The 71,904-nt window shown below is 40.7% G+C and overlaps 4 protein-coding genes across 7 annotated transcripts in view; 2 read left to right on the top strand and 2 right to left on the bottom strand.

The window, feature by feature from the left end:
* lmf1 (lipase maturation factor 1) overlaps positions 1–13,307 on the bottom strand; it is a 20,285-nt gene extending 6,978 nt beyond the window's left edge. Inside the window, exons 1-5 of one of the 2 annotated variants that reach the window (XM_004557510.4) lie at positions 13,065–13,307; positions 12,175–12,484; positions 11,104–11,114; positions 8,431–8,579; positions 1,015–1,080 (exon numbers count right to left, since the gene is read on the bottom strand). In XM_004557510.4, coding sequence (XP_004557567.3) covers positions 1,015–1,080; positions 8,431–8,579; positions 11,104–11,114; positions 12,175–12,484; positions 13,065–13,275 — 747 coding nt within the window. In that variant the 5' untranslated portion in view covers positions 13,276–13,307. Of the gene's footprint in view, positions 1–1,014; positions 1,081–8,430; positions 8,580–11,031; positions 11,115–12,174; positions 12,485–13,064 lie in introns of those variants that run through there. The other variant, XM_076887243.1, reaches the window with a different exon arrangement.
* A 2,020-nt stretch (positions 13,308–15,327) lies between these two features.
* On the top strand, positions 15,328–18,404 carry sox8a (SRY-box transcription factor 8a). Its single transcript, XM_004557508.3, has 3 exons — positions 15,328–15,963; positions 16,722–16,975; positions 17,069–18,404. Exons 1-3 carry the CDS (start codon positions 15,554–15,556, stop codon positions 17,842–17,844), a joined length of 1,440 nt encoding a protein of 479 aa, XP_004557565.3. The 5' UTR covers positions 15,328–15,553; the 3' UTR covers positions 17,845–18,404.
* A 2,462-nt stretch (positions 18,405–20,866) lies between these two features.
* LOC101473724 (arf-GAP with dual PH domain-containing protein 1) lies at positions 20,867–58,347 on the bottom strand. Of its 3 annotated transcripts, XM_076887241.1 has the most exons (12): positions 57,561–58,347; positions 57,227–57,427; positions 45,026–45,153; positions 38,854–38,945; positions 34,085–34,167; positions 29,077–29,189; positions 28,822–28,968; positions 24,338–24,421; positions 24,042–24,104; positions 22,373–22,444; positions 22,065–22,293; positions 20,867–21,881 (listed from the first exon to the last, which is right to left on the bottom strand). In XM_076887241.1, the coding sequence occupies exons 2-12, from the start codon at positions 57,315–57,317 to the stop codon at positions 21,853–21,855; spliced, it is 1,131 nt and encodes a 376-aa protein (XP_076743356.1). In that variant the 5' UTR covers positions 57,318–57,427; positions 57,561–58,347; the 3' UTR covers positions 20,867–21,852. The 3 variants fall into 3 exon arrangements, with proteins under 3 accessions (XP_076743356.1, XP_004557566.1, XP_076743357.1); XM_004557509.5 differs by lacking the exon at positions 57,561–58,347 and having other exon boundaries at positions 57,227–57,507; XM_076887242.1 differs by lacking the exons at positions 38,854–38,945; positions 45,026–45,153; positions 57,227–57,427; positions 57,561–58,347 and adding an exon at positions 36,241–36,354.
* A 525-nt stretch (positions 58,348–58,872) lies between these two features.
* cox19 (cytochrome c oxidase assembly factor COX19) lies at positions 58,873–60,779 on the top strand. The gene is made up of 3 exons (XM_004557507.4): positions 58,873–59,072; positions 60,276–60,387; positions 60,471–60,779. The coding sequence occupies exons 1-3, from the start codon at positions 58,991–58,993 to the stop codon at positions 60,562–60,564; spliced, it is 288 nt and encodes a 95-aa protein (XP_004557564.1). The 5' UTR covers positions 58,873–58,990; the 3' UTR covers positions 60,565–60,779.
* Positions 60,780–71,904: the final 11,125 nt, after the last annotated feature.

Below are 71,904 nucleotides of genomic sequence, written 5' to 3'. Positions count from 1 at the left end.
GAGTGTCCCACCGAGGGAAAAACAAACACTGGATTTGCACAACCTCACACTCAGTGTAAGAGTTTGATTTATTGAATCCCACAACAGCGGTTTCTGTAATGTGCTGCCCTGCTGTGGTTAGCCTGATGTGAGTTTGTTGCAGCTTTGTCATCATCCAGGAGACGAAGCCAAGGTTCACTGTTTTTATATATCAATCAGACTGAGACGTTCAGACTGCTGAAGAAAACGGGCTTTTGGGAAATTTAAAAGCGACTCTGGTTTTGCTGGACACTTGTAATATGATAGCTTAGGTGAAATCTTTGGTTGTAGGAGGTCGTTACTGCAGCGGCTCCTGCACTGTACTCAGAACGCAAGCAAACGTGGGATTTTAATCTGTGTTCTGCACAGAACATGTTTAACAAACTTCCTAGAACCACCAAGGGGTTCTAGTGTGAAGGAAACAAGTGTGAACAGCTCCCGGCCCAACCTGTGAGGATTGAAGGCCCTTTGAAACCCATTCGTGTCTTTTGTTTGCGCGCATTCTGCTGTGACGTACCTTCACACAGCCAATAGAAACGAAGCATGCTGCGCTAAGTTCAGCCACACGATGAAGGAAAACATTCATATGCATATACAGGGACTTCCAAAGCCTTTCCAGTGGCTCTGAGGACCTCGGGGGCAAAGACGTCTTGTGTAAACGACACACTCTTCACTAATCGGGATAGTTACAAAGATTAAGTCTTTATGAATAAGCGATACATCTTTTTATTAAACATTTGAACATAATACGTCACAAACTCTCTAGAGGATATAAAGTCAGAGAGATACATGTTTGGAAGTGACAAGAAGCAGGCGCATGTAGTACACATAGAGCAGCTGCAATTTTTGGGTCCTTCACTCTAGTTAGGGTGAGTGCAGCGCACGCCGTGTCAAATGTCAAAGGGCCTTGAGGCTGCACTGTGCATTTACAACAACAGAACACTGAGAACCAGGAAGCTGGACATGCAGGGAGTACATTAAATGCAACATACGCACCTCATAGTGATAGTCCATGCAGGTGAGGTCTCTCCAGCATTTGTCGCCTCTGATTTTTATAAGACCCTGAAAAGAAAAACCATAAAACTTGTGCTACATCAACCTCAGTATACTTCAAACTTCACAGCAGCAAGCACTTCTGTGTTTAGCTGGACTTAATGGATGTCAGCACATGACAACTAAAAATCTGTCTCAAAAGGAAATGGTTCAACATGAACCAGTTAATAATAACGCCGTTGGAGAGTTATAATAAATAATAACATCAAATTTACATATTCATATATATGTAATGTGTATAAAACATGCTAGTGGCTCTGTAAAACTGGGCATTGGCTCAGCCTTTGACCTAAACGCCAAGTTTAACTTGCTGCTGCCATTAAATTCAAAATGACTATTTCCTTAATGTTCCACTGGGAATTAAATTTGGGTTTCTGAGACGGTTTTCTATTCACATGTTACAATTGGGGTTGTTAATATAGTAATTTTTTTGGTTCCAAAAATCCACAATGGCGACAGCAATAAATAAAGCTGAGGCTTCAAAACGAAGACATTCACTGCAGTTTTATCAATCTTTCAGTCTATTATCAGGGCACCATGATAATACCAATGCTTTAAAATCTCAACCAAAAGAACAAAAATATGAATCTTACAGTGGAAAATTTAAGGCATCACTAAAATCATACTCATCCAGTGTATGTTCAGAGCCTAAATAAACCAAATGCTTTATGGAGAAGAAATTCATTAACATGCTACACTCTAACAAACAGGATAGCATGTAGCCATATCTAAGAAGTGACAAGATACTTAAGCCCCTCAGTGGCTGACACACTTTAAGCACAACAAGAGACACAATACAAAGTGGGGATCCACCACCAAAGATCAAATCTGACACAACAAATCTAATTTGCTTGTCGTCTGAAAACATCATTAGCTTTTCTGACCTTCTCTACTCAATAGCAGCTCACTGTTGTGCAGCCCTGTTGTGCTAATGCCTCAAATTGAGAAGAAGCCCTCAGAAGATTCAGTTATAAACAGAGTCAGTGCTAAAAAAAAATAAGTATGCTGACGAATACAGGGGGGGAAAAAAGCCTATGGAGCTCTACGAGTGTTTTTGGCCAAAAGAAATTGTCATGCTACTGAATCACAAGTCTGTTGTTAGAAGTCCATGGTATTTCTAAATTGATGATGCAGATTATGACTGTAATAAAAAGTTAACCATAGTCCCTCACTGAGGATTTTCCCTTAATAAAATAAGAAAAAACAAAAAAAATGATTCAAACTAAGCCCAAAATGCAGAGAAATGCAATGTCAGGGCTTGTTTTCCACCAACTGAATTAAGCAAACAGGACACTATCCAGGACCCAAGTGTCAATATTGACACATCAGCCTGTCATGTGGTCGACGTGGAATTTGGAATAAGTCGCCTGCTAACCTCTAACCAGATTTACAAAAACCAGGACATTTCTTTCTGATTACAAACTTGGCTGCTGGCTGTTGAGGTGATGAAGCCAAAGATGTTGTTGATAATTCAATTCAGTCATGAGATTCTGAAATGTCATCAATTACTACCCAACATACAAACCTCTGACATAAACAGATATCTCTTCAGTATCAAGAGGCCTTAGGGAAAGGATATGAACCTGTAAACTCAGCAAAGAACACCAGAGAGATTCAACCTTTCACAACTATGATCCGCTCAAAATTTTATTAAGAAAGAAAATTGGATACAAATGTATCCATTGGATTCAAACAATGAAAATCTGACTATAAAAACAGAAAAGAGGAACTGTGGTGTTAATGCCACAGCAGTACTGGTGTTACATTGCTTTGTTTGACATGGCATTTTTCCAACATGAATGAAAACATACTGTTACTCTAAGAAGGCCTTTCTTGGAAGTCAAACAGGAAGCCACTTATCAAAAGTAAATAGTAATATCATCAACATATGCCAATGACACAATGGTAATGAATCATCAAACATTTTCAGTCCATTGATTGTCATGAGCTTAAAGGCTTAACTCTAGGAGGTTTAAGGCATCCTTGACTAAAAGCCCAAGCATGATTGTAATCCAAACTCTAACCCAGACCCTAGGCAATCATAATATCTAAACTTAGCACAAAAACTAAGGACATTTGTGTTTTATCAACTATTATTTTGTTGTAACTATGCTTTTTAGCAATAAATTGTATACCATTGGAAACGGTGCCCCTGTAAGAAAAATGCATCTGTGCATTGAGCAGGAGAGCCGAGTATGTGGGTTGTTCAGATCTTCCCTGCCAATGGCAAACAGCTTATTCTCCTATTGACTCTTGTTTGGTGTCATTTTTAGGATGATTAAAGTCTGAAGAAAGAAGACATACTGGCAGTTTAACAAGTAGAATGTGGAAGAGCCATACACAGCCACAACAGCCTGACACCTCTACTTGGTCACACACTGCTGTGGGATGCCATCCAACTGTTCAGCCAGCATTTGAGATCAGTGCTGTTGTGTTGGTCACTCTGGCACGAACAGCACACCCAAGGTGATCCCACAAGTGTTCAGTGGGGTTGAGGTCAGGACTGCAGACATGTTCCAGTGCACGTGTTGTCGACACAAGCACAAATGGGCCTGATGGTGCAGGGCAGTCATGGAAGGCCTCCTGGCAGGACTGTGAGAGCAGAGATGGATTGTGTGTGATCTCTTGTGGATTGTTTGGGCAGAGTCGTCGGCCGTATCTTCCTTCAAAGTTTGACTATAAATTTGAGGAACACTGCCTACAGTTCCTAAGTGATGACAGGTCTCTTTGGGAGACAACACCACCAGAAGAATAAAGCCCGTCTCTGACATTCCCAGTTATATAGAACTCGACTTCAATTTGGAGATGGTACTAGAACTCACTCCAAATAATTTTCCAACTCTGTTTTGTGGAACACCAGCCTGAAGTTGCCCTATGGCCTCTCCAGATCAATCAAACGTGGCATCCTGGTAAACAAGGCATCCTTGGAGCAGATGCCAATTAGTCAGGCACCCGATTAGCTGCACCTGGAGTACCAGAAGCTCAAAACAAGATTCAATAACCGAATAAGCTGTTTGGCACTGACAGAGAAACGTATCATGGTTGCAGCCCACAAATGTATTTTCCCTATGAATGTGGCTCCATTTAAAGGGAAAATATGTAGATACAGGGGTATAAGACTTATAGCCAAGAAACAGTGCTGCAAAAACATTGTCAACCAGATACAAATTTCCTTAATTTTTTTGCAAAGTTGTTCTTTTTTTTTTTTTTTTTTTTTTTTTTTTTTAAATTGAATTGTTCTCCCAAGTCTTATAATTCAGGGAACAAAGAAAAATCAAAAACTGTTGGCATTTGTCCCCAGAAAACACGTTTGCCTTCCTCTGTGATACAAAGTTAGGGTTATCACCTATGATGATTCAGAACTCAGAGTAAGCTGCTATAATCAATATTGTTTTGCTGGCAATGAATACAATGACTGCTGTCAGAAACCTGACGCTAGCAGTTATTGAATAAACAGAGAATTACTATCTTACAGTGCAATTCCTATTAGCACCAAGCAGCTCTTTAGCGTCTTTCATCTTTTTTGGGGGGTTTTTTTTTTTTACAATCTCAATATTGCTTTTGGCTCATTCTTGCTGCTCTCATTCACACTTAAGTTAGGTCTGAGTTACATTTGACTCATAGCTGGACTGTATGAAAGCCTTAATCCACGTCAGTCTTTCAGTATTAATAATTTGGACTTCTACTTAAACATATCTTCAGTTACAGCCAAAATGTCATTCAGCCAGGAATCATGAGCAGCTTCTCTTGTACACCTTGAACTCATTGTTACCCACATCTATTTATTATAACAGGCAATAAAGGTCTATCCATCCCAGTCGACCAGATGTGCACCAACAGTCTGGGCGAATCAACGTGTCAGCAACACAAGAACCAAAGTCTAAATGTGATTTCAGCTCACGTTACACACCGTTAACTCTATAAAGCCAATTTAAGCCACAAACCACACCTAGCAAAATATTTCCTACAGCTGCTGTGTTTAATGGAAATGTTTGATCAAGCAAAAAAATTATAATACAACGCATTTACAATCACTATACGCAACAGTAGAACTTAATAATTTATTGATTCTCTGACAAAAATAAAATATCAACACCAGTATTTTTACTGCCTTCATCTATTAAGAGGCGCTTTTAAACTCTCAGGAATTTACTGGGGGGGGGGGGGGGGGGGGGGGGGGGGGGGGGCTGTTGTTATACCCTCAGTGATTAGTATGATCAAACTCTACTATGAACAAACTTAGAAGGCCATTTCAAGACCAATTTTAATTTAAAGTTACAACTAAACCATCAGGAAACAGCTAGCAAGCTAAGATGAAGGATCTATTATCAATTACTTGACTTTGTTGTCAATATTCTTGGTAACATGAGAAATTTAGTCCTCATACAAAAGTTTAATCAAGTAAGCATACCATGCTTATACTCAAAAATGTATCTACCCAACACTGTACTGAAAAAGCATCACATCTTACAACACTGAGACTTCATTTGAGGGTCACTTATCTAATTTACCTTTAAGATATAGAAGGGACTAAATGTCTATAAGGCTGAACATCAATCAGAATTTAAAATGAGGCTTTTATCCCCTTTTGTGAAAACACTTTATATTTAAAGTATTTACAGAGCTTCATAGTTAATGAGCCGACTTGATCTTCTGAAATCTAATTAGCTTCACATTTTGTAGCTTTCTGCCTGATTAACCTCACAGTCTACTGCTGCTGCACACAAGCTGCTAGGGCACAAATTGAAATGCATCCGAGCAGCTTAACATGCCACCTCAATGTGCATGATGTATTAAATATGTTAAGCTACGCTAATTAGGAAACAAATAGGGGGAAACGTGTAATAATTACAACAACATTTTTTAAACATTTTAATGTCAACACTGTTGTTTAGCATAAAATATGGTCATGTGATATTTTTATAAAATGCTGGGGCATTTCTGTGTGTGCAAGTGTGCTGGAAGTTCCCCTTGTTTTAATGAGGTAATTACTTACTACAGAAGGTACAGTGGAGATGGTTCTAATCAAGATTAGCAGGGAAAGTCTGGTTTATATAACAACGTTAAGCAAGAAAACAAAGGCACTTATGTATACTTTTAAATTGGATTTTTATGCTTAAGGTAAGGCTTGTTTAAATAGAGCAGGGTATAAATTTTTATCAAGGATGTTAAAATGATTTATGTACTTATTTCAATGGTAAAGGCTGACAAGCGGAAAATTACATTTAGTTAAACTGTTATCTTATTAGCCCATCCCAATTAATAATATATGGTTAATGCATTTATAGTCCAATTCTTTCCTTTTTAATATATTAAAAATATTAGATGCTACAGCAATAGCATGTGGTATGAAATTATTATTGGGAAAAATGACTTGTGCGACATTGTAGGACATTTCATTGCTTAAAGAAATTAATAAATAAAACATGATGGGCTCATACCCAACCCATCTCCTATATTTTCAGGGACCTTAAAAGTACATGCTAACCTTTGTCATCCTCACAAATATATAAGTCAAAGAACAGCATTGAACCACAGTGCTTTCAGATGGATAAATAGATACAGCCAGGGTGGATCAAACACTGTGGGAGGAACAGCACTGCAATTAACACTGCTGAAAAGTTGCTGAGTCTTTGTAACGTTTAAGCAGACCTCAGTTTGGACCATCATAAGCTCTCCCACTATAAGGTCATCAAACCCGTGATGGACGTCTCACATGAAAAATTAAAATATAGGAAAGTTCATCTCATAATCATAGTAGAAAATGTGCAGCAGAGCTTCAAAGTAAGACAATATACAGTCAGTGTGGTTCCTTTGTTTACTGTTTATCATCTGGATTTGATTTCCTGACAAAAGGAGCATGTGAATGCTATTTGGACCTTAACCTTAAAGTTCTGACATTCTTAACAACATTACAAAATAAATTATCAACAAAATCTAATCAGCTAATCCAATTAGACAGAGGGTGATCAGTTGACTAGATACTAATCAGGTCCAATAATAATTTCATCTAATATTTTGTAAAGCTAAAGCCCAGAACATCATCCATTGCTATAAATCCATACACTTAACACTGTGTACTCTGAACAATAACGTGCAGCAGCTGGTTTCATTTAACTGAGGAAAGCAAGCAGAGCTGATGCATTTTATCAAAACTGCAGTATATCTGTGCAGCACACTGCAACAGAACAACTCGTCATAAGTACTTGAGATTAAAATTATAAAATTTTATAATTATTAAAATCTAAATAATTCCAATAGTAATAGCAGTTCTCTTTTTTGCACACAAAAATAATATACTCTCAGTTTTTAGTCACAATTTTGGAGGTATTTAGTCAATAAACAACAAAGTGAACAAATTTAAGCCCCAGACATCATCATCATCATCATCATCATCATCATCACATTTCCTCTAAGTGTTTTGAATATCTGCATATCTAATACTTGTCAGGAAACTTTACCTGAATGCCTAAATGTCAGCCTATAAATGAAATATTTGGAAATAACCAAAGTCATTGAATTTTCCCCTTTGAAACCATGATCTCTAGTAGTTTCCTTGGTCAGTAGTCAGTTGTTAAGATACGTGTATCTTGGTGGCACAAAGAGCAGAACAAAAAAAACTTTCTCAATCTTTTCTTAAAAGATTAAAGTTTGCTTATGCCTTCTGAAAAATAACAGCACTTTCATTTTGCTTATGCAGTGACCGTTTTGTAGCATAACTGAGGTGCTTTCAAATAACGGTAGCCCTTAGCAACAAAACTCAACATTCATTCTGACGTTGTACATCAGAGAATGAAATACGCCATGAGAGCCTTTTACAGTGAAGCGCTGAGTAGGGGGCTCCCTGCGTTTCAGCTCGCTTTGTGGTCGTAACTGAAAAAATGCCACTGAATCTGTGGAAAACACAGTGATTGACAGATAAAACACAGACAGAGGTCTAAAATTCACCATGGAAACTGTCAAACAAAGAGACATATTGTTTAGTCGACCGTATATTTGTTTTGGCATCACCGGCTGCTGGCAGAGCTCAATAGCAAAAACCCAAAAGTAACAGTCTAAAATCCGATGACAAACATTCACGCTGCTCAGAAACGGTTTCATTTCTTCACATGACTGAGATGCGTTTATGTCAGGCTTTTAATTTAGAAACTTTAACAGCCACTGGAAGAAGATATATGCACACAAATGGAAGACAAAGGTAAGCTTTCTCATTTATCTTTCAGTTATTGTGAATTTGTTTGAAATTACTTCCTAAAATTTACTGTCAAAGCAGTTGTATTCTTGTTTTAACGGCATGCAATAAATGATCTATACATTTGCAGACATCTCTTCTGTGTATTTATAAACTGCTATACTCACAGCCCCCAGCATGATGCGAACAATGAGCCATCTGAAGGTCCAGATACAGATGAGAGACGGGGGGCACCGGTGGGGAACCTGAGACAGAGTCCACACCGGACACAAGAAAATAGCCAGGAAGCCCGTCTCCAACAGCTGACTCTCCCAACCTGCACAAACAATCAGAAGATCATCAATGACCTGCTTTACTTAACGCAGGCTCAGTGTGTTATAGCACAGAGGAGCTAATACTGCTTTAATGGTGCAGGAACATTACACTTCAGGTCAACAAAGTAACACATGCACGCCCCAAGAAAACAACATGACGTCAAATTTCTGATTTGGAACAATATCAATAAATATGAGAGGAATGGCACACGTTTGTCTGGTAATGTCCTTGATAAAGCCACATTAACTGTGTTTCTGGGAGTCAAAGTCAGGATGTAACTGAAGAAGCACATCTTTGTCAAAGTTGGAGAGGAACTCTAAATTTTGCCAAAATAGGGAGTAACATTTTCCAGCCGATTAATGTATTGTGACCCCAACTTATTGCCATAACAGGGTGAATATCAGTAGTGATGGGAAACAAAAACACAGCTTTATGTGATTGGTTTTTGCTGCTGAACCTCCAAGCGGTCACTGCAAACCTATTTAATGGCTAAGTGTGTGGATCTTTTGCCTATCTGCCATACATATGTGAAAAAGCTTATAACAGGACTGTCATGCATGTACAGTAAGAGAAATAAGTATTTGATTTGCTGCTGAATTCATAATTTTGAGCACTCAGTCTATAATTTTTTATTTTGTGATGGCATCAATCCACTTCCTGTACTTTGTGGGAAAATAATTTTTGACTCCCACCCTAAAAACATTCAAACATGGCAGTGGAAACATTATGTTTTGGGGGTCTTTTTCTGCCAATATTATAAAATCCCTGCATCACACTGAGGAAAAAAAATGGAAAAGTCTTGGATAAGAATGTCCTTCACTCAGCCAGGACACTGAAAATGCATCGTGGGTGGGCCTTCCCACAAAACAATGATCCAAAACATACTTCAAAGTCAAAAGCTCAAGAAGACACCCGCTAAAGATGAGACAGAAAGCTGAAGTTTTGTATCTCCAAACCACAACCTAAAAGCCTTGAGGATTTCGACGAGGTCAGCAAAGAGCTCTGCTTGACAACGGCTACTCTACCAAGTAGTCAATTTGAGTTCCAGTTATTTCTCTCTCTGAAATTCCCATTAATTTCTAACTGTGGCAGAATGATTCATTCTTGATTGTTTTGTAGATAATTTGTCTTTCACTACAGAAATAAACCAACCACTGACCTAAGCTGCTCATTTCTTTGTGTTTAAAACTGTGAATTCAACCGGGGGTTAAATCCTTATTTCAGGACTACATGAGGCATCATTTGAAGTGTAAAATATTTCAGTTTGCAAAAGTCACGTTGCTAAAATGAAACCACCTCTAACCGTATTTCGACATGGGTCGCCAGCAGACTGGTCAAAGACACTTATTACGGGCTACCTAATAGCTTTTTTCCCAGAGATACTTTGACATTTTACTGGAAGCTAAATGGCAGTGTCAGTATAATATGCTCACAATGATAGTGCTTATGTTTAGCAAATATAACGTTACATTTTTAGGTTTGCATATGCTCATTAGGATTGGAATTGTTTCAAGCACTGAAGAAAAACAAATATTTAAATTGGAATCACCTATTAAAATTCTAGTGTTATAGTCTATAAATGTCTATAAACAACCCAATATTAGTGCTAAGTGCACTAATATGGGAACAGTGGACCTTCATCTGCAGACTTTCAGCTCTACTGTCAGCCAGAGTGTGATGATGAGTCCAAGTTGCAGCAGAATGAGAGAAAAAGAATTTTCTTTTTCGGGTAATAGAAGCCACAGCCCAACCACAGACACAGACACAGGCCTGGCGTCTCTGACTACAAAGTGTCATTAGGCAATCACGGCGCTGCCGCTGACCTCACCACTTATCTGGGCCGAAGCTCTACATGCAACCTCATGTTTATACTTCCCCCGCCGCCATCTTTACCATCATAGCCATGACAGTTTATTGGGTTCACCCCGTTAAAAAACAATATACTAAGTTTTCACTCTAAGCTGCAAACAAAGTAGTTGATTTTTTCGCAGCATATCTTGATATCTACTGAATTTTGTAATAAGACTGGCTCATCTTTACAAATATGTCAAGTCACCTTACAGTCATAGGCTTCTAAATAAACGCAATGTGTCAGTATAGATGTGCTTTTGGTTTAAGGAACATGTGCTAAATACAAACATAAGGACTCAATCAGGCCCTCGCATTACCAAAGAACAACCACTCAACCAAAAACACATTAATAAAAAGCAGCATGAACTACACTTTTACTCTAAATAATAATAATAACAATAATACACACTAAAATTCTGTTTCTTTTTTTAAGAACAAGGATCAAACACTGATGATCTTTAGCACTATTTAAATCCACCTCTTCAAATTGTGACCCGTAACTCGATTTTTCTAAAAAGTGTTGCTCAACACAGGTTTAAAACATCTCACAGAATCAGTTTCACCTTTTATGAAAATATAAATGACACAGACACCTGTCTCACATTAATGCTTTCCTTCAAATCCACTTCTTTTTGGAGGCGAAACAAAGGAAGCTTCTGTGGAAGTTCACTTACCAAAGGAGTACCTGGAAAGAGAAAAAGGAAGCAGGTTAATGCTGTGAAACTGACTGTTTGGTGTCAGGAGAGATCAAACACGCTGGGCAGCCAAAATGCTTTGCGGAAAAATAAGTCACAACATGAATACAAGAAATGAAATATGCAGTTGCTGTCTAGTAGAGAAGTTGACAGCTGACTATGGTAACCATCACTGTGGGATCATCTTATAGGGAATGTTTTTAAATGCATGTATGCTTTATGCTAATATAAGCGCGGGCATGAGCGCTTCAAATTAGGACCTACAACATTAATAGTTCACATAATTTTATCTTTTTAAACACGGAAACATCCAATCATAACTGAAGTGTATGCTATGCAATAGCAATAGCATACATAATGAATTCACTTGAAATCTTGTAGTGACTAATATGCAAAAAGATATTCCATCGTAAAAGTCGCCTGAACCTACATATTCTTTCTGAGTCACTCACACGAACACACACACACACACACACACACACACACAGTTATTAGTTTAAAAATGCAAGTTAGGTGTTTTATTATACTTAAATGATTGATAGGACTTAAAGAAATACTTAGAGACCTTTGAAAAGCCTGAAGAAATATAGTTTGAAATCACTGAAAAATGAGAATTCTGAATCAAAATGTAAAGAAATGTGTCGGCTTGATACTTTTGCACAGCCCTCTACGTAGCCACGTTTGACTACTCAAATTCTGCTCCCAGTGATATATTATATTTTATTTTTCTAACAACACTTCCTGTTAATTTCACATTAAAAGCCCTGTAGCAGGAATGCGAAACTTATTTTACATTCTGAGCAGTAAATTAATGGTTTTTCAAAATCTAATAGTTTCAAACATTAATATCAACCCAGAACGTTCCAATCAGGGCTTCTCTACTCACTAAATTTGGCTACAACTTAAGATCTTCTATAAAGTTTTTTGAAGATTTCTACAAATCTGGCTGTAAAAAGTTATCTGATCAATCTTTAAGATTAGGTGCTCTACATTAAAACATTTTTAATCCAGTTTTATTGAGAGTGAAAGCATGATTTAACCAACACTTACCACAGCTGTCCTACGTTGACCAGGGAGTGGTATAGCACCCACAGTGTGAGCATGATCACCATGTTGGCCATTCCCATCACCAGGACAAACCCTGACAGCGCCATCCCCAACAGGGCGATGCCATCCAGGTTGGCGTCCATGTCGCTCCAGTCAAAGAACCAGAGAACGGAGGGGGTGTACGCCATGGCGGCCATTCCGATCTTCCCCCCAACATAGCGCTTGACACTTCTGAGGTAGCTCTTACAGGGCATCAAGCCATGTTCACCAATCAGCTGCTTGTTCTGGTTGTAAGCAACACTGAAGGCCACAACTAAAAAACAAATGAAATTGTTTGTGAGACAGAAGCAATTAGTTTATTTTTCTCAAATTAAAGAGCAAACTTCTCCATGAGGCACAGCTGTCCTGACAGGAGCTATTCAGGTGGGGGCTCATTTATGATGTGAGTAAAACGCTGGTGGTGGTTGTGAGCTCAGCTCTTTGCAAGAAGCACCAGTAAAATCAGAACACGTGATAAATGGACTGGTTCTTATAGCGCTTTTCTAGACTCAAAGCACTTTACACAACTTGCCTCATTCACTCATCTGACGTTCACATTCATGGGATCAGTATATTTCCTTGACTGCGCCATCCCTGTGTTTCAAATGAATGGTTATCAGAAACTAACAGAGCATTAATAACAGTAGTTAAAAAACTGCCAAACACACGTGTAGGTACATTCACTAATTGCAAGTTTTATTTACAGTAAAGTGCGCATGCGTTAAGATACCGTGGCACTAAACTGTGACTGTCATGCTAATGATAAAAAAGTAAACCCCTACAGCTAAACTACCACACACACACACACACACACACACACACTAACTGACTGCAGACCGTAAGTGTCAACATACAGTAAATAAAGGCGACGGAGCGCAGCAGCACAATGCGAGTGAGCCAGTAAGTCCCGGGCTGTAAGGACAGAAGCGGCTTCTCTTTCTCTGCGTCGCTGCTGGAGTGTTTTCCATCTTCTCCACCGCTAACAGCGGAGTCTGTCTCTGTTCTCTTACTGCCAACACGTCTCTTCCTCACAGAGATCTCTGCACGTTCACCGCTTGCCGCCATGTTTAAGGATGTCACGGTCACGTGACAGAACAGACGCGGAAGTATGTTATTATTATTATTATTATTATTATTATTATTATTATTATTATTATTATTATATTTTTAAATTTAATGATATTATACGGTTTGTATGTATAACGTATACATTTTTTTCAAAACCAATTTAAATGTAATTTATTGGAAGTAAACGGATCTTCCGTAGTACAAATGTTCTGAATCTACCTGATGCCTAAGATGACAAATTTAAAGAGAAATCTATAAAGCAGGATTGAGGGGTTCTTGTACCTGAAGCTGTTTGAGAGGCATTTTGCTTCTCTCCTCTCCAGTCAGAGTTTTTCTGGCATTCCCCTCTTCAGACGCTGAAATGAAGATCACAGGTTAGCACTATTATAGGTTTTATTACTATTACTAATATTATTTTTATTGTTATACTTTTGTATTTTATAATATGACTTTTTCATTTTGAGCTTTTGTTTTGTTGTTTAGTTCGTTTTTATTGTATGAGAAGTTTTTATTGTAGTTTAGTTTTTTATTAGTTTCATTGTTAATATTGGTCTTTTTAATTATTATTAAATAGAGGGCATATATCAGAGGCAAGATTTATCAAAACCAATTACAATAAAAACACTGAACTTTTTGAAATCTGTTGAATCACAGTCTTGTTGACATCCACAGTTTCATCCATCACAGCCTCATCGGGCAAGTTGGGATAATATTTTTAAGCAAACTAACTAATTTGTTGTTTTTATCAATAGGTAAGGAATACAAGTGGAATTTTAGCAGAATAAAGACTCTTGTTTCTATGTTTTTCCTAGCTTTCTCTACACTTTCTTTACTCCGCCTGCAGTCACTCTGGGTCTTACAGTGAAGGTTCACTGAAAACGAACAGAGAGTTGTTCTGAAAGAACACCTTTACACTATGATGAAACATTTCCGTCCTAACAGGAGTGGTTTCCTCCAAACTGACCAAAGGGCATGAGGTGTCTCAAGAACCAACCGAAAGAACTATGGAAGATTTTGGAGCGGCACTGCTCTCCAACGCCACTTTAAAAACACCAAATGAGGGAATATCTTTTGGAAGAATAATGTTCCATCCCTCCAGTAGTTTTCCAGAGACTTGGAGAATCCACACCGAGGTGCACTAAGGCTTCTCTGTGGACGTGTGGTAGCTCAGCTCCTTAGACTGACTTTTCCATTAACTTGTCACCTGCTTGCAGTAAACGATGTTGTTTTGTAAAGTATAAATGAGGTGCTTACCGATACATTTAAAAAGAAAATAACAGCTGAAGAATAAAGAGTAGCTACTGAACAATGAAATAAATCAATTATTCATCTGGGAATTAGCTCAGCAATAATAGCTCTAAAAAAGAAAAAGAAATTGAAAGGCAAGCAGTGGAACAGGTTTTCACACCTCATAGAATCCAAAAAAGAGAATAAATGTGCATGCAGTTATTTTTAATAATGGAATACATTTACATTTACTTACTGAAGGTGGTGCTGATGTTTTTGTTTTTTTATCAACAACAACTGTGGTATTGGTATCACATCAATATGTAGACCACTGAACAATGTTAATGTTTTTTGCTTTATTTGTGTGAAAAAAAAATATCTCAGACATGAACTGTAGAAAATATCTGATTCTTTGTGTGTTGCCTATGATGTTTTTAATTTATTGCCTATATCACATTTAAACAAGAGAAGCTTGGCACTTTTATATTCAATTACTTCAAAAAACCCAGTTTCAAAATACATGAAATACATGAAAGTGATTTGATGTGGTAACTAATTATTGTGGAAAGTAGCAATCACAGTGATTTGGTCATTAATATGTGTTCAGAATGATTCATCTCATAAATCATGACATGCTCTCCCCTAGTTAAGCTGGCTTTAAAAGATAAAAGAATCAGAGTCAGTATTAGTATCAGTACTGGCCTTGGATTTACTTGGATACCAAAGTGTGCAGTATCACAGCACTAGACTAACTACTCAGGGGCTCTGAAGAAACTCAAGCTTTGCACAAGCCAATAGGACAAGAGGGGTGGAGTGACATGAGCTCTAAAGTGCTACAAAGAGTAGAATGTAACCGTCCCTCGTCAAAATTTGCCTGGTCCTGGAGGAGGATGTGAGACGGAATGGAAAAATTCAACAGACCAAATCCGGGATTTTGGTTATTTACGCGGGGTTACACTCTTTCTACAAAGTCACGCGCCTTTACGCAACCAGAGAGCTCTTTCGGATTTTGGAGGGTGGGGGTCAGTAGATCTTTGCAGCACCAAACATGACTGAGGAGAACAAGCCATTGTCACAGCAGGCATGCAGTCCAGCGGGAACCGACGGGTCTGCGTCCCAGCATGGATCGGATTCAGAGTCTCCGGCCTCTCCGGTAAGGCCCGAAACGCAGGAGGCAGCGCGCCCGCCCGGGATTACGCCGAAACTGGAGAGCTGCTCGGAAGACGAGCGGTTCCCCACCTGCATTCGCGACGCTGTGTCGCAGGTGCTAAAAGGTTACGACTGGTCGCTGGTGCCTGTGCCCAGTCTGGGGGAGAGGGGGCTGAAGAGTAAACCTCACGTGAAACGGCCTATGAACGCGTTCATGGTTTGGGCGCAGGCAGCGCGGAGGAAGCTGGCGGACCAGTATCCACATCTGCACAACGCTGAGCTCAGCAAGACGCTGGGAAAGCTGTGGCGGTGAGTACACCTGAGTTTCATCCGATGAGCACCTGCACAGTACTGAAACACTGCGCTGACTGAACATGACTGATCTCTGGAGTTACAGACTCTGGACTCCTCCATGCATCTGCATTTTTGTAGAATTCAATAGATTTTTTAAATTACTATGTTACTGTGTGTTTCCCCCCCCTTTTTTTTCATTACCACGATTATGTAATGTAAATCTAATATCATGACAGGCCTGTTTTATTCACTGAAACAAACAAAAAGAAGAAAGAATTCCAGTAAAATGAGAGAAAACCTGCAGATTGTGCATAAACAAAGCTATTATGGCGGGAATATCATTTTGTGGTTGTGGTAATACACACTGAGGAACCACTTCATTGTGGCTTTATCTGTACAGTACAAAAAAACAACTGCTAGTTCATTTGTCATGTCTCAGTAACTGTAGATTTTTTAAGAAAAGGAAATATTCATATTCTTTATTTAAGTAAAATAAAGAAGTCCTGCGTTAATGCACTTATGTAAGTAAGTATGTAAGTGGGTATTTCTGTGATGGAGTATTCATATAAAGTAGAATGAAATGGAAAATACACAAAACTGTAACATGTATAGAGTTCTTATGTGATTACTTATGTGAATAACTGTAGTTATTGACATCACTGATGAAAGAAGCAAGGAGTCTGTCAGGTTTTTTTTTTTTTTTTGGTTTTTTTGCTTCCTGTTGTGTTTGAAATGCCAGCGGTTGTTCTCTGACTTGTCCCTGTCCTCCTCAGACTTCTCTCTGAAACAGAGAAACGTCCCTTTGTTGAGGAGGCCGAGAGGCTGAGGCTGCAGCACAAAAAAGACTACCCAGACTATAAGTACCAGCCTCGGAGACGCAAGAGCAATAAACCGGACCAGGGCGACTGCAGACCTGCGCTGGTCCAACAGCAGCAGCAGAAGCAGGGCTTATATAAAATGGACCCGGGTGTGGCCAGGCTGGCTGGCACAGGGGAAGTGGAGCAGCATTACCATTCAGACAGAACAGGTGATGACACTGTGATACTCGTTTCGTTTCTTTTCCCTTTTTTTAGTTAAATGTGAAAAAGCTGATTAAGGTTCACTTGATTTTGCGTTCCAGGTCAGTCTCACGGGCCTCCAACACCTCCCACCACCCCTAAAACAGACCTGCACATGGGACCCAAACACGAGAACCGTCAGTCTGTGGACACAATGAGCTCCAGCGCTGCTCCTCCTCCCAACCGTCAGAACATCGACTTCAGTAACGTAGACATCTCTGAGCTCAGCACTGACGTCATCGGCACTATCGACGCCTTCGACGTTCACGAGCTCGACCAGTACCTGCCTCCAAACAGCCACGGTGCCACTGTTCTAACCCCGCCAGAAACCAGCAACCCCTCCGGTACTTTCATCCCACCCAGCACCGACTGTCACACTCCCAACATCCAAAATTGGACGTCCAAAATGTCTGGTGGGACTTCCGCTGGAATGCCGCTAACCTCTTCCAATTGTGAGACCGACGGGCTGCACAAGGATGGCGGCCAAAAACCTCAGATTAAAACTGAGCGGATGAGCCCGGGTCACTACAACTCCTCAAGTCCTCCACCACGGTCACACCAACCTGAGTATACATCCCTGGGTTCGGGCATCTGTCCTTCCTCCACCCCTACCACCTCCTCGTCTGCCAACCAGTCAGACTACACCGACCTTCAAAACTCCAGCTTCTACAGCGCTTTCTCTGGTTACCCCGCCAGCCTGTATCAGTACCCATACTTTCATTCCTCCCGCAGGTCTTACACCACCCCACTGATCAACAGCCTGGCCTTGGCACCACCTACTCATAGTCCTCCCTCTGGCTGGGAGCAGCCCATCTATACGACCCTCACCAGGCCTTGAAGAAGACAAAAATATATAGCCATATAGACTGACTTCTAACAGACCAAAATTTTTGAACATTGATGATCATTGCCGGCTGTAACTCACATAGTGTGTCATATATTGCTGCATTTGTTGATTTTCAGGCAAAAAAACGTTAGCGTTTTTGCCACTTTGAGTACAAACACCTGCAGAGTGACATTTAAACCCGCCCTGGACACCAAAATGTTCCACTGAAATGCCACACTAATGAAATTTCAGCATGAAAGTAGCACCTATTTCAGACAGGGCGTTTTATAACACTTTTCCACACTAAAACTTAAATAGTTTCCTAATTTTTATACACTTTTATTAAAGTCACTTGGAAAGTGACGCGTTTCCAAAGGGCTTCTTATTCCTTCACCAGTAAGAATGTGATTTACATCGACATGACCAGGAGATTGTAACTTTTCTTAATTAGATTAAAAACAGGAGACCTGCAAGCCTTAAAGGCCCACGCCTGCTTAACTGTTTGGTATAGCATGTGTTGCATTTCGTGGTTATGTATAATAGTTGGACAAAATAAAAGATGTTTTGCTGAATTTGTAGTTTACGTAAAAGGAAGTTGTACCTGTGAGCAGGAGTTTTGAAGCCCCTCTTGGTCCTATCAGTTGTTCTCTGCAGACCCGGTCCCTCCTGCTGCTTCATTTCCACTGTGACAGCTGCTCCTGCTGAGTTTCCTGTGAGGAGATTAGTTAATTTCACAGTCCAAGCTGCGGCTGTCCTGTCCGTCAGCCACAAGGTTTGATAGGCGGGACAGCTGTGTGAGGTTTTCACAGAGGCACCGCACAAGAAACACACAAATTATTAAAGAAGAAAGAAATGTGGGTAAAAACAAGTCCTACACTCAATGGCTGTGTAGACCTGCTATACTGACAATAAAAAATAACCAAAAATGAAGCTGAGGTTGTGCTTATTACGTCCATGTAAGGACTGCAGTGCTGTGAAGCCGCAGGTTCACTGAGAATGAATGTTTGCCACATGTTCCAGCCACTCAGTGACCGTGGTATCTTTAGGACAAACACACCCGTTTTTAAACACTTCCTGTGTGGGTCTGAGCCGGCTGCTGCAGCTCAGTGGCTCCCTGTCTCAGCAGTTTACCGTGACAACCCAGGTGCCAACGACAACAAGGGCGCCAGACAGAAGAGACATTGATTTATTCACATGTGCGTACGGCCCTGGAGCCAACGTGCGGACGTTTGTGGAAGAGTGGCGAGATCATCAGGTGACATTTGCACCAACAGACCTTCAGTTAAGTCTTTATTCTGTGGTGAGTGTGCAACTTCACACATGCCAAGCTCCATTTGCTGCTGACCAGTGAGCCCCATCCACTGTAAAACAAACTGAGCTTCTAACATGTCACTTGAAAATTCAGGCTGTTTATTTGAGTTTAAAGGAGGGAACTGAACATCTATCATTTCATTCAGTGATCCCTGTGATGAGTATATGTCTTAAGTAGGTCCACATGAGGGGAATTATGACATTTTGCTTTCTCACTAAGAGAGACATGAGCATATTCACACCACCCTTGGCTCTGGGTATAGTGTTGCATTCGATGGCAACTGTGAAGCTGGGATTTCTGAAGTTCTCCAGAAAAAAAAATAGTGGAAAAAAACAACACCAGAAATTGACTTTCCTACTCAATAACTTTCAAGGTTATTTTTTTTAAGGCTTCTACCTCTTTGTATCATTTTTTTCAAATTGGGAACTCAAAAACTAGGCTAACTCTCAAATAGCGTTTGAGCTTCTAATGATTTTAATTAAATATGTCATCAATTAAAAATGTCACTCAAGCTTTTACCAATCGAATAATCAGTTTTGATTTTGTAGTCATGTGATCAGTAACCATATGATATTAAGTGTTCCACTGTTTCAGATGTGTAACAGTCTGGGGTCAAGTAAATGAAGTCCAAGTCACACACCAGCCTAGAGAACAGTCGACAACCATCTCGCAACTATAAGAAAATTGTTGTGCTCCCTGACCGGTTGGCAAGTGGTTGCCGGAGGTTGGTGGTAGTTGCTCTGAAATCGATTCCTATATATTCACACATATCAGTGCAACCACTGGTTGCAAGGAAAAAAATGTGCATTTCCCGCCTGGTTGCTGATTATTTTGGCTGCTAACAGATTGCCACAGTTAGCACGGAAATACACAGGAGCTAGTGAAACTCTAAAAAGTGTGTCATAAGCCAGAAACAAAGACCGTCTGGCTTTAAAGTAAACGTTACTTTGAATGCTCTCTGGTTTGCACGACACATTTTTTAATTCTAAAAAGGATTGGCTAGCATTGTGTTTGTGTTTGCAGATAAGTAAGGGTCTTCCATGCAAACTATGGGCAACTGTGACTAATAACCAAAGCAGAAAGTTTTCACTGAATGACAGCCAGCAACCTTCTGCAACCATTTTCCAAGCGGTCAGAGAATATATGATTATATTATTATATTTTACCTGTGACACCAGACACACATAAGGATGTGTCGATTTCAATATAAAACTACCTCTCACTCTGACAGTGGTTAACACTGCTGCCTCAGAGCAAGAAGGTCCAGTAGCTGTTCACGATGTGGACTTTGTATGTTTTGTCTGTAAGTTAAGAGAATGGATCTCTAACTCTCTTTCAGTAATTTCCCAGCAGTGTAGTATCCTTCTGGACTAAAGTGTCAGTCTATTTTTTTTGCCATCTGTTTGTACAAACTGCTTCAGTTTACATTAATGTCCCCCACATGCTCGCACATGATTCACATCGCCCTGTGAGCAGTGGCGGGGTGATAAAAGAGCTCCACCTAGTGGAAGAATTGGGGAGCACTGGCAGCCATGCTCAAAAAGACAGTACTTTCAACAGGTGTATTTGTGTATTGCTGTCAGCCATGGTTTAGTTTAGACTTTTGTGCACCAATCAGGATTCAAGGTTACTTGAAAGCAACAGCAGATGGATCAGTGTGTGGAAAACTGTTGAAAGACAACAGAGAAGAGGGAACACGGAGGACAATCCAAAACACCGGCAGCTCATTTCAGGATCCTTTGTATTGATTTTATAATGAAACAAACTATCACTGTGATTTAAGGATCAACACAACCATGTGTCTTTAAAACAAGATGCAAAGATTAAACGAAACGTCTGTAGAAGTGTCATATAAATTACAATCCTGTCACATTACAATCCTGGAAAGCAGCGATAACCGTCTACGATGACTCAGTATGTTCAACAGTACAAATAAATAAGAGAACATCTGTCAGATTGAGGTTTGAAAGGTAACCCTGCCTGGATGCAGATATGCCACCTCGTGCTGCCGAAACAGCAGAGGTGCTCACTGAGAGATTGTTGTGTGTATGTTTGTGTGTTTCGTATGCATATTTGTTGTTAACAGCACTTTGCAGATTTCAGGTTTACCAGGGTTTTAGTGCGGGAGGTTCAACCTCACAGTGTCCTCAATGAAAAACGTCGCACGCACACAGAATAAGCCACTGTCATCAAAACTGTACATTCAATAAATTAACAATGCATTGTCTTTGTTAAGCAACCAGTGAAATGACTCTAGATTACATAATTACATTAGATTACAGACAGAATGAACCATTCACAAGACAAAAAATTCTGGGTGGGAAGGGGGAGGAGGAGCTTGTTGCAAGGGGAAGGGTCCACATGGCTGAGGAGAGGAGAGGAAAGGGTTTCTGATGTGATAATGTACAACACAAGGTTGGTAAGCGCAAGAGTGATGACATTATCTACCCTTTGGCCTTGGATCACCCCATGAGGGGCCTCGAGTCCCGTTAGAGTTTTAGGCTTCCTACACGAGACAGACTGGAGTCCTGCCGGTGTTTCCTTTCCTTTCTTCGTGTTTTCCCATCTCGGCCCATCCCTAAAACCCCTCGTGACCCATAAGACCCACCCCGCCTCTTCTAGCCATGGTCAGTGGTCGCACGCTGGGGCCGTCTCTGATCTGAATGAGACCGGGCTGGTCCAGTTGAGCGCTTGGTTTCCAGCAGATTTCAAGGCTTGTGTTTGAAATGGGCCTCCACTGCAGGGACACAGAGAAAACGACTTTCAGTAACAGGAAATTCATTTTTTTTTCGTGTTTCGCTTATAGTCCGTATATTATGGTAGGATTTTAAAGCTTTACACATTCCCTTTCCCCCACAACAAAACATGCAAAAAAAAAAAAACAAAAACATTTTAGGACTCTAATGTTTTACTTAATGACCTGCATACTCCTGTGGCCTCATTGGTCGATTTATGACCCTCTGGAAAGCGGCTATCCAGTCCTGTTGCTCGGCCTCGGTCTCACAGGCAAAGAGGAACTTCCTGTCTGGCGTGACGATGGTGATGCCGTGGTTCCAGTGGTAGCCCTGTGTGGACGGAGGCAAGCCAGCCAGGACAGTGTAGCTGTTCTCCTTGCTGCCGATGAACACCTCCCCGCGGGCGTAGGCATCCTGAGGGACAGAAAGACAAACTAAGCAAGCCACAAATGAAGCAAATCAAAAGGTTGGGTCGATGCAGGGCTCTTCTTACCAGAGGGTCTTTGAAATACATGAGCCGCCTGTCATCCATCGTAAACCACCTCTTCTTGAAGCCCTCAGTGTGCTAACGCAGAGTAAGACAGACAGTACATTTGTTGAAAGGAGGGAGACAAATGCACATTTTTGTCACTTATCATAAGACATGAAGATGAAGTTTTGTTGTAACTTGCAAAACTCACTCCTCCCTAAACTCAAAGAAACTGCTTCCAATACAGGTAAAGAAAAACAATCATAATTTTACCACTAGGGAGAAAAAAGCTCCAAAATTCCAGAATTTCTTCTTTCGTTTTTAGCTTTTATAATACATACTGTATATAAAAGATTACATAGCCACTGTGACTCGAACTATTAGGCTGTCAAGTACCGTTTTGTGGAATCAGACGTCAAGATGTCATTAACAATTGTTGGGTCTTACTGAGAAACTGAAAAATGCTGCAGCATCAATCACAAAGTAGCCACGCCCTAAATCATATTCTGATTCGTCGTTTGTTTCACTTTAACAAAGTCACCATCATGCTGTATTAAACCAAACTAGTATCTGAGACTATTTGAGAAAATAAATTGAGCGAGCAGATGACTCCTACACAGCCATACTTCTTCTTGCAACCTATAGACTGTATACAAAGGATGGATGGAGCTTCCTGGTCTGAAAAAGTGAAAGCCATTCTTTCTAATGGTCAACAGGAAGTGACTACAAAAAACTGGGTCTACACAGCTTTGGCAACAAGGGATAAGAACACCAAAGGCAATTAATACCGTGTTTGTTTCAATAAAAGAAATACTGGAGAGAAACTTAATCCAACAATAGCAGGTGTAGTCAGTAGGGTGAGTGGCATGAGAGAGTGCACTAGCGTGTTTTTGGAGCAACCTAAATCCAAATGGGAGAACCAAGCAATAAAGCTCCAAATCTTTTTGGATACAACATGAAGCTTATTTTGTAAACAATGTTCCCGGTTTGATTTTTGGGTGACTCGATTTTATAATTGACAAGTAGCTAGCCTATGAGTGTACACTGTCCCTAAGTTTCTTAGCCTCAAGCACCCTTCACTTATCGGGTCAGGTTTTAATGAAAGTCAAAATTCCAGCTTCACCTGACAACATTAATAAGTATTTTTTTAATATTTATAATATATGCTATGATCAGAGGAGTCGCCCCCTGCTGGTCATTAGAAAGAATGCATTTTAACTCCCTTTCATTTTCAGACTGACAAATTACGCCCATCTTTTATATACAGTTAATGAAATCTGCATTTGTTCCATCACTTTCACTACTGCATTTTCAAACTTACATATTTTCTTAAATAATTAATTACAATTTACAACACAGCTAGCCTTAGCTTTAGGCATTACTCAGACTTAATTAGGTCAGTCTGGTTTATGGTTGTAATGGTTCACAGAATGAGAAAGAAGAACAATAATTGTAATCGCTAATGTTTACTTTTTTTATTGCAGAATTCTGAACAGATTTACTCCCTTGAGCCTCCATAACCTTAAAAATAATTCCAGCAGAAGAAACCAGGAGGCTAAAGGATTAGGAACCAATGCACTACTCTGAACCTGGAGACACTTTGGCCATATTTAGGTCACCTGAACACTGAAACTCAGGTGTAACTGATACTATCATCCTTAGTTCACTATAGAGGGATGACTACAGCACCAACCTTCGGACCCGTTTTCTCCATAAAGCCTTCCTTCATAAAGCTTCGGGTCAGTTTGGGCACCAGCTGGAGCAGCAAATAGACAAAAGAGAATCATGTAAAGACAAAAGAAAAAGCATGCATGAAATATTAAAAACTGCCCTTATTTCAGCATGGACATGTGCAGTGGGATCAGAGGCGTCAAGACTGCCATGCAGTAGAAAAGCATCATGAACAGACACCTCTGAGAATGCTGTTTATTTTTTGAAACTATAAGCTCAGTAACAGTGATGCGCATGCTTAAATCACACCATCCTCACCTCTTCGTCACTCGCTCCCGGGAAGGCAACCTGCAGGTAGTGGAACCTGGCAGCTCTGATAGCATTGAACCAGTCGACCATCTCCTGCAAAGGACAAAAAGCTCTCTCAGTGGAACCATGCCCTGCCACACTTCATATCTTATTCATTCTAATCCGTCATTTCTGTTCTGAGTAAATAAAACAGATTTTGGATGAAGGTATCTGTCACACACAGCAGAATGAATTCCAAGGCGTGCGTTGCTGCGTGGAAGCTGCAGCGCTGTCGATAAATCCGCTACAAAACGTGAGAGTGACAGGGATGCTGAATGAACCCAGTGAACCCTTCCTGTGACAGCAGGCAGGAACTCTAATGCACCAGCAGAGGGAGCAGTGCACCCTTTGTCATTCTTACTCCACCAAATGGCTTTAAAACCTCTCCGTTTCTTCTCTTTCATCTGTTCAGCTTTGATTATGTCTCCCTCTAATTCTGCTTCAGCCCCAAATCCCAGTAACGTAGCAGCAACGTGAGGCTCAGCAGTGTAAAACTCTCAGGAACACACACCGTCAGTTTAAAGGTTGAAGTGCAGAATTGTATTCAGGGAGGAAGTGTAATGATGGACAGCTTATCTTACACATAGCAGGGCTATAAGATGTCAGATATGGTTGTTTGTGTTGTTCAGTAAGCTAACGGTGTTTGTTTGTATCTTTCAGCGTGTAGCTTGATCACTGGGCAACCATAGCTTACGATACCATAATTACTGCAGTGTCTAAGAGCTCTATCACTATCTTACACATTCACAGCCACTTTATTAGGTATACTTGTTCAGCTGCTCATTATTGTATCAACGGTTCAGGCTGGTGATGGTCCTGTAATAGCACACTTTAGGCCCTTTAGTACCAGCTGAGCATCATTTAAATGCCACAGTCCATTTGAGAATTTCTGCTAACCACGTCCATCCCTTGACCTCAGTGTTGCCATCTTCTGATGGCTGCTTTCATGTTAAAAAGCTCAAATCATCTCAAACTGGTTCTTTGAACGTGACACTGAGTTCACTGGACTCTAATGGTCTCAACAGTCACCAGATCTCAAGCCAGCACCTTTGGGATGTGGTGGAGCAGGAGAGTTACATCACTGCGTGCAAACGCTGTGTGATGCTGTCATGTTAGCATGAAACAAAATCACTGAGGAATGTTTGCAGGACTAGATGAATCTACCCCATTAGGAATTAAGGCAAAAGTCCTTCTAATGTGTGCCTAATAAAGTGGCCGGTGAAGGCCTACTGTTGGTCATACAAACAAAAACATTTAAAATGCTCTAACCACTGGATAACTGTATATAGAGGAAGAAGGAGTCACAGAATATGCTCAGTGCCGATATTTTACAGTTTTTCCAAATGATATCTATATGACCAGCAGCAGTGGCAGATCAGGGTGTGGGTGTTGGGCGGAGGGGCGGGTTAGTGTGTGCAGACATTATCATCCATCCATTTACTTTTATGAGAAGAAAAATGCCTGTCAGGAGCTTTATTGGACTGATCCGTTACCTCTGGGAGCGGAAGGGCTACAACACCTGTGAACACACCCTGCACCTTAATAACAATGAACTGGCCTAACCTAAGAGAGCCTGCAAACATTACTCACTATTTGCATGTCCTTAACATTTACTCAGAGTCAGATTCAAATGTTCTGACCCTCAATCAAGCAACAGGTGTGGCTGCATTTTAGGAAGTTGACACTCGACGCTTTTGTCTAAGAACATGGCTTTGATTTTGTATTACAACTGGCATATTTCATCACCTTTGGTATAACAACTGGCTAATCCAGCACTAGCTTCAGCGCTGGTGTCTGTAGCAGCTATAGCCAGACCAACCAGACAAAACATGATTTCACAACTAGAATGATTCATTACTCCCCAGGACTTGAGGCCTCTTCACGTTTTTCTCTCACTAGGTCTGAAATCCCATAAATATGTGCAGGAGCTTACTGTTGTCATCATTTCAGTATCAAATCATATTAAAATAACAGTTAAAAGTTAAGATTTAATTTGATGTAAATGCTTGTGTTTTAATTAAGGTTAATAAGCCTAGCAGGTGGAGCGCACTCAGTGCATTCTGACTGATTTAATTCATTTCGTGATAACAGGCAAAACTGTAGCGATCACAGCTATTTTCATCTTAATATAGCATCCTGGTTTTTGAACAACTGGCTGCTTCCAGGACTGTGCACAAGTCTAGATTTGCCCCTAATTTCTTTACATTTTGCTTCCAAGGAGGTAAACATTATTGCAATTTTTAAAAAAGTGGTGTGAATGTTTTCAGCGCAATATTTTGTTGTTGTTGTTGTTAAGCCACTTAACACTGACTTATGAATCATGCAAGCATAAAAAGCAAAGCTCAAGGAAACGCACGAGTGTTCTTTCGACACAGAACAGACAGCTTAGCAAAGAACTAATTGTATTTTTAGACACTTTGTTTCCAGCAGCCCGTCACTAAAGTGCAGAATTTGTTAAAAAATCTGAAAAATGGCAAAGATAACACAATGGGACAAATATAAAATAGTATAATTAAACCAAGATGATGATTCTCAAAAAGCAATTCGCTGAAAACTTGGAATATCTCATCATGGTGTGGCTTTAATTAAAATGGACAAAAGAAGAAGTGGCAAACCTAAAACACTATGTTCAGAAGATGACCAGTCTATGAACGTTGTGTCCTGGTTTTGCTCATTGGGCTGTGCAGGTGACCCACATACTGCCTTTACCTTACCATATAAAACACCTTAAGGTGCCTGCTGTTGTGATTTGGATCTATATAAATAAAGGTCCAGAGAATTCTCATTCCCAACGCGTAACATACTGACGATTTATCACAGCCCGAGGCGTCTCATAAGGACGCGGAAGGGTACATTTCGCGTTACTATGAGACGCTCCGGATTGTCAATTGAATCCAATAGAATGGCGTTTGAGGCGGTAACACATGCTTGGAGCAGAGGCTCCAGCCGTCCATTCCAGTCCGAGCCCTAACCCTAACCTTAACCCTATCAGATAGTGTTTTCCAAAGTGATTCATGATCAGAACGCAAAACAAAGGTACATGTACAAATTCATTCATCACCCCTGTTCTCCAGGAACTTCACTGCCTCCGTGTGAAATTCCAGATAGTGTACAAACTTCTTCTGGTCACCTTCAAGGTCCTTCATAACCTCGCTCCTCCCTACCTCTCTTCTGCCCGCTCACTTCGACCCTCGTCTTCTGTTCAGCTTGCTGTGCCTTCTTTCCGCCTCACCGTCATGGTAAGCAGGGCCTTCAGCTGCTCTGCTCCCAGGCTGTGGAACTCTCTACCCCAGGTACAGTGGAACGCCGACTTACGAATACCCCCGAAAAATTCAAGTTACGAAGGCACTGAACGGCAATATTTCTGCTCGTGTTACGGCAAAATGCCCGTGTTATGAAATCTGCTGGCTCTGATTGGCTGAGCCTAGAATGCCTACAATGCCGTCCGAATCATGTGACAACCCCGTGGCTTTTGTACTTGCGCTTCGCTGTTCCACTTAAACGACGTATTGTTGTTGCCGTTAGCAATTAGCCTATCGTTCACTCAAAAGGCGCGATGGGTGCTTCGACTTACGAAAGACCCTCGGGAACGAATTAATTTGGTAAGTTGGGGTTCCACTGTATAAGAAACCTTGATTCTCTCCTCCATTTTAAATCCCTACTCAAAACCCATCTTTTCAACTCTGCATATTCACTGTGAACCTGTTGTTTGTGTACATTATCTTGTGCTCTTGTTTTCTTATTTTTCTTCTGTCATTGTTCTATTATGTGTTTTATTCTATTGTTAAGTGTCCTTGGATGTCTTGGCACTTTCAAATAAAATGTATTATTATTATTATTTATTTATTTATTTATTAATTATTATTATTATTATTATTTCAAAGGCTGTCATGCCTCCAAACGCGAAACACACCAACGATTTGGATGAGAACACGTTGTACAATTCACTTTATTTAAACTGAATTAATGTTGATGCAGAAGCCTGGTTTAAATTTGCCCCAAGGCCTTCTCCTTCTGGTCTTTCTCCCAGGTTTTCTGTCTTCTCTCCAATAAAAGCTAAAAAACAAAGAAGCTTTAAATGTCCTTGGAGAAGCGTGGAGAACTGTTCCTGAAGACTGAAAGAAAGCTGCCTAAGACACTCCAGGCTGTGGTGGAGACTTTCAAGCTTGTTAGAATTGTACAAACTCCCTATTTTCCAGATTCTTAGCAAAATATAAAGAAATGATGGAGGGCAAAGACTTTTGCACAGTATTGTGCTTTGTTCATAATCTAAGGCATAGTGTCCTCAAATTAAAGTCTGCACTCTGCCATCAGAGTCATCTTTTGAGGCCACAGATCTCCTCTGTGCTATTTTTAAAGCTCTGCGCGTGAGAAGCAGAAGCCCGTCATTTTAGTGTACATAGTAATTTGGAGTTACTTGTGCAGAAATGTGAGTAATACATGCACGTGCGTACCTTGGCGTCGCTGTGGTAAACAAAGATGTTCCTTGTGCTGTTGTCTTTCAGGTAGGTGATCTGCAGTCCGCAGGGGTTGCCAATCTTGGCAGGCTGGAAGGTGGCATTGAGGGTTTCTATTTTCATTATTGCCTTGGGATCTCTGGCCTTGACAGGAGCAGGGGTAAACAATGAATTGTAAAAGTCTCACATTCCTCAGTATGGCTGCTGTGCACCAAAGAGAAATTCTGCTATTGGCTGTATCGTGTTTCTTACATCCTGCTTGTTGAAGTATTTCAGCGCTCCCTCCCTCTCTGACAGGACAAACTTTCTGCTGAGAAACTGACCGTTGTCTCTTCCTCGTTTCCATAGAAACCCCTCTCGGTACCCTGGGTAGAAAGAAAAAAAGAAATAAATGTGTGTGTGTGTGGTAGGGGAGCTGGTACCATAAAGCCTTTATAGGAGACAGGAGATCAAACAGAGGAGACGTTTACAACAGTGATGGGGAGATATTGTAACTGGTTGGTGTCAGATGATACTTCAGTTAAGCTGAAATCAAAGATCGTTTGAAATCTCATTTATGCAGACAGCGAGGAAAAGGAGACGGCGTGCAAGAGCGAGAAAACACAGCAGAGCGGGAAGAAACAAACAGGGGAGGGGGTAAAAAAACAGCGTGAGTCAGCGCAGACGGTTTTTATTGTTTCTGTACATAGAACATGCTTTCCCATGTTAATGACATGCCGCACTATTTGTAGCCCTGTTATGTTTTCTTCTTCTCCTTTGGTCTATTTCAGTAAACCCCTCTGACTCACACTGCCTCTTCTTCTTGCTTTTATCTTCTATTTCTGTCGAGCTCTGATGTGTTTTTTTGTCTGGATCTATTTTTGCGAGTTAAAATTATAGGAAGCATAACCGGGTAGTCCTCCAAAGAAGCGACTAATTTACATTCAAGATGAAACTGAAATCCCTACACTGGGGAGGACAAATAAAGAGAGGGGGTTACGCTAAATAAAGTTTAGAAATTTCAATGAAATTCGAATTTGTCAAAAATTTCCCAAGTGCTTTTATAAAAGAGCAAGGGATTTTCAGCATAGCATTTTCTTTAAAGCTGAGACAGCATCATGCCGAAAACGAAAGCAATCAGTTTAGACTTTGTTGATGGTCACAAAGCAGAAGATGAACATACAAAATGATTAGAGTGTTTCAAAGTGTTTCAAAGTGTCAAGAACTGGAAAGAGAAGTAATATCAAGAAATTCAAAGACAGTCACAGAGTACAGAACAACCCTCGCAGAGGTAGGAAACAAGACTTCAAAGACTAGAAAGAAAAGTAGCGAGAGATGTGACTAAAGACCCCAGAGCAACTGCCAGGACACGAGTGAAGGACTCAGCCAAATAGGAATTGTAGAGGACAGGACAATCACCACAACCCTGTACAGAACCTGTATAGACTCAGAGGCTGAACCAAGAACTTCATTCCACAACCTGGATGCATACTGCAAGTTCGTCTGATCGGATGAAACTAAACTGAAACTCTCTGGCCACAAAGATGCTGCTTATGTTTGGAGAGAAAAAGGAAGAGGTGTACAACCTAAAGAACACAGTATTATGCTGTGCGATTCTTCATTGTGTCTAGTCACGAAGAAAGAAGAATATGTGATGATTTTGAAAAAAAAACCTCAAGCAGTAAGCAGAAAAACTGGGTCTGGATCTTCCAACATGGCAATGACCCAAAATATACGTGAACAAACACTCCTGGTGAAGAACCAAAGTAAGCGTTACTGACTGGTCTGCACAAAGGCCGGACTTGAATGCTATTGAAAATCTGTGGGATGAACTAAAGACCAAGGTCCATCTTGGAACACCACCAAATTTGGAGGAAGTCGAGAGATTCACCAAAGAGAAATGGGCTCGTTGAGAACTACAAGTAACAACTGCAGTCGAATTCTGTCCTCATCTGTATGAGGATTGTTTCACCTGCACTTACACGACTATTTAATCACACAGGTAGTTTCATTTGTTAAGCTATGAAGAGGCCAATGAAAACACCGCAGTGTGTCAAAAGCTTCTCCATTTCCAGGAAAGGTTTCAGTGGGTAACTGAAAAACCTCAATATCGCCGCAGTGGTAGCGTTTCTGGATAAATCAATGTTTTTTAAAATGAAACAATTTTCACATACACAGTTTAGTTTTAGCGGTTGATTTTATTCGCCAGCATTTTTTTGGGTGGAAGCATAAATGCCACCTATAAATAAAACCAAACATGGTCCGTCACAACCGAAAAAAAATAAACAAAAAGATGACGGCTGCTGGTAAAATAAACTGAAAAGCAGAGGTCAGCGATAACTATTACAACATAGTTTTATGACATAAACAAAAGGCAAATACCACTGCTAATATAAAAAAATAAGCTTACATAAAATTATGAACTGCAGCTTTACAGTTAAAAAGCTTGAGGAGTCATTTTCATATTCACTCACATTTCTTTACTTTACTGCTGTCTTTTCTATTCTTTTTATTAGCAGCCATTGATTACCTGTCTTCTATCTATTCATCTTCTGCACTCATTCTGCTCCATATATGCGTGTGTGTGTGTGTGTGTGTGTGTGTGTGTGTGTGTGTGTGTGTGTGTGTGTGTGTGTGTGTGTGTGTGTGTGTGTGTATGTCTTTCCGTCTGTGACTTTCCGGCATGAAACATCCACCTACACTGGCGTTACCTCACCAATCAATAGCCCTCCTTGTCCCCACCCTCGCCTCCTTCTCTGACCTTCTTTTTCTCCTCCTCTTCTTTGCATATTAGATCAATGTTGGTCACTGTGCATTCCAGGTTACTGCATAAAGTCAATCTCAAACACACACAAACACACAAACACACACATATATTTATGTACATGCACCTCAAAATGAGTGATGACGTTACCACAAAGGCACAAATAGAGATGACAGAATGACTCATATCATTACACTCTGTTGTGTGTGTGTGTATTTGCGTTTGAGTGTGTGAGGGTGAGGTCACTGCAAGCCAATCAGAAAGCACCATCTTCATCAAGATGTGAAATGTATACTAGTACTCTACCCTCAGCCTCCATACACACACACACACACACACACACACACACACACACACACACACACACACACACACACACACACACACACACAAGCAAGCATACTCCTTTTAATGGCAGTTCCATTCACCAGCAGTGACAATTACAATGTCATTGCACGAATATGCTTTTAACCGCAAACATATACCACAACCATTTAGGAGGAGAAGGATGAAAATAATTGTCTGAGAGTCGTCAATGGATGTTTCAGGGTAATTGAATTTGTGCTACTGGCATCCACGGGGAAATGTTTACCCAAAGAGTTTTTCAAGGTTTTGCTTATCGAAGAGTAAACAGTGCAAGCCTGGCACCACAGCAGACCGGCCACTTTGCAGTCTCTTTTTGAGGTATGCTTGCTTGAGCATAGATGTGTTCATCTTATGTAGTTCTAGCTTGAGCGAGCACATTTACTATTACAAAAAGCCTAAAAGTGGCTATATACATTTAAATGTGAAGACATTAGAGGTAACACACAAAGTACTTTAACCCACGTCCCCAACCAAGTCAGAGTTCATGTGTTTTGTATCCATGCGCCAAAATGCTTCTTGTACAGAATTACCAAAAACTGCAGTTCCTCTAAATGGCCACTTGAGGCTGATTACGAAATAATAAAATTCAAATATTTACAGCCTCTTACAAAAAGGTTTTTTTCTCTATAGTTAAAGTATAATAAAAGCAATAAAAGATGATGCATAATATATAGGATAATATACGACTTTTAAGATAAATACTGATATTTGATGATTTAACCATCTGACATTCCAACATGTCAGCTGATATTTTTTTTCTTTTAGACAAATGAAATATAAACATATTTTCTTAACATTTGTTATGTGTAGCTATTTATTTTATCCTTTACGCTCTGCCTGACTCTGCTTGGATCAGCTGATTGTTGTGTTTGTGTTGTTTCAAACACATGTTCACCAGCAGGAAAGTTACGTTGCGCCCTCTAATGGACAAACTATGCAACGTCATCCGTCATAACATGGCTGAAGGGTGTTTCTCTCTCTCCTCTTTACATTTAAATGTTCACTTACCGACTTTTATAAATGTAGCTATATCAGCAAATTATTGCTGATCGATATTAGCAAATAATATCAGCCTGCCAGTAAGTCTAGCTTTATAGCTATCATCCCCAGTTTCTTTGGATGGATGAACTGATAAATAATATGGCTTACTGTGAGTGCCAGGCTGTCCGAGGAGTTTGTGTTACAGCTTTGGTGAGTAAAGCTGGAATTTTATTGGTCTGATACTAAGCACTAATTATCAGGCATGCAATTCTTATAGGGCCTACATTACAATATAAAGCACCTTGATGTGACTGTTGTTCTGATTTGGTGCTGTATAAATAAAATTTAATTGAAATGAGTTGAATGCCTGTGAATTGAACCCATCCAGTTTATGAATGCCGCTTTAGCTCCAGAAACCACAAGCAGTATCATAATGATTATGGTACATGCATCTTTTACATACAGTCTTTGTCTGTTCTCGAGTACTATTGCCCAGTGCTTCTACTGTTGTGGTGGATGGATATGAAGAGACAGTTGAGCAGTCTGACGTTATCTGAAGACCTCCTCCCCAACAGGGATGAGCTGTTTTCAACTCATAAACATGACGTGACATTTTAATATTTTTTTGAAAGACGTGTTGAAGGAATATTTTGATTTTGGAAATAGGCTTTTTCATTTTTGAGTCTCGCCATCTCCGTGAGGTTTCCAGGCAACCAGTGGACATGCAGATTAAACAAACAGGATGTGCTGATTAGTGGGCTTTAGGGGTCTCTCAGCAGTGGCTTCATATTTACCGTAAACACATGAGCCGCGTCAATCCTTTTATCTAACTCTAAGCAAGTGTGCAATTTCCTAAAATGTCAAACTGCTCCTCTAACACTGTTTCTTACATTGCTGGGATAAAGCCATTGCAGTGCGTAGGCGATTATTAATTATTCAGTCCTGCCTGATGCTGTCTTATTTTGCTCTTGTTTTCGGTCATCACCGGGTCAAAAGATCTGAACTGAAACCAATTCCTCAGTTTCTGTTTCTGACTTTGGAATACTGCAAGTGTTTTCATCTTTTACAGGCAAAAAAAAAGGAAAAAAGCCAGCAGTTACAGTGATGTGTAGGAACATATAGATTGATGAGGACTTTTATACAAAGCCTTCCTTATCAGTATGCACGTACCTGCAGAGTATGGCTCTTGCTTCTCGATAAATTCAAACTCGTTCCTTTCGTACTTGGCTCTGATCCACTGCTCTCTCAGCAGTCTGGAGACACGATGAAAACACACAGTTAGCTTTTATGTGAATTGCACACTCATCATCAATTGCTCTGATGTACACAAATTTAAAATGATTTCTTTCTTTGTCAGTTAGACGTACACACTGTTACTTTTTACTGCTCAGGAGTCTTACTTTGCTTACAGCATGACCTCATAGAAATGAAGACAGACATATTTAAACACAGTGACCTTGACCCTTGACTGCCAAAATCAAATTATTTCACACTAGGGCTGCCACGATTTGTCGACTAGTCACGATTACGTCGACTATCAAAATCGTCGACGACTGATTTAATAGTCGACGCGTCATTTGAAACTTTGTACGATCACAAAAGACGCAGGAATAAGTGGCAGGATTTAAGAGTGTAATAACGGACTGAAACAGAAGATGGCAGCATTGCATGTACAAGGATGTCAGCTACCGTTAAACCCCGAAGAAGAAGAAGAAGAAGCAGCTGTGTCCCAGAATTCATAGCGCGGCCCAGCGCAGTTTCCAACAATGGCGGCAGCTAGTTAGTTTTAATGTTACTCTTATTATTCTTTCTGGGTCACAAAATAAACGTTTAACATATTTTCAGGCGAGAATGTAGCTGTGTAAACCTCAAATATCTGCTCAGTTTATCAGGACACCACATATTTTCAAAAGCGCTCCGACGTTTTCGGAGACATCTGTTACCCACTAGCTCGTTAGCGAGCCGGGGGCTAGGCTCACTAGCGCCGTGAGAACACCGGACTCCCCGCAAATCGTTTTCAAACCCACCGCCGTCTTTCGCTACTCAGGTTAAATATATATGAGTCACTTAGATAACTTAAAATGTTATTGTTTGGCTTTTTTTTTTTTGTATTTTATTTGTTCCTGAGTAAATCAGTTTGTTTGAGATTAAAGTTATAGTTTTTACACAGCTGAATAAACGTCAAGCAGACAGCTGATTATCAGAAGTGTGAGATGCTCCAGAATATACTCCAGTGTCCTGTTATATTTTAGATAGCAAGGAGTTTATTAAACTTCACCGAAACAATCTGCAAATTTCATTAAAATTTAATAAACTATCATCTTGTCTTTATTTTTAGTTAGCACAGACCTTAAACACTTAAAGCTGTAAGCTAATGATAGTTATATAAGAGCAGATGCTGCTGGTGCAATAAGCTGTAGTTTTACGTCTAATGGATGATGATCTGATTAGTCGACTAATCGCAAAAATAATCGGTGACTAGTCGACTATCAAAATAATCGTTTGTGGCAGCCCTAGTGAACAGATCAAAACACTGACAGAATCCATGGATGGCAGGCTTTTGAGTGTCCTTGCAAAGAAAGGTGGCTATATTGGTCGCTGATTTGTTTTTGTTTTGTTTTTGAATGTCAGAAATGTATATTTGTGAATGTGGAGATGTTATATTGGTTTCACTGGTAAAAATAAATAATTGAAATGGGTATATATTTGTTTTTTGTTAAGTTGCCTAATAATTCTGCACAGTAATAGTCACCTGCACACACAGATATCCCCCTAAAATAGCTAAAACTAAAAACAAACTAAAAACTACTTCCAAAAACATTCAGCTTTGATATTAATGAGTTTTTTGGGTTCATTGAGAACATGGTTGTTGTTCAATAATAAAATTATTCCTCAAAAATACAACTTGCCTAATAATTCTGCACTCCCTGTATAGTCATGTGAAGTGAATGTGATTGACTTTCTTCTATTTCTGATCACCATGTCACTGTGAATCGCTTTCATTGTGGACTCAAATTTACACAGAGAGGCATACAGGCTCACTCTCACATTCACAGCTATGGCCAATTTAGAATCACTACTTAACCTAATCAACACGTCTTCGGTCTGTAGGACAAAGCCAGAATATATAGAGGGAAATTACAAAGGAACAGCAACACCCTATTGTCCCCAGTTCTAAAGACCTTGGACACACTACATGGTTTTATTCTTCACTTTTCAGTCACTGGCTTTCACCTCCAAGATAAACTGCTACTCTGAGGACATTTGTGTTTAAACTTGAATCTTCTTATTGTCTAACAAGCAAGCTGGCAAAGGTCTTCTCTTACTTGTTCTCCTGGCAGTTCACAAATGCCAAATGCATAACTCCTGGCTTCCAACTTGAATTTTCTGACTTAACCATGCAGTCACCTGTATGCTTTCCCAACACATAGAGGAGATTAAAATAGTGGAATACTGTGATGAAATATGTAAGACCCATGTGCAGCACCAAAAACCTTCTTGCCACTTCTTTGGTCATTAGTGATTACCACAGCTGACCACAGTTGAATAGATGATGACGACTGGTCTGCAACCACTTGCAAATTGCCTACCAAGCGATAAGAGCATTTGCCTTCAGAGCAAAAATTGAGCTTTTAGAAATGTGTGCATGTTAGTGGTAGGGCACAACCAAAGCAACACAAAGGTTTTTGTCTCTGCACCCTCTTTGGGACCTACTTCACCCAAGCAAAAGCAAGCAACTTCCCAAAACCACTTGCCAACCAGATTGGGAATACACATTTTCCCCTACTAACCAGAGGTTGACAAATGGTTGCTTACCAGTTTCTATGCTTTACTGACCAAACAAAAACTGATCATATCTCATCAAATTGATTATAAGATATAGTTAAGTGGCTTTTTATGGTCACTGTAATTCTGCTGACAGCCTAAGGAGGAAGAAGAAACTTCCGGACAGCTTCAGTCTCCCGTCAAAATAAAATTGAATTGTTAAATAATCTAAGCCATATCAAAAAAATGTCACAAATATCATCATCATTAATAAAATGCTTACAGCAATAGAAGTATATCCCGGAATAGGAGGAGGGTATGACATGTACCTTTACAAGAATGTGCTTTACATGTTATTTTTTCATAAACCTCTTCCTTAGTTTTACAATGGCCATGGCAGCACTTTTAAACTTCTTAATTCATCCCTGCTGCATCTTTAAATTTGTTACTTAATCCTCAATAAAACAGAATAATGGAATATCCATTAAGCTTATACTCATATAACACTCATAGATATCTATTGCAATGCAACTCAAAGCAACCTGATCACAGCCTTATACCAAAGCCTAATGTAAAGGTGGCAATCTCATTTTTAAACCTTCTTCCTTCTCACTGATAAAAAACAAACAAAAAGGCAGCTCATCGCCATGCCAACAATCTCTCTCATCCCGTTTCCTTCTCTCCCTCTCCCCAGCATGCTCTAAATGGCTCACACCATCTCTTTTTCTGCACAGAGGAAATACATTAACTATTCTATCAACATTTAGAGGTAAACATTCTTGGCAAATTTTTCTTCAAATGACACCCAATGATGACACTGGGTGAGAGCACAAACAGACAGCTGATACTGAGAAGGGTATTTCTCTCACTTCTAGTTCTAGGCTTTCTGTCAGTCTTTTGGATTCTCTTGGTTGTTTCTTTTCATTAAATTTACTGGAAGACAGGGAGACAAATGGAACAACACTCCTAAAATGCCAAGAAATGAAAGCCTTGCTACCTCAAGTACTATTTGAGGCTGATTCAAAGCGCATGCTGGTGCAATGTGTACTACATAACAGCCTCCAGAATATTCAGAAATGCTGAATAAAACCCCTGCAGATTTACAGTAAAAATAATAACACAAACAAAACCACACTGCTTTTCATGGCCTTTCATACACACAAAAAATAAGAGAATGTGATGCTTCCTGATCACTGTGATTAACACGTGATATAACACATGATACACAATCTACAGCTGTTTCCTGAACAAACATGCAGCTTCTTTTTAGCTCAAATGCTATAAAAGTACACTGCAATTAGCTGTCCAGCACCAAACGGTGGCCGACGTTAGCGCCTAGCTAATAGGTATAGCAGCACGTTTAGCTCTGTGTGTATTACATGCACATACCAGCTACTATCAGAAAACTTTGCACCACAAATGAACACAATCACATAAGTATAGTCATAATGAATTAATTGGCCTAAACCCAAGTCGCTGTTATGAATGTTCTTATAACTTGTTGCTGTTGCTTCTGCTTTTTTCAGAGCAGCCATTGTGATTTCTTTAAGTACAGAAAGCACTAGTTCACTCTACCTTCATTAGGCCTTTAAGAAAGAATGTAATACTTGCAAAGCTAATATAATAATTAAGTAGATTTCCCAACCTTTTCATTACACATTATTCTGTATTCAACTTTGAAAATGTACAAAAGTGGACTTTACACTACAGGAAGCATAGAGGGAAACAAGATGGGTTTGGTTTTGCCACGTAGGCAACTAAATGACAACGGAGATAAGACTGGTAGTTATCAAGAGGACAGAAATGGCAGTTGTTTGTGTTGTCTTCTCTGGGTTTAGCTAATCATCCTTGTCTAGTAGTTTTAGGGCTGTGTCCTGTGCCTCCACTTAGCCCAGAACATATACTTTTTTCTACAAACCAAAACAGCCCTAAGAAATGTCCTAAATAGTGGTTCCTGCTGTCCTGACACACAGAAAAAACAAGTTCCTTTGACAGGAAAGGGCCTAACATCAGTTCACTCAGTCCTAGCACACAGTCACCCGCTAGCTAACAAAAAAGAATAAGCTAATTTAACATTAGACATAAACTGGTTATGCAACTATAAAAACTTTATACACACAAGGCTGTGTTTTCTAGTGTTCGTGTTTTGAGATTAATTTGAAAGGTGTACTTACTTGCAGTCAGTGTGTGTTGGTCTATAGTAGAAAGCCGGAACCTTCTGCTCATATTTGGCCTTGGCTGCACTGTTTCCCATTGCAGCCATTAACTGAAAGGAAAACAGAAAGAAAAACCTAGTCATCAAAACACTGTCCGCAGCTCAATATTTAATACTGCATTTCAGATATCAAGGTTAAATGGAAAACCAGATACATTTTATCTACCCAGTTTTTAATGAACCATAATTTTGCTATACTTTACTTGGGGACATAACTGCATTAAGTTTATTATATTTATAGTAATAGCAGCACCAGTAATATTGGTTTTAATCCTATTACTATCATTAACAATAATAACAGGAAGAAAAAATTCACATTTAACTTTAAATTAGATTAAAAACAGTGGGCTATAGCACAGAAAACCTTAAGTATGTTAGAACTTGTTCACTTGACAATAAGGCTCTGGCTTGGGTGGCTGTAGCTCAGGTGGTAGAGCAGGTCATCTACTGATCGGAAGGTTGGTGGTTCGATTCCCGGCTTCCCCTAGTCTGCATGCCAAATATCCTTGGGCAAGATACTAACCCGAAATTGCTCTCCGATGCATCCATCGGAGTATGAATGTGTGTGAATGTCAGTTGTGCTTGTGTGAATGGGTGAATGCACAAGTTGTGTAAAGCGCTTTGAGTGCTCAGAAGAGTGGAAAAGCGCTATATAAGAACTAGTCCATTTACCATTTCTTATGGGATTAAGGATGGAAATGGCCACACTGCATTGGGACACATTTTCCTCCTGCCCTTGTTCCCTCCGTCGTACATTTCATCCTAGGATAATCCCTTAGCTCAATCCAGCTGGCACAATCCCTCAGTACGCTTCTTCTTATCCTTTAAGGGACTTTGGGGAATGATGCAGCACTGTGGCATTTTATTGTGAACGTCAAATAGAAGCAGATTTCTAAAGAAAGCCACTGAAATTCAGCTCATGTGACGAATGATGAATTTGGCACCTTGAATGAACATGAAATCAATCAATGTTGAATCAGCTGTTCCTGTCATTTGGTATAATCACCTCTGTACCACATCCATTCACTGTATTCCTCTCCTTCATGTGAATTTTTAACTCCACCAGACGGCTGAAAAAAAAACACTCGCAACTGTCTCAAGCTTCTGCGGAGCATGACCTTCAGTTACGGCTAAACCCAATCTTCATGATAACATGGTTAACGCTGCAATAGCACATGAGACTGGATGACTTCTCGTTATCTACAGTCTAATTTATTATAGATCCAACTGCTTAAGCACATACATATCCATAAAAATAGCAAAGCTGATTCAATTTATATACTGATAAATATGCAGCAGTGTGCAGTGTAGTCTGGGCAAGGATAAAAAAAAAAAGAACGTGCATAATGCATAAAGTGTAACTGAGATTGAATCAGCCACACAAAGCAAGGTGAAAGCTCCAGCTCGACTTCATCCTGGTAACTTATGAGACCCCAGTTAGTACAAGTAATGACAAAAGCCCACAAAGGAGGACTGCTTCCCTTGATCCTGCTTGCCTGCCCCCTCACTTATTTGCATTTAGATGCAATATTTGAGTCATGGTTTTGGGTTTCTGTTGTGCCACTTCCCATTTTATTTTCTCATTTTTAGTGATGTATGTATCTAGTTACTTTGTTCTTTTTTCACATCAGTTTTCACCAGTTACATACTCTTTTACTATATATACTTCTTTGTCTCTCTGTAACATGCCAGATTGTCTTGGAAGTTAAGCTTTCTAGACAGTTTCCTAGTTATATTCCTCATATTCTCTTCCTGGAGTTGTATTCCTTGTGCTTCTTGTTCATATCCTCATTGTTACCCTTCGGGACTTTTTTCTGCACTTTTTCTTGGTCTTCGCCTGGATTGCTAGCTCTGTCGGTGTATGACCAGCCTTTAATTAAAAATGAGATTCTGGTGTATTATGTGGTGTCTTATGTTATATTTTTGAGCCTGCTCCGTTACGCCATTAAAAGCAAGGGTAAGATAATGTGTCCAGATACAGATTAAACATTAGTACATGGTGTAAATAAAGCCTAATGTGGTATTATAATTCCAAAACAAAATGAAGTAATATCCTTGTGATTTGTAGCACCTAGCTGAACACAACCACAGACACATTTCCACTGATCCCAATAGAAGCCATGTTCAGTTAATAAAGTGAATACTGCTGTGGTTCCTCCGATTACTGACATTTTATTGGTATGGGACCAAAACAGAGCTCCAGAGGTCTCAACAGTGATCTCAAAATCATCCTAAAACACTCCCAATTATATTAACCCAAACGCACGTCACAAAGCCCTCGTGTATTCCCGTACCTCAATCAAATGTATCCCCCATCCGCCAATAAATGTGCTTTTGTTCTGGTTTTATCCAAATGCTCTGTCCTTCCTGTGTATTCTTCTTCCATTTTCCTTGCTAACACCCTCACTGCTCACCCCTTAAGTCAAATCCCCATAACATCCCAATTACTGTCCTCCCACATCTTCAACCTTCCTGGTGACTCACATCACCGCCCCCTGAGTCCCTTTTTGTCACAGACTGACAGTCTTTGAGCGACAACACTGTTTCATTCACGGACAACTTTATTTATCCCCAGCAGAGTACAGAAGTCCAAATATGCATTCTGTGTTTACACATTTGCAGGGGCGGTACTAGGATGCCTTGAAGATGTATTCTGACCGGGACATGATCGCAAGGCACACAAGGGAAAAGAGTAAACTATTATTTTACTAATAATGCTTATTGATCCATATGGTGAGATATTCTCCTTCCACTGGGAAGTCAGAGTTAGGCTGAAGGTCAGAATTATGGAGCTGGTTAGAATTCACATATCAGGGCACAGGCATCACAGCAAATCTAAGTATTATTGGAAGATCAATACTGGCTGTATCAAGCCACATGAGACTCTGACTCTGATCATGCAGCATTTTGTTCTATGCTGAAGAAAAACACTATGGCTAATCTAGAAATATAATGAATGTGTCAACAGACAGAGATGCCCTGGGTTTAAAAAATCCACCACTTTTCCTTTAAATGACATCGCTCCTCCTCATTTTTTTAATTCTGTCACATTATCCATAGTCCATATCACATGTCCATTGATTGGGTTGTTTCCATAGAAACAATAGTGATGCTTAAGCTTCAGTTACCATGGTTTTTGTTTTTGTCTGAATGTATTTGGTACAGTCACATATCAAATATGCACGCTTATATTGGGATTTGCACATATTCGTGAAGAATTAAGAATTCTAGCAGTTATTTCAATCGACTCATAACAAAATATAAACATTTAAACTCAGCTGATATAAAACATTGATAGTTTATTCACTTCTCTGAGTTAATAAACTGTTTGGCTTGAAGTTACCCATAGGCAGCAAAGATTAACGTTTGCACCGCCGCCATCTTGGTTTTAAAAAACTGGATGTAACAAAGAAGAGCAATTCTGATTGTGAAACTGCTTGCTCACTGGGTAATGACTTGCCTTTCCACGTTGCTAACTAACATACCATGGATAATATCCCTTTTTGGAACACAGTATGACCCAAAAGTGACTGAGCCCATAAATTCATAAAGAAAGTTTTTACAGAAGTCGAGACAGAAAGCTGCTTTCCCATAGATTTCTATTCAGGTTCCTCATGTGATGTCATGCGGAAGTGACACAGTCATTGGTTGTATCACCTCCAGTGATACATCATGTATTCCCCCACTGGTTGGCAGTGGTTTCTGGAGGTTGCTGGCTCCTGCCAGCTGAAATCAGTTGCCAGCAATATCCTAGTGAATTCTTTGGTTGCTAGCAGAATCCCAGCACTAATAGTTCCTATTAGCCGAGCAATAATACGACTTGAAAAAGTGTGATAAAAACTGGAAATGAAAGTTTGTTGTCAAAGTAAAAGTTGTACCTCAGCAGTGGCCAATATGTTTCAAAAGGCACAACTTTGAAAGCAAATGGTCGATTTAGCAATAAGCTAGCAACCAAAGCAAACACAAGGGGGTTTTGCTTACTGGTTGAGGAGTACACATTGCTGCCAAGTGACATGTGGCTTGGGGGGTCACTGATTGGTCTCTAGGCCACGTGACAGGGGCTTTAGCAATCATTCTCCCAGCAACTGCCATTAGCCTTCAGCAAACACTCACAACCATTTGGCAAATAGTCTTGTTTCCATTGCTTTTGCAGTCGTCATGGTGTTAACTAGTGGACTTCAAAGGTATGTGCGATTTTACGAATGACACATTTCAAAACACACAAAATGTAAAACTAGGAGCCATTTTACTAAAACAAGTGCAAGAGCGACTCAAAAGACAATCCTAACAAAAGGGACTGTTTGCTACAACTGTTAACACCACCACTTTAGTTATGATGCTACAAGTTGCTAAAAACAACCATCTCCGGTGCTAAAACATGAAGCCAAGCCACATGTGTGAAAGTCTAAAGTTCCCCAAACGGTCATTAGTTCTAAAATGACCCCACAGATATTAAAAGCACAGCCTGCTACAAAAATAATTTTGGTCTCTATGGCTATTTTCCACTTTCTTGACAACTGTACAAAGATGAATAATAATATAAGGCATCCATTTAGATTGCATGAAAGCTTATGTTTATGCAATATTTCAGCTGTAGCTGCCATGAATAATGGTGATGAAAAAAAACATACTGCTACCTCGTTAGCTAGTCGACTAAACTGAGTGGCTCACTTTACAACTTGACCATTGTTTACAGTTGTTGCTTTCATAGGTTTTAAAAGCAACTTTCTCACAACTAATACTCGTATGTATGATACATTATAGTGTTTCATGTGTATATTATTCTACAGTTGCAGAAGACTCAGAAATATTTTACATCAGCTTTAGCTAATTTCATAACAATCCACATCTAAAAGTTTGTCCATTTATGTCTAACCAAAGAGATTGTAAAATGGATTTTTAAAATAATTAGTTCACAAACTATATGATTAATAATACAATCATTTCCTTTGCATTCCCTTTTGAATTGACACTGGATGGCTTTTTCCACCAGGTTTGTAAAATAAATAAAAATCAATTAATGTTTAAATCTCTGGTCTCTAGTTCCAAAGTTGCTGGCAGATTGAGCTACCTTCAGACAGAGGACAGGCTAGTTGTTTAGCAATCCCTGAATATCAGGTGATCTCACTGTCTGCCCACATCAGCTGATGGCTTAGCTGATACCTTTCTCCATGTCCAACTGACAAATCAGACTCAGACTGCGGGTTTACTTGTGGTTCCTCGGGTATTTAAAAGCAGGATGGGAGGCAGAGCCTAAAGCTTTCAAATGCCCCCCAACCCCCAGTTTGTATTTGGGAGACACACCTTCTCTACTTTTAGAGACACTGACCGTCCCTTAGTTATACTACAATAGGTCTATACTGCTAAGGGGCTTCCCAGGATGCACTGAGTGTTTCTTCTTCACTCACCTCTTTCCACTCTGTGTTTATACACCACTTTGCAATTAATCAATAGTTACTGTTAATCTCTAGCTCTACACCGCTACCTGAACCTGGTTTATTCCTGTTAAAAGGGAGTTTTTCCTTCTCACTCTCGCCAAGTGCTTCGTCATAGGTTGTCGTCTGATTGTTGGGATTTTCTTTTCTTTTTTCTCTGTACTATTAGAGGCTCCTACAGTGTAAAGCCCTTTGTGGCAACTGTTGTTGTGATTTGGTGCTATATAAATAAAAGTGAATTGAACTCCACACAACAGAGGAGGTGGATTGTATTTGATGTTAAATTAAAGCTCTGTTCACGACATTATCATCACAGTAATTTAATAGCATCGCAAAGTTGGTTTTATTGCCATATTTAAAAAAATATATTTGATGCTGTCCTGATAAACACCGTGTGTTACACCTGATCAGACTACACCTCCTCCTGTATTCTCTTGAGAAAATCGTAGTTGTCGCTTGCCTGTGACCCCAAACCATCTGACGCTGTGGAGGCGTAGTGCGAGCAGTATGCTAGCAAAACAGCGGCGTTAGTCCTCCATCTCTTTCTCTCGACACAAAATGTAGGAGTGTAGGAATTCAATGCTGTGGAAGCCTTGTCTCACATTCATTTTATTGTTCAAATGTCAAATGTCATCAAATGTCAGCAAGTGGACTGAGGTTAAAGGTATGTGGAGATTTTTGACATTCCCACCCTACCTCCACCTCGCTGGCATCCCATGTGTCCTGGACAGACTTGACTCGGCTGATGTGTGGGATGCTCCGGTGAAGGAGCGAGCAGGCCTGGCAAACAAACACACCCAAAGTCAGCGACGCCCAGTCTGGTTCTGCAGGAGAGACAGAGAAAGGGAAGAAGGGAGAGCCGGGGGGGGGGGGGGGGGGGGGATTAGAGAAATGATGAAGGTAAAAGAGAGAGAGGGAAAAGGAGGAAATGAAATTTGTGAAAGCAGGACAACAAGACCGCGATACAGAGAGAAAGATACAGGACAAACAAAAAAGGAGGGGTGCAAAAGTCTTGTTATGAAGATGCTTTAACAAAAAGAACAGCAGCTCAAGGTTCAGACTATAAATACTGAAGGTGCTGATGCCAGCGCTGTTAAGAGGTTACAGAGGCAAAGTAAATGAAGCGAATATTACACCAGACTGTGGCTGAGTGAGCTCCTGCTCATAAAGGAGAGCAGGGCTGCAAAATATGATTTTGGGGAAATCCTATTTAGCCTACTGGCAGGAAGCAGACCACCTGAGATCTGATCAGACCTTAGTTACCGAGCTAGTTGCATCAGACACACAAATGCACACACATAAAGACTCTGGGAGAATGTGCAAAACTGAAGAAAAACCACTCTCTCTGCAACGCAGCACAACAGCAGCAGCAGCAGCAGCATCTGTGGGTGGTCAGCCAGGGTGCATGTGAGTCACTGTATCACACACAGGCTGAGTCTGCCCATGCTGATGAAGTGTTCAAAGTCAAGAGGCGTGATGTGCAACGGAAAGAGGAAGACAGAGCAAAGTGAGAAACTGAATGTTAGAATATGAGAAAGAGAAACAAAGAGGATCACACATGTGAATACCACAGATGGGCTGATTGGTGGGTAGCAAATGCAAAGAATCACAATTCAAGTTAGCTGACTGGTAAGACTAAATGACAAGCAATCCTGGCAGCCACAGTTAGTTACTTGGAAGTGATCGTCTTTCTTGTTCCAGTTTCTCAGCTGAAAGTTTGGTATTTTTAGCTGTAGACATGGCAGTGTGCATTTGGTGTTTTTTTTTTCCACTGAATACTCAACTATCTCAACTTTTAGGCTGATTACTGACAAAAACTAAGGGAGAATAGCGAAGGGATGGGAAGTAAAGGAAGCATCATTTACGAAAAGAAAGTTCAATTCCAGCATCAGGCCGGGGTCTTTCTGTGTGGAGTTTGCATGTTCTCTCCGGCTACTCTGGCTTCCTCCCACAGTCCGAAAACATGCAATTAGTGGGGATAGGTTAATTGATAAGATAAGATAAGATAAGATAACCTTTATTAGTCCCACACGTGGGAAATTTGTTTTGTCACAGCAGGAGTGGACAGTGCAAAAGTTATGAGGCAAAAATTAGAATACAATAAGAATAAATACAGTACACAACTGTACAGAATAGAATAAAATAAAATACTATATACAGTAGAATAAAATAAAATAAATATACAATAAGATAAAAATAGAATACAAATACAAATACTATATACAACTGAGTAAAAATACAACGATGACAGAAAGGATTATTGCACTTAGTATTATTGCATATGTATGGATGTGTGTGCTTGATCAGTTAAAGTCTTTATTATGGAGTCTGACAGCAGTGGGGAGGAAAGACCTGCGAAATCTCTCCGTCCCACACCGTGGGTGCCGCAGTCTCCCACTGAAGGAGCTGCTCAGTGCTGTCACAGTCTGCTGCATGGGGTGGGAGATGTTGTCCATCAGGGATGACAGCTTAGCCGCCGTTCTCCTGTCACTCACCACCTCCACTGGGTCCAGAGGGCATCCTAGAACAGAGCTGGCCCTTCGGATCACCCTGTTCAGTCTCTTCCTGTCCCCAGCAGAGATGCTGCCGCCCCAGCAGACCACACCATAAAAGATAGCAGAAGCCACAACAGAGTCATAGAAGGTCTTCAGGAGTGGGCCCTCCACTCCAAACGACCTGAGTCTCCGCAGCAGGTACAGCCTGCTCTGCCCTTTCCTGTAGAGGGCGTCTGAGTTATGAGTCCAGTCCAGTCTATTGTTCAGATGAACAATCAATCTAAATTGCCCATAGGTGCGAATGGTTTTCGGTCTCTGTGTGTGAGCCCAGTGACAGACTGTCAGCCTGTCCAGGGCGTACCCTGCCTCTCGCCCTATGAGAGCTGGGATAGGCTCCAGCGCCCCCCCAAAACCCTGAAGAAAAGGATAAGTGAATGGATGGATGGATGGGCCTGACACAGCACTAAGACCACTTTAAGTGTGTCTGAGGGAAATCCTTAACGTTTTGGTTTCTGTCACTTGGTCTGTGCCATTATTTTTTCTTTTTCTGTTGTTATTTGTGTGCTCTTGCAGCATTTTTCTATTTGCTACTTAAGTTGCAATCTATTTGACCTCTCTGGACCACCGTAGTCTTCTTCCATCGAGCCAGTTACTGTACATTGTACATTGTATTGTATTGTAAGTAAACAGTCAAGCAGGGCGAGCTTATTGAGACAAACATGTGAATAACAAGTCCATGAACATTTTTTTAGTCAGAGCCAGTTATTTCCATCTTTTATATACAGTCTGTGCTATCAGTATGCAGTATTAACGAAAACAAAATATATTTTATAATTGATTATATTGGCTAATGTTAGTGTGCAGGTGTGGCATTTATGGATTAAGATGTTGCTAATGGATGCATATGCATGTGTGTGTATACTGTGCTACAGAACATATGCACATCCTAACCTGCATGTGCACAGCTACAAGCGACTGAAAGTACTGAGGGTGCCCTTACTGAGCAACATTCAAAAGTCTTTCTCTCTGTATCTCACTCTCTGTGCAGCTGCTATTTCTTAAATAAAGAGGCCCTCAGCGTGGCGCACCACAGACACACACACATGCACACACAGTGACAGCAGTGTGTAATACTCAAGGGAATCATATGAGAGGCAGGGGAACGAAAGGTTGAAGGAGGCAAAAAAAACCAACCCAAAACCCAACACCATTTCTGCATCTCTGTCGTTTCAAGGCTGAAGCGGAAAGGTTTAGAGATCTGGATGGAAGCGGAGAACAGAGATGAGGGTTTGGAGGACTGGAAAAAGCAAACAGAGGGATGATGTGAGTTCCCCCGAGAGCGCTAGCTGGCATCTGCGATAATCTTCCTCCATTTCATCTCTTTTAACCCATGACAAGCAGGTGATGCTTTTATAAACGTCAAGTCATCCTTTAATCATTCTGGAGTGCAATGAAGCTTCAAGCAGCAGCGCTTTAATGTAAGGGAATCAAACCTCTTCCTTTTTAGGTCTTCGCAACAACAATATAAAAACTCACAGGCACCCACACAAACACACACACACGCACACACTCACACCAAACCAACCCCTGCTGACATGAAAACATACAACCTGCCATTCGGTGGTGAGGTCATCTCTGTCTGAGTCAGGCCTTACAGAGAAACAGGCGGCACTCAGGGAGATTACTGTGGCCGCATGACTGACTAACAACACACACACACACACAAAACCACACACACACACAACTACACATGCACATACGCAGAGGGCTTTTTCCTCTACATGTACATGAGTGATGTTTCTCAACAGGATAGCTGTGAACAACAGATGCACAGTCGTAGTGAGCAGGAGGTGGAAAATTCCTGATGTAGTGTGACTTTTTTTCCTTACAGTGCATATGCTGTTTGAGACATGGTTTTTTCTTTAAATGCAGCAGTACTGTGTTGCATCTCTGAGCAACTGTTCAGAGAGAGGAGACAAAAAGCTTTGCAGGAGATCTTATTGGGCTCACCTCTTAGGGAGACACCGGAGCTTTGGACAGAGGATGAATGAATGGGTGAGGGGCATTTATATTCTTACAGTGGCGGCCTGTGACTGTGAGCATCTGCAAGCACTTTCATGCATCTGCAGCAGAGTCATTTGTACAGTATGTCTCATACACATGCCTGTCAGAAGTGGCATTGTGTTGGAGATTAATAGCTAGAAAGTAGGGCCATCTGAGGTTATGACCCAGTGTGTTGGTTAAAAAAAAAAACCCAAGAACAGACACCACAACATGCTTTCATTTCTCTCAGGGGTTTTTCATTTTAAAAAGACAGACGTTCCAGAGGAAATGTCTCTGCAAATACAAATATTGCCCATTGAATCCATTGAATTTGCTCTTCCCAAATCATTGATTCGTGTTTCTTACCTGCTGCCATGGGGATAGATTTTAAGGCTATGACTGTTGGGTAAGTATCATAATTTTCCTTGAGCCACTGTGGGCTAGTGTGGTCACTGTGTGTAGCGTGGTTCACTTAAATAGAGGGCTAACTCTCAAGTCCAAAACACGGGTTTGTTTAAAGTAATTGTTTCACAAAAAATACTCCATCTTTGTTATTGATGGATTACTACCTCATTACTTTTCTTTGCTTTTCATGTTCTTAACTTGAGGACATTTTTTTTTACTAATAGATCTTATCCAATGCTAAAGTCTGTTCTAGAAGCAAGTATCACTGCACTGTGTTCCTTTCATTTTAAGGTCACTTGGACATGCTTGGTAAATTCCACTCCCCCCCAACTTCTATTCTGAGTACACGAGTACAAACAAAGGAGGAAATGCATTTGCTGAAATGCCACTGGTTCTAAAACTGAGGGCAATTTCTCTTTTACCAGCTATCAACAGTAATGATTGGTGCACAGAAAATGAACTCTTGGGGTATCTCACAGATATACTGGACGCCTTCAAACATTGCCCACAGCAATCCAAAACCAATGGGTGAAGGTTGATGCCCATACAGTAGACATTTTTATGGAAGGACCAAACAAACTATGTAGCTTTTAGTTATAACCTTACTATAACATAAGGTATAAAGATAGAAGTACTAGGCCACACCGCTTTATCTTAGAATTAAAGCTGATTTTGGGCTCATTGGCCCAAGTATACAAAATCATAGCTTAAAAGGAGCATGGGTTTAATACTGAGCCACTTTACACAAGTGGCTCAGTATTTTGATAATGATGATGTCACTATGTCAACCCCTATATTTAGTAGAATAGCTAAATGTATAGCTAATAAATAAATAGCAAAATATTTGTTTCAGAACAATCCTGCTGAGCTTTGTTGGCTAATTCATGCAAGCACACCTTCCTGAAAGGTTACTTTGTCATGTTAATACAATATTTCTACAGTTACCTCATAATCATTGGGTCAAACAGCTTTCTAGAACATAAAATACTTCAAGGAATTTTTTTGTCCTGAATCCCTAAAGGCTGGTGTGTAGTTCCAATAAAGAGGAATTAGCGTTCTGTCTCCCTGAAACTCCCTAAAAAGGAGACTTGGTGAAATCCTTGACAATGAAACGTCTGAAAAAAGTACACTAAGCAGTTGTATGTGTATATGTTTTTGTGTGTGTGTGTGTGTTACGTGGGCTTGTTGTTATGAGGTCACTAGAGTCTTGGAAAATTAAGAGTGTGGGTTGACCTCAACTTCCTTGAATCAAATGCTCTGTTTGATTTCATATACCACCCACTGTTTTGTTCATTTTCAACATGCTCTCCTTTGGTGATCTAATCAATAACACCTTAATGTTAAACACCAGAAAGACCAGTTCAGACAATTTCAAAAAGGTGTATTTCATTTCCAGAAGAATCCAGAACAATCTACTCATCTATTTTTGTACTGATTTTAAACTGCTTCTTATTATGTATCAAGGCTTTGTGCTGCCATATTTATTAGAATGCTGTATTATTTCAGTCGGTTGCCTGCTGGATGACAGAAAAAGACTGTAACTTTACTAAATCGAGCCTACAGCAAGGCAAACAGACCATAGTCTAAGAAACAGAAAGGTCTAAAGATACTGATACATTTTATCATTAGTGCCTGATTCCACATTAAAGAAGTTTATATTCTATATTTACAGTGAGCTTCATGTTGCTAAACAGATGCTTGACTTATATATACACAAGTCAAGCATTATACAATTTTATATATCTAAAAAATTCCCCTCTCGCCCCTGTGGGCGGTCTTTATCCATTAAGCTCGGGTCCTCTACCAGAGGCCAGGAGCTTGAGGGTCCTGCGCAGTATCTTAGCTGTTCCTAGGACTGTGCTCTTCTAGACAGAAATCTCCGATGTTGTTCCCGGGATCTGCCGGAGCCACTCGCCTAGCTTGGAGGTCACTGCACCGAGTGCTCCGATTACCACTGGGACCACTGTTACCTTCACCCTCCACATCTTCTCAAGCTTTTCTCCCAGCCCTTAGTACTCCTCCAGCTTCTCATGTTCCTTCTTCCTGAAGTTGCCATCATTCGGTATCACTACATCTATCACTACGGTCGTCTTCTTCTGTTTGTCTACGACAACTATGTCCGGTTGGTTAGCCACCACCACTTTATCTGGAAGTCCCACAAGATCTTAGCTCGGTTATTCTTGACCACCCTAGGGGACGTCTCCCATTTTGACCTCGGGGCTTCCAGGCCATACTTGGCACAGATGGTTAAGAGAACTTTGTAAATATTCTCTCAGGCTTTTTGTCAGTATTACCCAGCAGAACTGTAAGCAAGAACACAGAACTTGAGCTGGAATGGAGATGTAACAGTCTTTAACCTTCCTGCTGCTTAGAGCTAAGTTAGAATGTATTATTGAGCAAACTGTGAATAGAGCAGGTAACTGAGAATTACCCTGAAGCAAGTGCTCTTCATGCATCCAGCCTACTGCACACTCTAACCGAATGACAACCTTTGCTGAAATCAAACAATTTCATGTAGCGAGAGTACATTAGAAGTGGAGAACCTCCTGCTGCTCTTGAGAAAGCAGACTGCAAAGGATGACGTAAAAACATTTGTTCAGGATTTCGTCCAATGTCAGATCATAAAAAAATGCTCAAAACACCTTAAAATTAAAGTCCATGTGATCCTAAACTGTATTACTGACTGGTGTAAAATAGGGACCGTAACCTCCTTGTGACTTAAAAAAATTGATGGTTGCCCATTTCATCACATTTTTTTGCATTCGTCAACCAACTGTGAGTGGTGGTGCTGATGGTCAACACGTTACGATCAATCTATGTTTGTTTGTCTATGCTGAAAGCAAACCGTCTACAGTGAGTCTGTTTGCAATAGCAAACTCGACTTAGATGAGTGTCAACTTGTATTCTGATTATTTATTATTTATTTCTGACTCGGACTTGAACCCAGGCCGGCCGCTTTCAGACGTTTCAAACCTAAAAAACCCCCAGAAAGCAATGAGTGGTACTGCAAAAGGAACCTAAACCTCGTTATATCTCATCTTGGACCTGCTGATTTGCTGTTCTATAAACACCTTCTGCACACCTAAAAAGATTGCTGAGGCTTCTCTCTGGAGGCAAAAAATCATTTGTGTGTCCTCAGCAGAGGGCAGAACCACAGTGCTGCTGAGCTACAGAGAAACCCCGCAGTACAAGCGCCCAGCTCAGCCTCTCAGCGGTCTCATCAAAGCGCACCAGCAGAGTGAAGATAGGGGAAGAAACGCAAAGGTAAGGAAGGGCAAAGTAAGAATGACTAAGCATTACAAAAACATCCACAAGCCATGCGTGTTTTCAGCCCAATTCCAGCAAGCTTTCTGCCTGCTTAATGAATGCTGTATCTGAGATGGGACGATAAGACACGGGTGAGGAAGGACAGGCAGGTCACTGCTGATGCTGCGATGTGTTTTACTTTGTAAGTCTGCAAATTCACGAACAATAGAAGGATTTCATGCGATGTCGCGTAGCAGGGAAAATAGAGGACCTCATCTTTCAGGAAAAGCAGGCTAACCTGTCACCTTTATAGCAAAGTAAAGCTAGAAACTGTCTTTTTTCTGACATATTTCATTCTTCACCAAGAAAGATCTTTCTGTTTGGAGTGCTTCTGCACGGGTTTCCTCCCACACACCGAAGATCTGCTTAAGGTTAATTTGTGATTCTAAATTAGCTGTAGGTGTGAAATCGAGAAAAGGCGAGAGCCAGACAACCACACGACGGCGAGTGGACTAGACTCCAAAATAATTTTGTCTAGCACAATGCATGCTTTTCTTATTTCCTAATCCCATTTGAATTATCGTGTGAGTCATTGCAGAAAGCGATATATTTCTGGAGAAGACCTTTTCAGAGTGTAAATGTTTACTTGTAAACTAGCTGAAAGCCCTCACACCCACTTAACAGTCGCTTGTCTTGGTTTCTGGTCTGGTCTTAAATTTATGCATACAGACTCTTTAACAAATGCACCACTGTGATTAATGCAATCAGATTTCAAACAAATTTAAATGTCTGTACTCCCACTAAGTCAACTAGGAGAAGAACTGTGTGAACTGCAACATCTGGGAATGGCCATTATACAAGATTAATTGAGGGACATGCTGCCGGCATCTCCTGGGAGATAAAATAAGTGCATTTTTTATATAGGCCTGTGAAAAATGACCCTTATGCTCCCTCAATCTATGAAATGACCAAACAGTCTTCTGATGAGTTTATGGCCTCAATCGCTAGTTTCATTTCTCACTGAACACAGCATGTTGTTCATTTTGTAAACTGTGGCCCTATTAAAGCAAAAGAGGGGGATAAAGTAGAGCATCCTTTAGGGCAGCGGCCCCCAACCTTTTTTGCACCATGGACCGGTTTATGTCCGACAATATTTTCACGGCCCGGCCTTTAAGGTGTTGCAGATAAATACAACAAAAATTTAAAAAAAAAAAAAAAAAAGATTCATAACACATGGGAAAAGACCCAGGGAAACCGAGTTAACAATAAAAATGATTAAAAAAAATAGAAAACCCAGAAAACCATAGATTTCACACCCGAGCATCAACTCTCGCGGCCTGGTACCAAATGACTCACAGACTGGTACTGGTCTGTGGCCCGGGTTTGGGCACCGCTGCTTTAGGGCAGATCCACCTTGTCGATGACAAGTTTCTACCTGGGAAGTGTGCAATGTTGCTCTGTTTCTTAGTCAGTGACTGATGTGTAAAATGAGTAAGAAAATTCTGAGTACAGGGAGAAGGTTACTGGGTTCGAAATCAGCCTGTGGCCTGAACGAACAAGCTTGTTCTCACCATGCTTGTGTGGATTCTTTCCAGGTTTTAGATTGGATATACGAGTGCAGGGTGTACCCCACCTCTCGCCCTTCGATACCTGGGATCCAGTTCTCCCACAAGCCAGAACTGGATAAGCAGAACAAGGATAGATGGCACTCGTTTAAGGAAAATCAAATGTTTGCTTCACTAAATATGAAAAAACGATTTCCCATTTTGTACTTACCTCTTTGTACGGTATCTGTTATATTCTACTTAACAGCCACAATGTTGTTTTTTCCCTTTCTCTTTTGTCTATTGAGCGGATTTGTCTGTTTTTCTCTATATTGAAACCATCTCATAATTGAACCACCAAAACCAGCATCAAAAATTCATATCTTGATGAGATGTGAATTATTAGCCTGGGGATTCCTGGTTCCTGCCAACAGGGGAAGTGGTACTGGTGGGGGTTTCATCTGTGCTGCTTGTACTCTTGTGAAATTTTATGAAAGAAGCACAGTAATTAGGAAACAAAGCAGTTGGATTCAACTAAACTATAGCACGCATGCTGAAGGAAATTTCATCACCTCGAGGAAAGCGAGTGTATACGACTTGGCGGATCAGATTTTCCAGCTCCTTCCCCTAAGCTGTTGTATTACATCCTGGATACAATTGGCACTGCCACACAGAACAGAACATCAACTGCTCTTCAGAGGCGAGATTCTATTGTGCAATCATTGCAAAGGTGAAAGTGGTGTACTTGCCAGGGAAAACTGCTTAACAGTTTTAGCTCGGGAACATTCAATGCCAATCTTTCCCTGAGGCATAGTGAACTGTTGCAGAACAGTGAACAAATCATCAAAAACGACATCCCAAGAGACAAATAACGCTTGATCAGTGTAAATCATTGTGCCAGCTTTCCCCAAACAGCTTGTAGTCATGCTAGCTGGCCTGTGAGTCTGTACAGGTTTGCAAATAAATGCTTATGCTAGCACAGCCACACGCTCACAGAAACAATGCTAATGCTAACCGTCTATAACCTTTACCATGTTCATCATCTTAAAGAAGACAGCATACTTGACAAGGATGTCTTTTAGACACATAACAGATCAGGTTTCATTTTAATTTCAGCTTGGAGAATTGGCTTCCAGCATAAGTAACACTTATAAAGTGCTTTCTTTCCTCAAGTATGCTAACATTTACTAATTAACAATGAAGCTAATGACTACTGCCCATCAGTATTCTACTCTCTTTTCTACTGTATTCTACTGAACAACCATCCCATATGTTTTAATAGCATTCACGTATGGCTGGGGTCTCACAGGGGTCAGCTAGGATGCATCTTCTGAATGCCACAAATATCCACAATTTTCCACTAAACCCAGCACACCAATGGGACTCATTTGTAAACTACTTAGTAAGATATCTACTGAGCCTATTGTTCATACTAATCAATTTTTATAACTCTAATTAAGGTTAAAAAACTAGGGTCATTGACGAAAAGTATAACGAAAATAACAGTGATGCCTTGCTAACTACCATAAACTTAATTTCAAGTGATAATTTCACACTTTCAGCGGATATGTACCAAAACCTCTTCTTGTGGATGTGGCTCTGCAACACTGTGGCTAATTTTAATTGACTTTATTTGGGCTGGTGGAGGGTTGGTTGAGGTATCCATGTGCAAACTTATATTATATCAAGTCATGGGTTTGGACTCAAGGTTGGGTTAATTGGTGATTCTAAATTACAGAGATGTGTGAATGTGAGTGTGAATGTATTGTCTGTCTCTCTGTGTTAGGCCTGTGTCAGGCTGGCAACCTGGGTGTACCCTGCCTCTCCTCCTGTGGTCGCTAGGATAGACTCCAGCCCCTTTGCAACCGTGAATTGGATAGATGGATAGATGGATAGATAGATAGATAGATAGATAGATAGATAGATAGATAGATAGATAGATAGATAGATAGATAGATAGATAGATAGATAGATAGATAGATAGATATTGGCCAGGTGGAGGGCAGTCTGAGGTATCCATACACACATAGAGATAATATTAAGTAGTCATGGTGTTGGAGTCAAGCTGTCTGCTAAGACACAAGCCCACTGGAGCTAACGGTACAAATCAATCTCTGAGTTATTTTGAGGTGAGTCGTTGTTCCCTGCTGCACCACTACACCGGATTTCAGTGTTCCCCCCGCCCTGCCAAATCTCACTTTAACCATTGTGTAAAAGCTGTTATAAACTGACAAAAGGCTGAACTGTTGTTATGTAGGTTGCTGATAATAAAAAAAAGGAAAATAAAAGAAAAATGCTTCTGCTAATTAAAAGCTGCATCAACCACAAAAAATAACAACCTTTCCACCTTGCTACAATCACAATGAAATCCCTCTTTAAGTGTGTACCCCTCAGACAAAGCTATCTTGTTTTGCAAAAGTGCCTTTGGCTCAAATAAATAAATAAATAAATAAAATGTAAAAAAAAAACCCAATGCTGCTCTGCTACAGCCAGTCCTCAGAGGAGCCGTAACCGGGGCCAAGGAACAGGCGTCCCGGGCAGGCTCGGCTCCAAGCACTGGGCATTCGGCCCGTACTGGAGCCTTGACTGGCCACTCACTGGTTTACTGCCATTTGAGCAACGAGGAAGGAGGGGTGTACTGAAAGGATGATGAAGAGAGGATCTGGGTGGGGGGGGGGGGGGGGGGGGGGGGATGAAGACAGTGAAAAATGAACATAAATAGCTGCACAGGAATAGGGTGGACACACAGTCAGGAACATGTAAAGCAAAACCACTCACACACAAGTAATAACTGAGCTTTATGGAGGTTGCTGACAGTGTAGACTGTAATAACACAAAACCACACACACACACACGGAGTGAGGAGCAGAATTGGCATGTCTTCACACAGTTTAATTGGTTTATGGCTCAGACTTATAAGTCCAGAGTCCACTGTCAGGCCTACTTTGGTCTACTTTGTCCTCGGGTATCTGCGGGCCTTTGTCATCAGACTCGCTCAGACTTGTGCGGTTCTGAAGTGCCAGTTGGCTCATGTACCCCCTGCTGGTGTACAGCGGCTCGAAAGGCACACGCGCACCGGCAGCTGGATGCGCTGACTCCACCGGGCGCCGGGTTTTCAGTAACGGGGCTGGTGGACGGGGTGGAGGGGGGAAGGTTTGCCTTACCTGGATTGCCGCAGTCCGCGCACTTGTCGTTGCCCGGTCTCGCCAGCACGTCCTGCAGCTGCAGCTTGTTCCCCTCCGCTTCCAGCGCCATGGTGAGTTTATCCGTCCAGCCTCACCGCGGTGGGAAGAAGGTGCCCAAGAACATCCGCCGCTGGGGTCCAGCAGACAGACAGACTGGTCACCTGCCACCTCCGATCCGAGCTGTGCCCGAGGATAAGAGAGCAGAGAGAGAAAAGGAAACTGAGCGATCCGCGCCGAGAGCTCTTTCTGCCTCTCACTGATAGCTCTATTACCCAGGCTCTTTGGCTGCATAATAATCAAGCCCACACGTTACCATCGCCGCCTCCTCCCCTCCTCTCTGTCTGCCTGCTTTCCCTTCAGCCTTATATCTTAGAAAAGTGAGACATCCAGCGGTGAGCTAGGTGAAGCTGCACGTTTAAAGAATCCAGTGGAGTCGGATCCTGCGCTCGTGCAAAAATGTCATTTAAATGAAACTGATAACATGAACGTGCTCTGAATGCACACGCAGAAACGGAGAGGTGAATAAGTGTGCCTACTATTAATAAATACATATTAACATATATCTTCCATCTGAGGGAAGGTTGCAGGTTGTTTCCGAGGTTGCACTCTCCTGGATGGAGACCCCTGATTACCACTGGGATCGCTTTGGACTTCCACATCTGTTCCAGATGTTCCTTCAGCCGCTGGTAATTTACTATTTTCTCCTGCTCCTTCTTCCTGATGTTGCTGTCTGCTGCGATTACCACATTTAACACAACTCACACCACAGCGCATTTGGCCTGTTTCTCTTAACCACCTTTGTTGGTGTCTCCCAGCAGGACTTGGGGACTTTTAGGGTATATGCAGCACAGATGTTCTTGCACACAGACCCAGCTTGCATCTTACATCCTGTTGCCTGCCATGTGTTGGATAGTCTCTGGGGCAGCCTTGCACAGTCTGCAGCTTGGGTCCTGTTGGTTGTGGTAAACGCTTACTTCTATGGATCTGGCACTTGGGGCCTGTGTTTGTGTTGCCATCATCGGAGCCTCTGCGCTGTCGGCTTCTAACCAGTAGGATTTCCTAATGTCAGTCAGTTCCTCTGTCTGTCATCCCATGTAGGGGCTTGGTCGTCCGTGACAGTTTCTCTTCCTGTTCCTCATCACCGTCTGTCGGCAGCTGCCTGAGGCAATCGTTTTTGTTGTTGCATCAAATCATTTTTAAATAATATTTTCAACCAGCAGTTATGATTTTCAATTTCTTACAGTATCTAAGAGAACAGTATGAATCGGTTCTATCAGATTCAGTGTACAGTTAGAGTTTCTTTTTTAGTCCGTTATATTATTTTGAATTATGAAACTGTTTTTTAGTTTTCATGAGAACTTTATTTTGCAAAGTATCCAAAGTCATTTGTTTGTAATGAGGGGAAATTCTGATCACTGTGCTTTCCCCCTGTAGTCCTATAGTATCCGTTTGCTATTGTGCATTACATGGTCATTTTTAGCAGACTGGTTGTTAATGCCACGGAAAAAAATAAGCTACACATTTATTAAGACCAAAATTAAACCCATATATGGGTTTAATTAATATCAGCTCTTATTCTTTCACGAAAGTGCGGACAGTTTACGATAGCATCAATCGATTACTAATGTCTGTCTGCCGAGCCCTCAAAATAAAACGTCATACTTGCGCGACAGCAGGGTCAAACGGAGAGGCTGTTGTTTATGTCAAAACATTTTGAGACGGCCCTCTGTGAACTGAGAGAAAATGTCTACCGCTATGAATTTCGGGTCGAAGACTTTTAAACCTCGGCCTCCGGACAAAGGCTCGTTCCCTCTGGACCATTTCGGTAAGCTCCAGCTGAGCCTGTCTGCCCCGTTAAATAACTCTCGTTCCCCTCACCGCAGACACAACAGCGACAGAATTAATAATAACTGTGACAGTGTATGCTATAAATATTTAGAAATGTTTTAAATAAGTGCAATACACTCATAGACCTTTGTCTAAGCCAGCTGCCTTTTAGCAGGATTGGTACATGGACGTTTACAGCGATGCTTGATGCTATTGCTATTAGGACAGAAGGTCTGAAGGACAGACTGTAATGAAAATAGCGTTTACACAAACATGTATGATGTGCTGCTCTGCGTTATATTTATACCAGTTATAAATGTTCTTAACTACATTAAACTTCTGATCAGTTTGCTTTATTAAAATAAGAGACATTTAATGAAAATGAAGATTGACCACCACACATCTTTCATGGTTTTCAAAACTATAATTGGGTGCACAAGTTTGAAATTATTTTCTTTAATCAACACAGGCTCATATATGTACACCCGCACTATTTGGTTAAATGTTCGTTAGCAAGTTGCACCTTGGTTGCACTTTAAAGAAATTATAAAAGCTCAAAATGACCATTCATGCGCATGATGAGTGTATGTAAAACAACTCGCTCACAAACAACAGGAAACTTTGTAGGACAACGCCTCACCTGCTGTTTGATTTTTTTCCCTTTCATTTGAAAACACAAATGTCTGTCCTGCTCTATATAAACTGCACAGAACCTTCAAGCAATATGTTGGCAGCAGCCCTTCACTTAAAAAGCTAGAAAAGTATCATGATACACAGTCATGGACAGAAAGTTTTGGCAGTAGCACAAATGTTGTGTTTCATACAAACTTCACTGATTCTGTTTTTATTAACATGATTTTTTTTTTCTGCGTGTATGATCTACAGAAGAACCCTCATTAGCGTGTCATAACTTTCAAAGACTTTTAATGGCAATTAAAAATCAAATATGTGCATTATGTTGTTGGCCATTGTTCTCGATAACTTGTGCTGGATGTCAGCTTCTTCTGTAAATCCTGACTGATGATCGTGATGGGCCACCTTATCGGGGCTGAAAGTTGATGACAACCTGTGGGCTCCTGATTCTTTAATGTGCCCCTTAAGCACTAGCGTTGTGTGGCTCGGAAGAAACAGTTTTATTACTGGGGGTTACAGATGACCATACAAATGCACAATTCCTGATCTTGTCCTTTTGTTTTTCCAGGAGAGTGCAAAGCCTTCAAAGAAAAGTTCATGAAATGTCTCAGAGAGAACAACTATGACAACTCCATGTGCCGACTGCAGTCCAAAGACTACCTGGAGTGCCGAATGGACCAGTAAGAAAGCCAATGAAAATGTTACCTAGTGAATCGACAAAGGTAACGTGTATAATCGTCTTGGTTTTATTTTTTGTTTTCAGTCAGCTGATGACCAAGGAGCCTCTGGAGAAACTGGGATTTAAGGACCTGATGGATCCTCCCCCCAGCCAAGCAGGCAAAGACAACAAATCCTGATTTGACTCCACATCTGCTGTTTCCAAAGTGCAGAAGCATAGAATAAAGTGCTGTGACCGTGAGCTGACAAGGATGACTGCAAAGACTCTGAACATGCAGCTCCAGCACGAGGACTGTGTGTTTTCAGTCAATACAAATTAATTTTGTACATAAGATGACTTTATGTAATATATAGAGATGCTGTTTTGCTTGTCAATAAATCTTTTTTATCTAAACTTTTATTTTGGAGCCTTTGACACAGTTGCAGCAGTGACATTCTCTGAACAGTTCAAAAACAAACCCGCTTATCAAAAATCGACTACTCTTATGTTTCTCGAACACAACCTTTATGAAATTTAAAGGCTCCCTGGATCTTCTCAAATCCTGTATGGTGGAATTCAAACCAAATGTGCCTGTTTGGCATTTAAGAGTGTTTATTGTTAAGTATTTTTGATACTGTCCCATGAAATGACCAAAACGAATGATTCGTCCATGTCAGAGAAAAGTCGTTCTCCTGGAAATCCTTCCAAACAAAACATTCTTGTTCAGTCTTTTTAACTGAACTGCACTGTCATGAAGTTTAACTTTTAAAACACTAACCGAGGCCTGTAGTGTATATGGTTTTTCATCGTTTCTCTGAGCATCGTATCGCCTGATCTCGGGAATTTCTCAGGACATCCACCTCTGGGAAGACAGGCAGCGGTCTTAAATGCTGTCGCTGTAGATCTGGATGTCAAATTGTTTGGAAATTACTTTATAACTCTTTCGAGGTAGAGAAGCAGCGATAGTTGTTTCTGTAAGATCACTGCTGATATCTCTGACGCACACCTGAATGCTCCAGACACTGTTTCACCACTGTCAGCTTCATCTTTGGCCATAGAAACGCTCCTTCCTCATATTGACACGGGCGATGAGGAGTTCGTCTTCTGGTTGATCCGTGCCCGCTGGTAGAAAGGTCCATTTAACCACAGGTAACGCTGTGTTGTGACATCGCTGGGAAACAACACAAGTAAGTGTGAAGGGAGAAGGGGTGATGGTGGCGTTGATGGCCAAACACAGATCTGTAGAAACGAGTAAGAATTACAGCATATATTATTTGGACTGTTGGATGCCATTGGCTGCAGGTTGTTTAACAAAAACAATTGTGGCTTCTGTAAAATAATTCAGAATTTAAGTGATTAAGATTAAGTTAACGAACATGGTGCAGAATTCAAGTCTTTGCAGAGATTAGTTGTTCTAATGTAAACTTGCTTACTTATGAACACGTTCAAAAAGCCATCTTTAAAGTAAACATTTCAACTTGCACCAATGCATCTGTAATCTTTTAGTAGCAGTATTTCTTTAATGTGCTGTAATATAAAACATCACTTCATGGAATTACGTGCAATTTACAACATTTTTAAACTTTCTTTTGCTGTTTTTTTCTCTGTTAAGCCACTCGGCACTGACCCATGAATCATTCGAGCATAAAGGAGGCACCTGAGCCACTGTTGTTTTTATGTGTAACACCTAAGTAAGTTTAGGCACCTTGGTACCCATAGCAACATAATTTGTTCCCATTTCTTTAGCTAAACCTTGCTTAGCAATGATCTGAAGCAGATGAACGGTGGTTCAACGGTGGCTGTGAATGTTATTAATTTGGACCCAGAACTGACTAATAACGTGAATCTATTGTGAACAACTTTTAAAATGAGACGCTCAAAGTCACTGCATCGCATCAAAAGATCATAAAAGTGCTCTGAAAAATGGGTTTTCCTGACACAAGTTTTAGTTTTTTTGGGGGGGGGGGTCAAAGCTGTACCGTTCACAAAAAGTGTAAAAAGTGTCCATATTGTATCAAATGTAAGTGTGGGCAGCCTAGTGTTATTCATCAGTAGAAGAATACATCAGTGCATAGTTGGCTTGAATTTAGCTTTTGATAGTAAATGCACTGAGAAAGAACAGCCATGAGCATCACAAATCAGAGCTAAATATCTACACACTCCACGGTGAGCTTGTTGTTGCTCAGCAGCTTTCTTCCCTCTCAAGCTGACAGCAGTGTTGTTTTTGGCAGCTGTGATGACATATGTGGGATGATGGTTGAGGAACAAACTTTACTGCTGCGTGTGTTGTATGGCATTATATATGACACTTCTGCTTTTGTCAACTTTGGGCACATTTCACAATCCCCATTTTCCACGACACGCAAGCGTTTTACTGTCAAACAAGTCGCATGCTTTGAGCGCAGTGCATAATTACAATCAGGGCTTTTCCCCCAGTTTTGTCTTTTATTTGGTCTTGAGTGACAGAACAAAACAAGGAAAATATAGCTTAGAGACTGTAAAGTGCAGCTGCTGTGATGAGTTACTTAAATCGCCTGTCATAAATTACGCTTAAATAGACATGAAAATAAAAATACGAATTAAAAGTGCTAAGTAGATAGATATATACATGATATATACATGAGTGCAGGTGGTGATCAGTGCCAAACATGGAATGATGCAGTGAACACAGCGTAGGGTCATGTGTTAGTGGTGGGAACAGTCATACGGTTATTGTTCATGTGTCCAACAGCAGAGGGGAAGAAACTGTTCTTGTGGCGAGAGGTTCTGGTGCGAATGGACCGGAGCCTCCTGCCTGAGGGGAGCAGGTCAAACAGACAAAATTCCATCTTGCCAATTAAGAGGAAGCCAGTTGAAAGCATCTTTGCGACATCAAATAAGAGGGCCAGAACCAACTGCGAAAACGGCAAGCGCCACACCTTTAACCACAGCTGGGCCGAGGACCACCGCTAGAGAATCATTTTTTGAAATAAAAATGAAGACATCTACATCAGCCATTTCCAGGCTGAAGGCGAATAAGGCACCGGGCACAGACGGTTATCCGTCCGAATGGTATAAAGCATTTAGGACGCAACTAACACCAGTGCTGCTTAATTGCTTTAATCATACACTAAGAACAGGAGTAGCCCCACAATCTCGGAGAGAAGCAGTTATCCCAAAAGACGGCAAAGATAAAAAAGAATGCAGCTCGTATAGGCCAATCTCTATCCTTAACGTGGACTATAAATTATTTGCTTCAATATTAGCTAAGAGACTGGAATCAATTATCCCGGAGCTGATAGACCTAGATCAGACAGGCTTTGTCTCAAATAGACAGACCTCTCTGCATTGAATCATATCTGTTGTTAACCTCTGTCTCTCTTCCTTCTCTCACCCCAACCGGTCGCAGCAGATGGCCGCCCCTCCCTGAGCCTGGTTCTGCCGGAGGTTTCTTCCTGTTAAAAGGGAGTTTTTCCTTCCCACTGTTGCCAAAGTGCTTGCTCATAGGGGGTCATATATGATTGTTGGTTTTTTTTTTCTCTGTATCTATGAAGCGCCTTGAGGCGACTTATGTTGTGATTTGGCACTATATAAATAAAATTGAATTGAATTGAATTGAACCTGAGGAGAACGCTACAAGTGATGGATCATATAACATCAGGAAATATTAGTGCAATGTTGGTCAGCCTAGACACCGAAAAGGCATTTGACTTGGTGGGTTGGGAATATCTATTTAGGGTACTAGCAAGATTCGGATTCAAAGATGGCTTCATTAAATGTATCGAAGCACTGTATCACTCCCCAACAGCCAGGATCAGGATTAATGGGCACCTGTCTCAAAATATTGCTTTGAAGCGAGGGACACGCCAGGGCTGCCCCTTGAGCCCATCCCTGTTTGCCTTGTACATTGAGCCTCTGGCTCAGGCTATTAGAGAAAACTCTGAAATCCAAGGAATAATGATCAGGGGTGAAGAACACAAGACTTGTATGTGTGGGACAGATGGATCTCACGGTTCATCTGAAACGGCAGACGACCGAGGGTCCAGTACAAAACGCTGCAACTGAAAAAAGAGAAGGGAGGGAGAGCTTTGCCGTGCTTACAAGATTACTACTACGCCGCACAACTGAAGCCCCTGGTAAACTGGTGCTCCCCAAACTATGAAGCTAAGTGGAAAAATATGGAAATTACACAATTAGACTTCCCACTACAGTCACTTTTAGGAAATAAGAACCAAGCTGAAAGATTTTACGAAGATTTGAACCATTTGACCCGGTTCACCCTGAAACTATGGTTCAGGGTAGTGGGGAAACTACAAATAGAAAAACAGGTTAGGACCTTGAATTGGATAGCTTATGACCCGGAGTTTGTGCCTGCCAGGCTGGATGGGACCTTTAAACAGTGGTCTCTGAGAGGAATTACTTCTTTTTGTTCACTAGCAACAAATGGGGGATTCCAAAGCTATGAAACCATCTCAGACACATACGGACTGGCAAAGCAGGACTTCTTTAGATACTTGCAGGTTAGAGACTATTACAACAAGACGTTACTAATCAGAGATGAAAACGAATACGACCTAATTCAAATCTTTCAAGAGGCATACAAGAGAAAGGACTCTAAAAAGATGGTCTCAAAAATATACGGTAGTATACAAGCCTCTAAAAATCACTCTACGTTGTACATTAAGCAGAAATGGGAGAGGGAATCAGGCTCACTAATTTCAGAGGACAGCTGGTGGGGAATATGTGAGTCTCAGGCTACCACTGCAAATTCAAGGTCTTTAAGAGAGTTTGGTTGGAAGAATGTAGTGAGATTCTTTATCACTCCTAAACTCACAGCTCGGCAAACAGGCTCACAGAGCCAGGGCCTATGTTGGAGAGGTTGTGGAACCCCCATGGCAAACCATTTTCATGTCTTCTGGGCCTGCCCAAAGATCCAGCCATATTGGGGGGAGGTGGCCCTTGAGATATACAAAATAATTGGGATTAAAATAGTCTACTCATTTGATACGTTGTATCTTGGCAAATTGCCTACGGCACTCCCACATAAAGATAATTATTTATTGAAAATACTTTTGGCTGGCAGCAGGAAGGCCATAACCCGAAGATGGCAAAAGGCAGACCCTCCAACTAGGGCCCAATGGCGTGGGATAGTGGAAGAAATTTTTGGAATGGAAAGACTTACCTTTGTCCTTAGACTCGAGCTTGAGAAATTCAAGAAGCTCTGGGAAAAATGGGTTGTGTACTCCCTTTGTATTGAATAATTGAATATTACCATGATGTAAGAAGATGCTATTACTGGAATTGTGTATGTCTCCTATGCTGACCGCAAGTTTTGTATTCACATACTGTAAACTGACAAATAAAAAGTTATAAAAAAAAGAAAAAAAGAAAGCAAAATAAATAAATGAATAAATAAACAAAAGTCTCTTTCAGATTTTTTTGTTTAGATTTGTTTTCTGGAGATTTTAAGGAATTACTGAATTGTGTACACTGATGCTTTAAAGCCAAAGCAGTTCATAATGATTGGCCATGCTTGTCTTAAACTCACAGGGAGATTACAAATATATGATCTAAAGCCAACATATTATTATTTTTACACACACTTTTAACATATTACACAAGTCAGGTTTTTGCTGTTATTTGACATGTTTCCATTAAAATAGGTTCAAAAGAATTGCACAGATTGCATGTGCAAACAGGTGACTCATTGAAGCGCTGATTGCAGTGCTGACATTAAATAGTACATGCTGTGCACGCCATGCACTGTGGTGTCAGAAGTGTCCCAGAGTGCCCGATGTGTTTGCATCTGTGTCTGAAATCCTTTGTGCCTTCTCTCACATGATGATAATAAACCAAATGCATTGATCATTTGAAACTTAAAAAAAAAATACATACAAGTATGTTTTATTATTTTTGCTGAGTGGAAAAAGACCTAAAATCTACCAAACAACCGGAAAGTATATAAACTGGGAACACAAGTGCTATATAAAAGTGGTAACTAACCAACTGCTCTAAAACTAAGCTAACTGACATAGTAAATTTGAAAACAGTTTAAAAAAAAACATCCCCATTCATAGATGATGTCACAATCTCAATGGCTTACAGAGTGATGATGTCACAAACGTCTTAGAATCTTTGATCCTTCTTTTTCTATAAATAGAAGTGAGAATCAGCAGTTATCAGTCAGTTTGTTGACAGCAGTTGAAGCCAGCAGCAGTTCGCAAACGTTCCAACGTTCAAGCAGAGATACATTTGGTCACGCCTGCAAGAACCAAGTTTAACAGTAAACCGTTTGAGCAGACCTTTCACCTTTTCACACTTTGAAGAAGAAAGAAGAACCATCTATTTTATTTCATAATATTTTCAGGTGAAATCTGCTTTACTCTTCTAACTTTTAGTGTTAATCACTTTGATAGCATCAGAGATGTCTTTCGGAAATGTCCAGGACAAGTTAGTCCCCGGTGGCTGGCTCTCCTCCAACTACCGAATTATAAGTGTTGTCGGAGAAGGGACATATGGCAGAGTTGCCAAATGTGTCCAAATGGCTAACAAAAAGATTGTAGCCATTAAAATGATAAAGGATCAGGACCAAAAAGACCCGTTTAAAAACCAAGAGCTGGCTGCCCTGCAAAAACTTAAAGCCTGTAACTCCAGCAAGTACAATATAGTCGAATGGTACCAGGCTTTTACAGTCCGTGGACATCTGTGCCTTGAATTTGAATTCCTCGAAAAAAGTCTTCTTGACTTATTGCAAGAAAGATATTGCAATCCGCTCAGTTTAAAGGCTATTCGCCCCATCGTCATACAGATAGCTTTAGCTCTTAGCCACCTCAAGTCCATTGGAACAATCCATGCAGACTTGAAATTAGAGAACGTAATGCTGGTGAATAATCCCCAAGAGCCATACCGAGTTAAACTAATTGACTTCGGTCTGGCCTGTGAGACCTCAGCTGCCAAGGTGGGCTCATACATCCAGACACGTCCGTACCGGTCTCCGGAGATTATTCTGGGGCTTCCATTTACAGAAGCCATAGACATATGGTCTCTGGGCTGCATGGCAGTGTCTCTATACACTGGTTACTTGCTGTACCCGGGATACAGTGAACATGCCATACTAAAATACATAACGGAGACTCAAGGAGAACTCCCAGAGCAAATGTTAAACTGTGGGCAAAAGACTGCAAAGTATTTCTGCAGGGAGTTCAATTCCGACAACATCTACCACTGGAAACTCAAGACAACTGAACAATATTTCCAGGAGTTTGGGATTGAGTTTGTTGACAGAAGAGTTAAAAAATTGAAGTCTCTGGATGAACTCTTATATACCGAGATCATTGAAGATGAGGATTATGCAGATGCAACTGCAAAAAGGTGTGATATCCTGATGTTTGTAGAAATGGTAAAGCACTTGCTTCACCTCGATCCCCGAAAACGAATAACACCCAATCAGGTCCTTGAGCATGCCTTTTCAAAACTGAGCCACATTGCATGGATACGCCAGAGAAGCTCCTATGTTGAGTCCTGCTATGAGCACATAAACTACTTAAGGACAAAGAAGAAAGAGACGCCAGGACAGAGTCTCCATACCAGCAGGACAGAGTCTGCACACAAGCCCACCTCTGACACCAGACAATCTGCTCAGAGGAACTTCCCTCCCTCTGCAGCAGAGAGAAAAACACAAGTGGTCCCCCACAGCCAAAACGGTTCTCCCCATTCAACTCAGAGGAGCAGCCACAATTTAGTCAGGTCCAGTCAGAGTGAAAATTCTGAGACAATTCCAAAGAAAGCACAGTGTAAAAGAAAGCACCTGCAGGAAAATGAAAAGGATACGAGTGACCCAGATCTTAAAAGAAAAAAGACTAATTGGAAAGATGTGCGCAGAGAAACACTGTACCAACATGAAAGGTCAGATCATGACCAGCAGAAACGCCACGATTCTATGGCTCCATCCTGCGCAACCACTAGCTACAGGACACAAAATTCCATCTTGCCAATTAAGAGGAAGCCAGATGAAAGCATCTTTGCGACATCAAATAAGAGGGCCAGAACCAACTGCGAAAACGGCAAGCGCCACACCTTTAACCACAGCTGGGCCGAGGACCACCGCTAGAGAATCATTTTTTGAAATAAAAATGAAGACATCTACATCAGCCATTTCCAGGCTGAAGGCGAATAAGGCACCGGGCACAGACGGTTATCCGTCCGAATGGTATAAAGCATTTAGGACGCAACTAACACCAGTGCTGCTTAATTGCTTTAATCATACACTAAGAACAGGAGTAGCCCCACAATCTCAGAGAAAAGCAGTTATCCCAAAAGACGGCAAAGATAAAAAAGAATGCAGCTCGTATAGGCCAATCTCTATCCTTAACGTGGACTATAAATTATTTGCTTCAATATTAGCTAAGAGACTGGAATCAATTATCCCGGAGCTGATAGACCTAGATCAGACAGGCTTTGTCTCAAATAGACAGACCTCTCTGCATTGAATCATATCTGTTGTTAACCTCTGTCTCTCTTCCTTTTCTCACCCCAACCGGTCGCAGCAGATGGCCGCCCCTCCCTGAGCCTGGTTCTGCCGGAGGTTTCTTCCTGTTAAAAGGGAGTTTTTCCTTCCCACTGTTGCCAAAGTGCTTGCTCATAGGGGGTCATATATGATTGTTGGTTTTTTTTTTCTCTGTATCTATGAAGCGCCTTGAGGCGACTTATGTTGTGATTTGGCACTATATAAATAAAATTGAATTGAATTGAATTGAACCTGAGGAGAACGCTACAAGTGATGGATCATATAACATCAGGAAATATTAGTGCAATGTTGGTCAGCCTAGACACCGAAAAGGCATTTGACTTGGTGGGTTGGGAATATCTATTTAGGGTACTAGCAAGATTCGGATTCAAAGATGGCTTCATTAAATGTATCGAAGCACTGTATCACTCCCCAACAGCCAGGATCAGGATTAATGGGCACCTGTCTCAAAATATTGCTTTGAAGCGAGGGACACGCCAGGGCTGCCCCTTGAGCCCATCCCTGTTTGCCTTGTACATTGAGCCTCTGGCTCAGGCTATTAGAGAAAACTCTGAAATCCAAGGAATAATGATCAGGGGTGAAGAACACAAGACTTGTATGTGTGGGACAGATGGATCTCACGGTTCATCTGAAACGGCAGACGACCGAGGGTCCAGTACAAAACGCTGCAACTGAAAAAAGAGAAGGGAGGGAGAGCTTTGCCGTGCTTACAAGATTACTACTACGCCGCACAACTGAAGCCCCTGGTAAACTGGTGCTCCCCAAACTATGAAGCTAAGTGGAAAAATATGGAAATTACACAATTAGACTTCCCACTACAGTCACTTTTAGGAAATAAGAACCAAGCTGAAAGATTTTACGAAGATTTGAACCATTTGACCCGGTTCACCCTGAAACTATGGTTCAGGGTAGTGGGGAAACTACAAATAGAAAAACAGGTTAGGACCTTGAATTGGATAGCTTATGACCCGGAGTTTGTGCCTGCCAGGCTGGATGGGACCTTTAAACAGTGGTCTCTGAGAGGAATTACTTCTTTTTGTTCACTAGCAACAAATGGGGGATTCCAAAGCTATGAAACCATCTCAGACACATACGGACTGGCAAAGCATGACTTCTTTAGATACTTGCAGGTTAGAGACTATTACAACAAGACGTTACTAATCAGAGATGAAAACGAATACGACCTAATTCAAATCTTTCAAGAGGCATACAAGAGAAAGGACTCTAAAAAGATGGTCTCAAAAATATACGGTAGTATACAAGCCTCTAAAAATCACTCTACGTTGTACATTAAGCAGAAATGGGAGAGGGAATCAGGCTCACTAATTTCAGAGGACAGCTGGTGGGGAATATGTGAGTCTCAGGCTACCACTGCAAATTCAAGGTCTTTAAGAGAGTTTGGTTGGAAGAATGTAGTGAGATTCTTTATCACTCCTAAACTCACAGCTCGGCAAACAGGCTCACAGAGCCAGGGCCTATGTTGGAGAGGTTGTGGAACCCCCATGGCAAACCATTTTCATGTCTTCTGGGCCTGCCCAAAGATCCAGCCATATTGGGGGGAGGTGGCCCTTGAGATATACAAAATAATTGGGATTAAAATAGTCTACTCATTTGATACGTTGTATCTTGGCAAATTGCCTACGGCACTCCCACATAAAGATAATTATTTATTGAAAATACTTTTGGCTGGCAGCAGGAAGGCCATAACCCGAAGATGGCAAAAGGCAGACCCTCCAACTAGGGCCCAATGGCGTGGGATAGTGGAAGAAATTTTTGGAATGGAAAGACTTACCTTTGTCCTTAGACTCGAGCTTGAGAAATTCAAGAAGCTCTGGGAAAAATGGGTTGTGTACTCCCTTTGTATTGAATAATTGAATATTACCATGATGTAAGAAGATGCTATTACTGGAATTGTGTATGTCTCCTATGCTGACCGCAAGTTTTGTATTCACATACTGTAAACTGACAAATAAAAAGTTATAAAAAAAAGAAAAAAAGAAAGCAAAATAAATAAATGAATAAATAAACAAAAGTCTCTTTCAGATTTTTTTGTTTAGATTTGTTTTCTGGAGATTTTAAGGAATTACTGAATTGTGTACACTGATGCTTTAAAGCCAAAGCAGTTCATAATGATTGGCCATGCTTGTCTTAAACTCACAGGGAGATTACAAATATATGATCTAAAGCCAACATATTATTATTTTTACACACACTTTTAACATATTACACAAGTCAGGTTTTTGCTGTTATTTGACATGTTTCCATTAAAATAGGTTCAAAAGAATTGCACAGATTGCATGTGCAAACAGGTGACTCATTGAAGCGCTGATTGCAGTGCTGACATTAAATAGTACATGCTGTGCACGCCATGCACTGTGGTGTCAGAAGTGTCCCAGAGTGCCCGATGTGTTTGCATCTGTGTCTGAAATCCTTTGTGCCTTCTCTCACATGATGATAATAAACCAAATGCATTGATCATTTGAAACTTAAAAAAAAAATACATACAAGTATGTTTTATTATTTTTGCTGAGTGGAAAAAGACCTAAAATCTACCAAACAACCGGAAAGTATATAAACTGGGAACACAAGTGCTATATAAAAGTGGTAACTAACCAACTGCTCTAAAACTAAGCTAACTGACATAGTAAATTTGAAAACAGTTTAAAAAAAAACATCCCCATTCATAGATGATGTCACAATCTCAATGGCTTACAGAGTGATGATGTCACAAACGTCTTAGAATCTTTGATCCTTCTTTTTCTATAAATAGAAGTGAGAATCAGCAGTTATCAGTCAGTTTGTTGACAGCAGTTGAAGCCAGCAGCAGTTCGCAAACGTTCCAACGTTCAAGCAGAGATACATTTGGTCACGCCTGCAAGAACCAAGTTTAACAGTAAACCGTTTGAGCAGACCTTTCACCTTTTCACACTTTGAAGAAGAAAGAAGAACCATCTATTTTATTTCATAATATTTTGAGGTGAAATCTGCTTTACTCTTCTAACTTTTAGTGTTAATCACTTTGATAGCATCAGA

This window comes from Maylandia zebra, linkage group LG8 (assembly GCF_041146795.1).
Source record: "Maylandia zebra isolate NMK-2024a linkage group LG8, Mzebra_GT3a, whole genome shotgun sequence".
NCBI classification, from domain to species: domain Eukaryota; kingdom Metazoa; phylum Chordata; class Actinopteri; order Cichliformes; family Cichlidae; genus Maylandia; species Maylandia zebra.
Note: the sequence above shows the minus strand (reverse complement) of the source record. Positions and strands in the feature narration are given on the sequence as shown.

Coding starts and splice junctions, on each gene's coding strand:
- LOC101473724 (XM_076887241.1), bottom strand. CDS start 57,317: ATGGCGCTGGAAGCGGAGGGGAACAAGCTGCAGCTGCAGGACGTGCTG. Junction 38,946..45,025: donor GGGATGCCAGCGAGGTGGAG/GTAGGGTGGGAA, acceptor TTTTCCTTTCAG/TTAATGGCTGCAATGGGAAA. Junction 24,422..28,821: donor TTTACCACAGCGACGCCAAG/GTACGCACGTGC, acceptor TGTCCTTTGCAG/GAGATGGTCGACTGGTTCAA.
- sox8a (XM_004557508.3), top strand. CDS start 15,554: ATGACTGAGGAGAACAAGCCATTGTCACAGCAGGCATGCAGTCCAGCG. Junction 15,964..16,721: donor ACGCTGGGAAAGCTGTGGCG/GTGAGTACACCT, acceptor TGTCCTCCTCAG/ACTTCTCTCTGAAACAGAGA. Junction 16,976..17,068: donor TTACCATTCAGACAGAACAG/GTGATGACACTG, acceptor TTTGCGTTCCAG/GTCAGTCTCACGGGCCTCCA.
- cox19 (XM_004557507.4), top strand. CDS start 58,991: ATGTCTACCGCTATGAATTTCGGGTCGAAGACTTTTAAACCTCGGCCT. Junction 59,073..60,275: donor GTTCCCTCTGGACCATTTCG/GTAAGCTCCAGC, acceptor TTGTTTTTCCAG/GAGAGTGCAAAGCCTTCAAA. Junction 60,388..60,470: donor CTGGAGTGCCGAATGGACCA/GTAAGAAAGCCA, acceptor TTTTGTTTTCAG/TCAGCTGATGACCAAGGAGC.